At 38.4% G+C, this 72,089-nt stretch overlaps 1 protein-coding gene across 1 annotated transcript; it reads left to right on the top strand.

The window, feature by feature from the left end:
* The first annotated feature begins 36,191 nt into the window (after positions 1–36,191).
* On the top strand, positions 36,192–68,090 carry MAN2B2 (mannosidase alpha class 2B member 2). The gene is made up of 19 exons (XM_059817743.1): positions 36,192–36,314; positions 39,898–40,044; positions 44,258–44,363; positions 46,766–46,938; positions 48,208–48,323; positions 49,322–49,499; positions 52,688–52,886; positions 56,219–56,409; positions 57,262–57,448; positions 58,359–58,492; positions 60,607–60,863; positions 62,811–63,002; positions 63,941–64,193; positions 64,299–64,409; positions 64,522–64,714; positions 65,376–65,528; positions 65,901–66,013; positions 66,912–67,029; positions 67,921–68,090. Exons 1-19 carry the CDS (start codon positions 36,192–36,194, stop codon positions 68,013–68,015), a joined length of 3,039 nt encoding a protein of 1,012 aa, XP_059673726.1. The 3' UTR covers positions 68,016–68,090.
* Positions 68,091–72,089: the final 3,999 nt, after the last annotated feature.

Genomic DNA, 72,089 nt, shown 5'->3' with positions numbered 1-72,089 from the left:
TTGCACATCACACAAAAACCATCAGAAGAGTGGGCATCTCTTAATCTATCAACAGCAGAAAAGCCAAAGACTGAAATGAAAGGGTAAGCAGACTGCGTAGGCATGTAAACTGTACAGACCTCCAGAGACATATCCATATATTCATTCACACTGACTGAGGGACGCTATACTGTTTTAATTCATTGGCTCTAGTTGAAAAGATTTAATGGGATCATGCTGAAGATGCATTCAACCGCCTCTCTTCTCCCAGTTCAGGTACTTCTGTTCATTTCCCACATCCACATTATTCTGTATTTCTTCATGTTACAATAATTTGTCTTCCAGAGCAGCGTTCTAGTGCTTACTTTTATGCTTGTTTTCTTCTCCTGCACCATCACGTGGGGGCTCTGGAACTGATGATCAAACAACATGCTTGTTAAAGCTTGTCATTAATCCTAACAATGAAATTCTTAAACTACGATCAGGCAACACAAGACCCACTGTTGAAAATCATGATCATTACAGCTATTAATGCAAATAGGATGATAAACAAGTCTTCAGAGCCACTTTGGAGCTGGCTCTGTAGTTTCACATAGCTCTTTGCAGAAATTTATTGTAATTTACAAAACAATGAGGGGGGAGGCGGTCGAGGTGTCCACAAAAACCTTTGGATTGCCATTATTACGTCTTCTGATTCATAGAATGGTTTGGGTTGGAAGACACCTCTAAAGTTCATCTAGTTGCAACCTCCTTGCCATGGACAGGGACATTTTCCACTAGATCAGGATGCTCAAAGTCCTATCCAACCTGACCTTGAACACTTGCAGGGATGGGACATCCACAGCTTCCTTGGGCAACCTGTTAAATATAACCTGTTCTCAGGTTACACTGGGGACAAGACATTTTCCAGAATTATTTCCCCCACTGTAGTCCACAGGTAGGTAGAATGGGGTAGGCAGAATGGCAACAGACAGTTGTGATGTCCTGCAGGAAGCCTTAACTGAAGTGTGTTATCTGAGGTGAACTCCTATCCAATATAGAAAAATCTTGGTCAAAATGGCAGTGAACAAGACAGGACGGTATATGCCACTGTTATTTAACAAGACAAAAATCCCCTCTGCTAGTACAGAAGAGGAACAAAATCAATAGCTATACAAGAAGTTCCCAGACCTCTGTTTTGCTTTGCAGATTATGTGAGACAACAGATTACTACCTTTGCCTTATTTATTTTGTTTTTTTATGGTAACTGCAGAACTTACAGCATTTCACTGCAGTTGTTTTATATATAGATACAACATTTGGAAATCTTTTGATTTTAACCATTTATCAGAAGTGGAGTTCATACTTCCCTGAAATTTTTCCTTTTTCTGTGTCAAGTACTGTGAAGCCATTTAACTATCCACTCTGTAATTTTTTTAACTATTATGGTACTGATCCCTTGAACAGGAAGAGCTGTGGGGAGTTGCAAGAGGAAGGAGAAGAAAGGCAAGAGAAAAATAGACTCACAGAGAAGAAAGATGATGGGCATGTAAAGGACCTGAAATAAAAACTATTTAAAAAATCATAAAATCTCACACAAATAAAGAAAAATTAGTATATATTTGACCCAAAGCAAATGCTGCAGCTTGGTTCTAGAAGTATAAAAATGTCACAATTGGAATGAAATAAATCACTTCGTAATTTGACACCAGGAGGTTGAAGCTGAAGTTGAGTATGTTTACTTAAAAATCAATAACAACAACAATAATAAATGGATTTTATATTAAAAAATGTTTCTGTAGAAAACCCTCATTTTCCTTTAATGCTTCCTGTCCATGTCCTCTGCAAAGAACAAGAACATGCCAAATACGCATGCCTCCTGTTTCAGTTTGTCTGTAGGTGCTGGTAAAAGAAATACAGAGTAGGAAAGTTCCAGTTCTCTTCAGCCTTGACTCACAATTAGACACTGATGTTTCAGTGCACAGGCTGCATAATCAACATTTATTTCCAATCAGGGCTCTCAGCTCTTCAGGTTCAGGCTTGTCTTTTGCAATCTCATTATCTACCCCCTCTCCCACTAGCACTACTCGTTATGGCTGATAGCATAATTTGCTATGCTAATGCTTACTGTAAAAGCAGTAAACATGGCTTCTCTCCAAAACAGCAAGAAGGAAAATTATAAAGTCATAATTCCTGATCTTCTCATAAAACAATTGTCCAGGCATTCTGTTCTCCATCTGCTCTGTGGTTATCAATCTGTGATACACCACCTCGTAGCAAAGACTCAAGCTGCAAGGGAGGTGCCATGTCAAATGAAAACACAAAGACAGACTTCCTACCTGTGCAGGGTAATAGGACTGGAACAGTGTTGCTAATGGTTTTGTTAATGTCTTCAAACAGGGACAACTACATTTTTAAGTAAGGATGAAAATTAGTATGCAATTTCAGTTACCTAAAAAAACTTCAGAATATTTAAGTAGGGGCTGTATTCCTTGTAAACTTAACCTAATTTAGATTAAGACTTATTTTTCTGATTAAATCTTCACTCAACACTACAGCTGAAGCCAGATCCTATCATACTAGCTCTCACTGTTTTATATTGTTCCCAGCTTCCAAACATGGTGAATACCAACAATTTTGTTTTAAAAAGACTTCTGTGACTCAGTACATCTCACGTTGCCTTGGTTAAATTCTTCATGCTTCTGTTTCAGCTGGCACAGTAAAGACATAGCTGCTGTTTGTTCCATTATACAGGCTGAAGCCTTGCAGTCTGGGCTTTTGTTTTGTAATCACCAAGACAGAAGAATAAGAGGACAGATTCCATTATAAATATTAGCAAAATACTTTAATTTGCGCTTTCAAAGCTAAATAGGCCATAAAAAAATAAAGACCCCAGTTAGTCCCCATTTCCTCTCCAGAACCTTCTAATTAATTTTCCATAATGAAAGGAAGGTTAAAGATAGGGTAATTGGCAAAAACTTTACTGCTGAAAGACAGAGTGGTCTATTATGCCCCCAGAAAACACACCTTGCGTGACCTCTTTTCAAGCACAAAAGAAGAGATCTATGAACAACTTCTGGTGATTTCATTTTAATTGAAGCTCTCTATGCAATACTGCCCTGCTCATCTTACTTTTGTGTTTGCAAGCTTCTGAAAACACCAAGCTTTCTCATATGCAATACAGTAGCCAGTCAGCATTCCTCTGAGCTCTGAATTCAGTGTTTTCAGCCAGCCATTGCAGCTCGTTCACAGCAATGCTCATGTCTTATTTTTTTCCAGAGATTCAAAACTAACCTCTCAGACAAAAAAAAGTGTAATTACAGCTTAAAAAATCTTGGACAAAAGGATTCTGGAAACTAGCTGGACTAGACATATCTAATATCTGTAACCAGAATACACATGTGGAAGGCATCCATTTCAGGAGTCTCCAAAAAGGCTACAAGACACTGGAAATTGTGGCTATTTCATATCCATTTAGTGCTGTTTCTACTTAGCACAGTTATTCTTTTGATTCTATAAAGGTCAGTGGAAGACAGATACAGACTGATGAGTTGCAGCAATTCCAAGATTCATAAGCAAGCCCCAGGTGACTTGGCCTGACCTTCTGAACACGCCATGCAATTTCTAGTCGAGTAAACTAGATTGGGCAGGGCAGTAGGCTAATGCGTCCCTTCAGCTTCCAGTGCCTCTACATTGCTCTGGGTAGATATACCTGTTACATTTATTCTTGCTAACAAGTTGCTTTTCCATCAGCCAGTCACCTGAAGAGACAAACCATCCATCATCCACTTCCCAATTACAAAATACCTTTTGTTGTTTTGCCATTAAAACTGTCATAGATTAACTATGTTTTGACCCATTTCTATCATCTCTGTGTCAGCTTAGTCACGCAGTTCTACAGGAGCTACTTGATAGGGCTTCCCTCATTTTTCTTATTTTATGCCCTATGATCACATTTAGCTCCATTTTCCAAAACTAAAACTTTTCCTCATCAACACTGATTTAAAGATTTTTTTTCTTTCTTTTTTTTTTTTTGTCTTTTTAAGGAACTGTACCTGATTCTATCATATTAGTCATGCTATTTCTTAAAGCCAAACCTATGCCTGCTAAAATATCTCATCACATTTGTAATTATTTAAGTTCCTATGTCAACTTCTATTGCCCAGAACTTGTGCAAACAATTTTGTTTTATTTTTATATAAACAAACAAATCAGTTATTGAAAAATATCATTTTGCTGTCTTTATTCTCAAGGTCATGAAGCTATTAGTTGGCAGTCCTGTAAGTATTATGAGTTAATTTATGGTCTTGCAAGTAGTTTCAAAAAGCTTTTCATACAGACTATAATAGATTATGCAAGCAATCTTCAGCAGAAGTGAAGAATTTATGATATTTTCCCATCTGTGAGGGAAAAGGCTTCTAGCAGATAAGGATAATTTGAACATCTTAGTGGTACAGGTTTTCTAGTCTTCATAACAGTGTAGGCTGAATCTACATGTTGCCAAGCAATCAAATAAGTTTACTGGATTGTGTGGTGTTATAAAATATTTAAAGAAGCAGCCAGGCTGAACTTCCAATTCATAAACAGGAAGACATCTTTAGACCTCAACCCAAATGCCACCCTTGAATTCTAAAATCAGCACTGTATTACACAAAGGTGGTTCTGAAAGGCTACAAGAGGCCTCTAGGACACTGCTGATCACCCCACTGAAACACCTGAAAACTATCCTGTGCAATGGTGACTTTTAGCATTTGTACTTTACTAGCGTCTAGAGATTCCTGTGATACACCAGAGCCTTATGTGCTAGGCACCACACAGAAGCACTGTAAATCCTCCAGAAATTTATCCTCTAAACTCATTAGAATGATATTCTAATCTAGTCACTATTACTGAGTAAAGCTTAAAGCGTATATAGGGCTTTCCACTCCTGACAGAGAAACATGCAGTCTCTGCACGCTACAGCCTGGTGGCAGCTCCAACCTGTCAGCAGCCCTATAACAAAATCAGTAATTTCACAGAAAACATAGCCAGATGATAATCATAACTGTAGAACAGACAGTAAGAGCTTGAGATCAGTTCCACAGGCCAAACTCAGAAAAGGAAATCAGACAGAAGATGTATACAGATAATAAAATTGGTCTCCATTATGCAGAAGATCATATTAGAGGCATATTCTACTCACAACACAATGCTCTGCAGAGACAAACAAACTAGTTTAGATACTATAAGCAGTACAGAGCAGTACTCAACCTGCTTGAAGCAGCACAACTGAGGAAAAGGAAAACAAACCCAAAACAGGCTAAAATGACTCTCTTCTTTTACAGGATTACAGCTCAGATCTCCCTGCAGGTCACAGTTCTGCACCATGTAGCCAGATCCTTGATGTCCCCACGTTACCTTACATGCTATGAATCCTTACCAGAGAAGAGGTCCAGGTAGCAGCAAATACACCCACACACCATCACCAGTGTGCAGAGCTGGTGTCACCAGCAAGGATTTGGTTTCCTCAATGACAGCATCTTGCCTGTGGTGAGGCACCACTGCTGGGGAGAGACAGAACCCACCTTATCTGGACCAGGAAGAACATCTTCGCAAACAGGCTTGCTAAACCCAGCGAGGTAGCTTTAAGCTGTTTTTTTCAGGGAATGGAGACCAAGGTTCTGAGGCAAGAGAGAAAAAGCTTTTACTGCTATGGGTAGGGGTATGTTACAGACTTCCTGACCAAGTAAGCGGAGGGGTTTTAACCACCTGTACAGCTGCTGAGAGGACAACACACAACTACACTGGCAATCCAAGTTCTTGCACTGCATTAGTAACAATTTCCTAACAGGAACGCTCAAGGGGCTTACTAGCAGTAATGCTGCTTAAGCCGCTGCTCACAAATAGGGATGAACTAGTAGGTGAACCTTGTCCGGAGGCCTGGGTTGCAGTGACCTCAAGATGACTGAGTTGAGGACACAGAGAAAGGCTGGAAAGGTAAGCAGCAGTGTGGGGAGGGATTTTAGAAGTGTGGATTTAGGCTTATTCCAGGGAACAGCAGCGTAAAATCCCAGGGGAACAGGCACAAAGGGGAAGAGTTCCCAGGAGAGCTCCCTGATTTTTATTCAGAATTCAGGAAGGAAGGAGGCCCTTATGCGGAAAGGCTAGTTTTGGCAGAAGGCCCACTTGGCTCAGGAAGAAGCTTCTTGATGAGCTAAAATAAAAAAAAAAAAAGGGGGGGGGGCAGTATAAAGCACTGTTCAGGAACTTAGGGACAAAATCAGGGAGGCCAGAACTCACCTGAAGACAGACCTACGGAGGGACATTTTGGGTAACAAGTAGGGAAGCCATGGGCATGACAGCTGTAAAAGGAAGTTCAGAAAATATGTGGGTAACAGACGGGGGAGAGAACCCAGTGACAGACGAGGGAGAGAACCCAGTGACAGACGACAAGAGAAAGACTCAATGTCTTTTTTGTCCTGATCTTTACAGGAAAAGCTTCTGCACATACCAGCATGCTTCATGTGGGAGGCTGGACTACATAATGCGAATATCCCTTCAAACTATCATTTCTGTGACTAAGCCAGCAAGTCAAATAACCACAGATACTGCAGAACTGAAGTACAATAAAGGATTTATCTTAAAATCACAGTGCACTCCCTAGTCTTTCTTATAGTGACTCTCCATACTTGAAGCTAGATACACCCTTTAAAGAAATATTCTTGGGGGATTTGAAACATGTAATTTCTTTGCTCCAATTATAGTTGTGTGTCAGTATGAGCAAGCCATTTTGAAACACAGTTCTGTGTTTGTTATTCTCTGCAAATTACCATCAGAGATACACAGACTGTCTCATCAATCAAGGCAAGACTGAAGAAATATGTTGCCAGTAGATTTTAACTGCTCATAAGTGCTGACAATTTTATCCTGTTGATTTGCTTAGTGCCCTGTAGCACTGCTGTAAAGGACAAGCAAGCAAGCTAGAGCCACAGCCACAAAGAACAGAGGGAAATGAGGGGGAAAGCACTGTTCCTCTAATCTACAGACGTCATCTTCTATCCTCACCACCAGAGCATCTGAAACACCTCCCTACAGTGCATTTCTAGATCCTCTGTCATGTCAGGTGATGTTTGCTCTCTTACTCTCTCCCCTGGGTATGCAATGTTTCAGGAGAAAGTGTTAAAATTTACACAGCTGTTTGTGACTGAAAAACATAAGCATTCTTTATGCAAGGAAAGACAAGCAAAAACATTTTAAGAAGAAAAGATGTTTTATTGTGTTTAGAGGGAACAATTTTGCTTTTGGGTTTTTTTCACTGAGAAATCATAAAATGTTCTCATGCTACAGAAAACATAGAACATGAAAATATTACCTAAAATGATCTTTTTAACTTCCCACAGTTGCCAAGATCTAATTATATTATTGAACTTGTTGCTTTTAAGATAATGTAATTCAAAAATATCACATGTATAAGAACTTATCTACAATATACTTACTTGCCTCTGTTCTCACCTAACCTGAACCCTGGAAGATGCCTCATCCCTTCCCCCAAAATAGTCCTGCAACAGTTGTTTCACACCATCTTGAACAGAATGGCAAGCACCACAGCTGATAACACTGTTCCTTTAGCTTGACAGTTACTTTCTAAAATTAACCTTTCATACTTAGTTAGTTAATCTTCCTACAGTCCAATTATGAAGGCATTTCTTATTGAGCACAGTATTAACTTATAAATATTAATGAAATCATAAGCCTTGTCTATTGAGCACAGTATTGACCTGGTATTCTCCTGATTATCATTCAAATCTATATAAAGTAAAAAAAAAAATAATTCTCAATTATATAGACAAAATCCTGCAAAAAATCCTCTACCTCTTTTATAAATGGGAGAACATAGGAACAAGAAAATAAGTAATACTGGGTTATATTAGGAAAAATTTCTTCACCGAAAGGGTTATCAAGCAATGGAACAGGCTTGCCCAGGGAAGCAGTGGCGTCACCATCCCTGGAGGTATTTAAAAGATGTGTAGATGTGGCACTTAGGGAGACAGTTTAGTGGTGGACTTGGCAGTATTAGGTTTACGGTTGGACTCGATGATCTTAAGGGTCTTTTCCAACCTAAATGATTCTATGATATTCTTTTTTACCTTCAAGGCAAGATATATATCTGCTATAGCTCAGAATCATATTCTGTAAAGAACTATTCTGGAGATGAAACTTATTTTCCATTTGGATTTCAAATTTGATTGGTATTTCCCACTCAGCAACTACTGTGTAGTTTTTTAAGTTACTAAGCTGGATAAAGTTTTTAACACTGTAATAGTTATTGCTACATTTTCAGTTTCTTAAAGGAACATTCGTATTTCAAAAGTCACATTGGATTAAATGAATAAAAGCAAATAAACGTCATTATTTCTGTGAGGAAATCAAACAAACATGGACAACAGTGAAAACATCTGCTTCCAAATAGTCAAACTAACTCAATACTCAGAATAAAGACGAGATTTCTGCTTATGTCACCACTATATAACCTCTGAAGCAGCTGTCAATAACACTCCCACAGAAACCTACATCCAAATCTGGTTAAAACTGGACCTTTTCCCCCTCAGAGCAAAACAAAAAGGAATCAGCCCTCTACCCTCTGTGATCCACAAACCATATCTTCATGGCAAAACCTCATGCTAATGAACCTCAGCACTCACCAGGCAGACAGACCCGTAAAGTCCCAGGTTCCTCTGGACTTCACAACACTTTAAACTGCCAAGGCATATTGTGGAATAATGAAAATCACATCCTACAATCACACCAAAATAAGAGGAACTTCTGGTGTTTTAGAACTAAGGGATACCATTTTTAAGGGCTTTTTGACTTTTTTTAACTTTGGTGCCAAGAAGACTGAGATAGGTCTTTCAGGTGCTTTAAAAAAAAAAAGTCTCATTATGCTTTAATTCCCAATGAAATCAAATAAGTGCAAAAATCACCAAAAATGTAGCTTTTAACAACATAACCATGGCTGCAGCAAAATATAGCTCTGATCAAAGCATAGATATAGATCAGAGCCAAAATGTGAATACAGAAGTCTCTTCCTTTCAGACTCCATCCTAATCCAGCTCCCTACTATGGTGACACAGCTTTAGAGTACCTGAGTAACAACTACAAGGTCCGATTCATATGACACCACAGAAAAAGCTGATGCAGAAACTTTCTAATGTGGTACCTCAGTTTAGGGTCCCTAGGTAGAAGAAGGCTTCATAACCCCAAAGATCTGATCAGGGACACAATTCAGACCCAGAAAGGAACAACTGCGGTTTCTCATCCATTGAATTATCCTTCACATGTATTGATGCTTAAAAGCCATAAGGCTTTCAGTGCAGTGAAACAGAAGGGTCAATCAAAGTCGTCAGCTAAGAAGCAGCCAAGGCCTCCACAGTCACTGAAGGGAACAGAAACAGTCATCACTCCAAAGAATTGAAGCACAGCTACACAAAGCTAGGCAAAATGATAGGATTTTTTCCACAGCTAATTAGAAAACATCTAGCACTTCCACCAATGTACATATGTTTCCTTAATAAGTACTCACAAAGGGCCAGGATATGAAGGGACTTTCTTGCATGCACAGAGTGGGACAGAAAGCACAGGGAAAAAAATCACAGTTAGATCATCCCCGTCATCAACAAGGCAGCTGATGGTGCCAGCTTCCCCCAGCCTGGTGAAACAGGAGGAACATGGCATTTGCAGCCAGCAAAGCTGACTTTATGGTGTTATACTGCAAGGGAGTCCCAGACAGAATCTTATCAGCAGTGAAGTTCTTCCTGGGGCTACCAACTCATGGGCCCAGCATAAAAATATCTTCTGAAGGTATTCAGAGTGCAGTACCAACCCTCTGAAATCAATTACAGTTCCTCCCTTCACTGATAAAGTGATACACAGTCGTTACCTAATTAGGCATAAAGTGTACTTATATAGGACATCACTCATCAACAAATTGCTCATGCTACCTGTTCGATTACTGGAAGTCACGGGAAATGTTAAGGCCTCCTCCCTCCTTCCTACCTCTAAAACCTTATCTTTCAAAAGCAATCATGACAGTATTTCATTTTGATTACATAAAGAGTTCCTACAGACTGAAGAATTACTGATTATATTTAAATGATGTATACAGTTGAACAGAGGAGTACCAAATAACCAAATTAAAAAGAGTATTTGCACTCCAGTAGCATGTTTCCTAGCAAATTAGATTTACAGCTCCCAGCCTTTCTTTGACTATTAACTGAATTCTAACCCTAATGCCACCACTTGCCAAACTAAAACAGAAACCTCTCTAGTGTCCCAATGTGCCAGGCCACAACACTGCATCTTTGGGATAATGAATTGTTTCTTTCCTTTGACTTCAATAACAAAATTTTAGTTTGCCATAATTGTTTCTAAGCCTGTTCTTTTTTGTTCAAACACACACAAGCATTTTATCTCTACCACAAAGAGTTACTGATAGTTCCTCTAAAAGCTTGAATGTACTACCAAAAAATGCAGTATCTATGAGAGAGGAGGACACAGCTAGAAAGTGAGTTTTCATATGGCATTTACAACAAATTTCACTTAGGACAAATTAAATATTAAACAGAAAATTAGTAACAATATTTTATACATAAATCATCTGAATAAACCAGTAATCACTTACCATATGTGGTGCATACAGATTATCTCATTTTCTTTCATAAATAGCTTTTAGGGAAATCAATTTGCAGGGTCACCATCTAAGTCCCGAAACAAAAAAGCCTAGCCAAAACACCAAAATCTTTGCTCTTTATGTGAAAGAAATTACCATTTTCTAATGCAAAATAGCAAGCACTCTACCTATCTAAACTTATCCATGACGTAATGGACAATAACTTAGACTTCCCCTAGTATCTATGAGGTCAATTCTTCAACATGTACAGATTCAACTCAGTGAACAAAGGTCTTGAGAATTCAGTGAAGGCATGCCCTTGGAGTGGAGATCTGCATGTAAGCCAGAGTTTAACATTTTTATTTAATGCTTATTCTGAGAGTAAATCACAGCTTCAACTTGACAATTGAACTAAGCATTGCAGAGACACCTGAAGACATAAGCCTTCTCCAAAGGGATCACGGTACAAGTTAATTTTAAACTAGTTTAAAAGCTAGTTCAGATATAAAATTAGAGCTTCAGAAAAAAGCGAAGAAGCTTGATGTATTGTATCACTACACTTACCACAAGTCTAAATCCTGCACTATATTTAAATAGACAGCATTTGAATACTTAGCTAAATGGAAAGCACTCAAATTATGAGCTACAGCTGTAAAAATAACAGCTGCTCTACTTATTCTTCCTTGAGGATCTGGTTAGATTAACACATATGTAACACTTATGATTTATTCGTTGGTTTCATGGAAACATAAAGTAGCTAGACTGAACTATAAAAAACAGGTTAGTATAATTTCTCTTTTTAACACACTTGAGAAATAGCAGTATGAACTCTCTCAGCTTGTACAAGGCTTTTTTTCTCATTTTAGAACAGTTAATTTATGCACAATTCAGTAATCACACCAATCACACCACTGATAGATTAGGCCAGGAAAATACAGTCAACACCACTTTAAGAAAGTCTCGATTCTCAGCTTCTAAAATTCAAATACAGAACTGTAAGCTCTAAATACAAACCAACAAACAGTTATACAAACAGGACAGGAAGCTTTGGGCTTCTCTAAGCACACATTCTTTAAGCTGTTAATTAAAAAAAAAAAAATCATTTAGGAGTCTGATGATTAATACCTAATGCACTGAAGTGGTTACTATGAGGAAACTAGTACAGTTCTTCCTTAATGCCCTATTAGCCCAATATGGGCGAGCCTGAAATCATCATGTGGCTTTAATATCAGCTAGACTAGCAAGACCTTGATAAATGCTGACAGATGTTGCATTCATGTGACATTTCTCAAATTTTTATACTAATGTACAGAATTGGAACCAGAGGTGATAGGCTTCTGTAGCAGAGATGAGACTGGAAAAGGCATTTTCCATGAAATAAGAACCCCTCCATACCTCAGTAAGTTGCTCTAAGGCAAGCGCAAAGGGCTTCAGTGCACAGCAATTAAATATCTCTTTCATTGAATTTATGACGTTCATTTGGTAAGGAAAAAAATAAATAAATCAGTACTCATTTGTGGGAGAGCTCTGAAGCACTCTGTTGTCAGGCTGTGGGCAAAAGCCTGACAAAAAGGAGTTTTATGACGTTCCTGGCAAAGACATGATGATTTCGGCTGATAACCAGAGATATCTGGCAGAGGCACCACGGTTGTTTGGGTTTTTCTTGGAAGAAGATGATTTGCAGCTCCGTGTTCTATTGCTTGAGATCAGACAGAATTTCCAAATAAACATATACTATCTACAGACTAAGCTATTTTACAAATTGGCCTTGAACATATTCTAAAATCACATGAAATTTTCCCAGTCTTCAACATGAAGCTATGTAGTACATATGTTCCAAATTTCAAAACAATCCCTACAGATCTAAACATCGGGTTTTATTAGGTTTTACTAGGACAACATTTCAAATAAACTTCACAGTCACAGCACAGTTGTTTGAGTCACATATGTAACCTTTTAAGCACATAACAAAAGAGCAATGGGACAAAGAAGAGTAGGTAACCATAACGCGAGTTAGGCTGTGTCCACAAAGACGTGGTGTACAATATGTAGAAACAGAGTGTGGCGTATGGGGACTGTCCATCACTAGTTACACTCCCTATCAATTGGCATTACAGCAGAAGAAATTTTTAAGAATGGATTTTAAAATACTGTGGTATCCATAATTGATGAGGAAGCACAGAACTGGGTTTCTCCTATTATGGATGAAAACTGTTCATTCAAGTAAAGGACCACTCAATGTAAGCAACAGTTGTTGAATCAGGCTCAGTTAAGCATGCAGGATGTACAATTACAGTGAACAGATGTACATGGAATAAAAAAGGATAAAAGCAAAGAGAAATATAATAAAGAATCTTAATACACTAAAAATGATGTCTAGACACCTAGGTATTTGAAAGTAAATGAGCCAAATCCCTTCCATTTTCACTCAAGCAAATTCCCAATAAAGCCAACAACAGTTTGCTCGTTAAGGTCCTTAGTTATAAAACTTAAAACTTACAGGAGGACTGCTCCCCACACAGGCCTCCCAATAAAATTAAGATCTCTATTTCTTGCTGAAAGTAGGATGAACAATGTAGCTTGGGGCCTAAAAGTTGTCTTCATAGAAAGATAATTATTCCCTAGCTCTATCAAAAATAATTCATTTAATGCTGCAATCACTGGGTAGAAATCCACAGTTTGTGTTATGAAACAGGCCAGAGTAAATTGTTAAAAATCACCTCTCTTTTCTGATCTTCAGTGTCTCTCTGAAAGCTTGGTGCTGTGACATCAAAGAACAAGTGACAACTTTCACCAACAGAATCTTTCATAAATTAAAACATGAAGCAAAAAGCAGATAAATATTTCAAATATTAACTATTTTTAAATTATCTTAGTAGTATCTTAATATTAGAGATCAGATAGATCAAATGCATACCAACTGTCATCAAAATAGTCCAGCTATACCCTCTAATTTATCCAAGGTCACTCACTGCACATACCCTAACAACGTCAGCAACACTTTACACAGAAGAACCAGAGTAGCCGGTATTTCCTAACTATATACTTTCTCTAGCACAGAATGGCAACAACAAAGCATGTGGGTTTTTTTTAATTTTCCTGAAAGTTACTGAACACCTCCCTTCAACAGCGAGTTACTATCAATTTCATGCTGCTTTTTAAACTTGTCTAATAAAAACATTAACTTTCAAGTAGTGACAATTTGCAATTACACTGAGCACAATGTTTCCAACACTTTAATTTTATACACATCTCCCCTAGGTAGTATAACAATGTTGTCCTAATTTGTACATATGAAATCTAAATTACAAAAAAAAAAAAACCCTGCAAAGTCTGTATCTATTCTGCTCATACTCTACATTTGATCTACAACTATATTTTCTAAATTTTACCCATAAATATCCCTATGGAAAAACTGCAATCAATGCAGTAAAATACTGCATGTCTAGTCAAGCGACAAATGATAGAACTAAAAGAAAAAAATAAGACAGGGAGTACAATGAAATATATATTCTGTGGCATGTTTATCCACAGAAGATTACTATACTATATAAAAGGACTGGAAAAAAAGCAACAGAAAAGCATTTTCCAAATTAATGTAAGACTTTGATAATGCCTACGGATAGAATTATAAGTATTGCTATAAGGCTGTTAGCCCTGAGTGGAACTACTTTGGTTTTTATATGAAAACAAATGTACAGATCCACAAAGGGCTGCTTTTTTTGTTGACATCTTCACCTGCCTGATCTCTGATGACTCTGTCAGACATTTCATTCAGTACCAAGGCAAGGCACAGAGAGTGCACGAAATAAGCAGGCCTAAAGGACTCTTCAAGCTAGACATGGGTACAGTTTTCCCTAAAGAATAAAGAGTGCACATTCTTCCTCCTACCAGCATAAATGCCAAACACTTCCTTTTATTCTGTGCAAAACCAAGAAAAGCTGAAGGCGCATGCCACTTCTTTAAACAACAAACAATACAGGTGCAGAGGTACACAGTATATATAGAAAAAAAAGCTGTAAAATAAGGGTTATGCTATTTCTTTAAAAAAACCCTAATTTTTAAAATCTATTAAAGGTTGTCCCTGATATTTAAAACACCATGATAGCGAAAGCAGAAAAATGCCCTTGAAATCCATTGTACTCAGAAGTGTTTGGAGACTTAAGCCCTGAGCCTTTGCACAAAATCCAGTATGTATATTTACACTGTATCATGCTGAGAGGGAAGTTTTAAATAATGTCAGAGTAGTGCTCATTAAAGTTACAATTAGTATAGACTTCTCTGCACATGATGCCATCAGTAATTTGAGTCATACTGAGCAGCTGGTGGTGATCAGGGTGGTGGGTTGGCACAGCTGCTTTTCACCTCTGGAGGTCTATGTACACAAAGCCCATCTCATCTGGGTACAGCTATCATTGTCTGACAATGTATCTCAGCTGGACCCAAAGACTGACAGGATTTCATAGAGCTGGATGAAATTTTGTATGAGTGCTAGCTGCATTCATTATAAATGGTTTTAATCATCCTATCCACCTGCAAAGAAATCATGTCTTCAAGAAAAGTTTAAATATTTTTATAATCCGTTAAATTGTATAATAATTGCAGCCTTAGGTCAGCAGTTTCCATCTTCTGTACATATCACAAGACCTGCGATAGCACGTACCATTGAAACTATAATTTTACAGGACTTAGAATAAAGAAAAGAAACCATGTTGACTGTTGAGTAGAAGCATCACTATGATGGACTCAAGAAAAGATAAGATCCTCTACATGTAAACATGGAAAAAGAAGTGGCTACAGGCACAGTTCTAACCGTAATAAATAAAGAATGAAAAAGATTGAAGAATAAGAATAAAGCATAAGATTCTAAACAAATATTTATGTAATTCAGAAAAAACATGCCTTGCGGAATACAAACACCTAACAACATGTAAGAACAAAAACCAAAAGCAGTATCAAAAGATATTTGTAGAAGATCAAACTCTTTGATACTCAAGACACTTTAAAAATGACATTTTAATTATCTGTGTATATCTACAGCATTAGAATAATAACCAGTTTAAATCATGCACATCTGTTGCTGTATTTTCCCAGTATCTGAAGGACACAGAGCTTAAACCTTACCACATACTCACCTCCTACCAGTTAGGTTTTCCTTCCATGCATGATGTATCGTTACTTTGCTAAAAGCCAAATCACTGCACCTGCTCTGGGAAAATCAGAGACAGTCTCCCATTAGCTCATCGGCTGCATCAGAATGGGCTAGCAAAGGGACCCAGTGGGCTATCACAGAATCACTAAGGTTGGAAAAGACCTGTAAGACCATCAAGTCCAACCATCAACCCAACACCACCATACCCATTAAACCATGTCCTACAATGCCTCGTCCACACGTTCCTTGAACACCTCCAGTGATGGTGACTCCATCACTTCCCTGGGCAGCTTATTCCAGTGTCTCACCACTCTCTCAGTAAAGAAATTTTTCCTAATATCCAGCCTGAACCTCCCCTGGCGCAACTTGAGGCCATTCCCTCTTGTCCTGAATGCTAGCACAACAACGCAGTTTGGTAAGAGCAAGCACGTTCCGGACTGCAGAACTGGTTGTGCTATATTACACTTCTTCACCCCAGCTCTATCAGCACATCTAATAATTAAATACATGACAAGCAGGTCACTTTATAAGTCATCTGAGCTGTAGCAATCAAAATTCCCATTTGAATAACATAAATCATCATAATGCAACCGAAGTCCCCTCTCTACAGTCAGCAGCACAAACAGCCATTCCACAGATGCTCAGATGTTGACCTCTGATACTTCAGGCAGTGTTGACTGTCCACTGACAAGTCTGAAAATATAATGTGACAGACTCAACCATAAAAATACAACAAGTAACGCTTCTGATTTTATTACTTGTCATCTACTACATGTATTAAAAAAAAAAACAAAACCCCTAAGCAAATCTCTTCTGGGATGATTTGAAAAGCTGTGATTTAACACACATTTCAGTGCTTTCAGAAAGTACTATGAAGTATCTATGTTCTATATCCCCAAATCCCACCCCAAAGAGGGGAACAAAGACAGCAGCTACTACTTCATGGTTTCGAGCAATACTTTACAACTGTTCCCTATAGAAAAACATGTATCAGCTCATCAGCAAGAATTGATATGAAAAGCCAGATTTCTGCTCCTACTGATGTCTGTGAAAGTTCTACTGTAGCATTCAGTAGGTTCTAAATTGATTCCCATTAGGATAGACTTAATTTTTGAAAGATTTTCTCCTTTTTTCAAAAAAGCAAAAGTAACTATGCATTTTTTTAATATTAATTATTATCAGCCACAGACAATTACAGGAGAACCTTGTGACTTCATAATAATGACAGAGATACCCATGGAGATTTACTGAATTTTGCAAATTAGCAATGAAGTGAAAAAACACAGTAAGAAAGCAACACTGATTTAATAAGTTTAGTTTAAGTTGTTTATATCACTTCATAATGTATTAGTCAATGTGCTGTGTTGCATCTTAAGATTTCAGATCCTTCTCTCGTATTCCTGTAAGTATTAAGTATTCACCATCGTGGAATGGAGAGACTCTGTTGTAAAAGAAGGTATGCCAACCTCCTGAACCCAGTAATAAGGTTTTTATTTCTCATCTAAATCCAAAGATTCATCTCTCACTTCAGTTCCATTTTGCATTCAATTAGAAATGAGTCCAAAGCCTCAAGACTGGAACACAGAATCACAGAATCACTAAGGTTGGAAAAGACCTGTAAAATCATCAAGTCCAACCATAAAAAAAAAAAACAAACCACCACACACCCACCAAAAAAAAAAAAAAAAAAAAAACCAAAACCACCCACAAACCACAAAACACACCACCACCCACACCACACAGCACCATGCCCATCAAGCCACATCCCACAATGCCACATCCACACGCTCCTTGAATACCTCCAGAGAGGGTGACTCTACCACCTCCCTGGGCAGAAGCTAAACTTTCACAAATGGAAACTGACTTCAGATTTTCTAAACTTTAAATGTTATTAGTCTACTGAGAAGCACAATGCCTGAATTTGACTGTATTTTTCATAATTATTGCAATAAGTTTAATACCACTTAAAATTAGGAGATAACATTATTATTTCTGAAACAGACCTGTGAAAATTATATCCCTTTCATTTACTTTTGTCTTTTATAGCAATTTGTGAGTATTTATTCAAAACCTCCAGGACTTTTATGTTTATTTTCTATGTTCACACAGTTGGTTTTCTGTATTTGTATGGACCTTCCAAGTAGCTAAAGGCAACTGGAAAAAAGTTAAGATGATAAACCAATACTTTTTTTTAATTAGCAAGAGACTACAAGGGAAGATGATATAACTATTTCAACTTATTTCTGTAATATAGTCTTTTTCATGCTAAATGTTTCTATAACGCCAAACCATTTTCATCAGAACAAACCCTGATTTTTTATTTATTTAATTATGTGAAGTGTCCCTCTTTCTCTCTCATACACACAATTCTTAGAAGTCATTTGCCAGCAGTGCAAATGCAAACAACCAGAAACTATGAAATGCCAGAACGTACATACCTCCGTGACTGGTACATGCTGGGATCATGTGAAACTTTTTACGTTACATTATTCAACATACACAATGGATATAGCTCACTTAATGTCATAGCTGCAGTTGTGTTGTTTTCTCCACACTACTCAGTATGTGGCCCAATCCCTTACATATTTTATGTTGTTTATACCCTTCTGTATGGACAGATTTCCACTGACTTTAGTTGTAAGAGTGCCTACTCAGCAATTCAGCATCCCAACCTAGATATCTAAAAAGTAAAAAAACCTGCTTAGGGACAACACATTTAAAAGTGTACTGATTCTCACCTTACACAGAAACCTCACTACAGGGACAGTGATAAGATTCCAGGTCTCCAAAATGCTGATCAACTACTTTGTCTTCTAATTTTTGCAATAGATCAGGCAGGGCTTCTACAGAACAGCCTTCTTCATGTCACTACTCTAATTCATCTGCTCAACAGGGTGAAAATTAAAACAGCACTCATCATATAATTATTATACTACAATGCATACACATAGGGCATTGAAATTAGGCTGCACAGGCAATTGCATGCTTGATATGACAATTCTGAAGTGTTCTTTAAAAGATATTCAAAGGTATAAAATTTCCAAGTTCTTAAAAATAGCAAACGCATTCCATTAGATGACAGGAAACTTAATACCTTCACAGATCACCTGCAAGTTTAAAATTGTAAAGTCTATTGGAAAATTCCCTGTGTCTTGATCAAGGAGGTCACTCTTAGCTATAGAAACTTATCAGCCTGTGCTTTTAATGAAGAGCTGGTCCACAAGCACTTTACTGAAGTATGTACTTACTTGAGTACTTACATGAGCACTGCTTCACTTCTGATGCTAGCAATGATGCCATGCAGATCTCTAGTATCAAAAGTGAAGCAGTACTCAAGCAAGCTGTGTTGCACTCTAGGCTCTGCAGGAGTCTGATCTCTGAGTATCTCCTCCCCTTCTAGTAATGCCCCTTCCCCAGTCCTCTGCTTTCACTGCATTCCCAGTCTCTGCTCAGGCAGCTCCAGTACATAACCGTGACTACAGGTACTACAAGTCTCCCTCCACATTTGCTTTCATGAGTTTTGATTTCCTTTCAACCTAAGCTCCGCAGTGCCAGTCCATTCCTTCTCCCCAGTTTCCTCTTCCAAGCTACTCTTGACAGCCAGTTCCTGCTCTGTGTCAAAACAGACAGAGGTTCTTCCTTTCCTCTGCCTCCCTCCAGCAAACAGAAAGCTCCAACACCATACAAAAGAAAACAGAAAGTTGTAGGATTTTAATACCAAAACACATCTCTGATCCAAAACAGACCAGAATTGCAATTAAAGAAAGGTTAATTCAGTTCTGCGCTGGGGAACATTCACTGTATACAAAACTGCCAAAAGGGAGGCGGGGAAGGTAAAAAAAGGGGAAAAAAAAAAAAGGGGGGGGGGGGGGGAAATATCTGTGTACCCACTTAAATGAGATTATTTGAACTGTGATTTTTCAGAGGTTTATAAATTGGTCAAAGCAGAGTGAGTATTCACGGGGATAGTAAGACACTCCTGAATATAGCCAAATTGACTATATTCACCTTGTCAAATTGATGTTCCCGCTTCAAAGCCTGCAAGTACTAGAGCTTTTTGAAGGAAAGGTTGATGGCATTCTTTCCTTTTTTAATGTGCAAAAGGATACAAGGCATTTTCTTGTGAGGCTTATGCTCAAACTCAAGTAGATAGTTTTGACTAGAATTTTCTGTGAGAAATCAGCCTGAGGCAGACCCAGAAAAAGAATTGTTATTATTTTTAGCCTCAATGGTTAGGAGCTGGTCAAAGTTGGAAACTGCAAATACGATCCTGCAGAAGGAACTGTACTGCCAGCTTCAATAAAAGAAGTTTTCTAGAGGAGTTGGTAGTGCTCTATCAGAATTAACAAGTATAATTCAAACATCTTTGCAGTAATTTTGACTGGATGACAGAATAAATAACTGCAGATATATGTAAAATACTCTAAATTCTGAAAAATTGAACTGAAAAATTGCAAAAACTCTTCATTAATTCTTTCCAGCTAATTGTAATTAACAAAAATACATATTTTGAAATGAAGAGAAATGTCAAAAATCCCTAACAGATGGGACATTTTATTCTCCATACCAACAACAACCAAAAAACCCTATATCTACTAATGGCAACTAATAAATGAAAGTCAAATCATATCTCACACCTAACAGCCCATGATGCAAGCAAATGGTTTTAATCCCACCAAGGAAGATTTTCTTCTCCACTGAGAACTGCGAGGTGACATGGCCACCCACTTTCATCAAAGTCCTACATTCCATTAGGAAATCCACATCCCTGGGGCCATTTGCGCACAGAGGAAGATACGTGCTTGAGGAAACATATATGCATTAGTAGAGTTACACCAACTTTATACTCTGATGGCAGTAACTGTTGAAACTATGGCCCTGTTCACAATACCAAGAACTTTTGCCACTGCACAGAAAGCAGTTCCCTGCTCAGCCATTCTCTCCCACAGGATCCCCATCACTTCAAAACAAAATCATGTCGCTGAGATCGCCAGCAATCCCTGGCAGTATCAATTGTGCATTTCACCTCCCTGGGCCTAAAAGCAGAGCTATTAATTGTATAAAATAACAGCATATTGCTGCACCAAATCATCCAGCAACACTGTTACTAATCAACTCGTAATGAAATATGAATGTAAACTTAGTGCTTTCTAGATCCTGTGTCTACTTATTTATTACTATTTACTAGCAATAGCTCAATTTCAAGTAGAATGTTTTGTTGTTTTCCAGTTACCTCTAATCATCCCAGTGCAGTTCTTAGTTTCCACTGAAGTTTGCCCTTATTTATTTCCATTCAAACACCAACATCATAACTATTAGCTGTAAGAGGATGAACAGAAGAAAATAAAAACACCCTTGTAACTATTCACACTTTAGGAAAGCCCCAAACTATTAGCTAGATACACTGCAGCAAGAAACATTGTCAGGATGTCTATGCAAGATTATGACCACAATACAGTTCTTATGCAAAACCTATATCCTAGGTATTCACTTTACTGAAGGGGGTCTTGTTTCAGCAGTACGTACAGCCTTATGCATCAAATTTTTACCCAGGATTCCACTCAAATTCCATCATTCTGCCTGCCCCTTGAAGAATTCCCACAATTCACAATTCCCAGTCCCCTTCGTCATTTCAGAAATAGTAAAGTTCCTGTGGAAAAACTAGACCAACTCTTGACCAGATGGTAGCCAGAATTTAACTAATCTTTCTGTGTTCATCTATTAACAAATTGTTGAGCCACTGGGAGTGTTTTGGTTTAATTTTCCAATGCAGTTCAAACTTCAGTTCATAAATTCTTACACAAGGAAACCCACATTTCATATAAACTAACAACTTTATTTTAAACACATGTACAATAATAGGCATGCAGTTCATAACTAGCTTTTGAACAAAACAAAGCAGAACAATAAAAGCTTTGGGAAGGCAGTGGGCTGCAGAGTGAATTCCCCTAACCCTAGCTTTGAGGTAGGCTGTGACGATCCCTATAGGACTCTGCCTAGCAGAGATAACAGGCACTGTCAAAACAGGTTTTCTAGAGCAGATTGCCTAACTATCTGGGAAGGGCAGGATCCAAGGATTTCCCAAGGAGAACATTTTCACATCCAATCAGTCTTTCAGCTCTGCCTAGACTGTCCATAAAAGGGCTTGTATTGCAAGCTAAGATGTGATGGAGGGCTGAGAAAAATCAATCTGGTAGAAACTAGATGAAGTCCAAATTAAATTTTTTTGTAGTTTACTGAAGAGAAACTCTTATCATTAACCTTCCTTATCCCATGTCACTCCTTTTTTTTTTTTTTTTTAAATGACTGGTGAGATACAGTTATATTGTGATTTTTTTTTTTTTCAAATAAATTGTGAGGTATTAGCATATGCCTCAGTCAAAGGGAATTTTTTTTTTAAATAATCATGAACGCTCAATCCAGCCTACAGATATAATAATCACCCATGTGAATGGGACTTAATATACCAGTCTTCAAACATCATAGTCTCTCTCTCCACTGGCCAGATCTGAAAGGTTAAGTAAAACATACCACATAGATATTTCAGCCCACCAGCTTCTCAAAATCCTGTAAATATTATTTATAAAACATTTTCTGTGCCAAGTAAGTACCATAGTTGAAATATTTACATATTTCTAATTTCAAAACAAGGACGCTTCCACCTCTTCACTAACTGTGATAATAATGAAATATGTCTAACATGAGCAAATCAAGGAATTGGCAGACTTAGCTGGCAAACAAAGAAACCAAAAGAATCCTAACAGATATTGAAAAGAAATATATTCCATATGCTTTGAGATATTTTATAATGGAACCTTAAGCTATTGATGCGGTTGAATAACAAGATGTATTACTACATGCGGATAAATATCTGGTTTATTTATTCTTGGTAGGCAAATGAATAGACCTCATTAGCTGCAGTTCAGGAATAGGGCTAAACAAAGAGAAAAACAGAATCAGATAAAGAAGCAGGCCAGATTATATTTCACATTCAATATTACTCACTTAGAAATAAAGGAAAACACAACAAAAAGGCAGAGATAGCAATATAATCTATTGCTCGTACATTACAAGAAAGCAAAAAGATACACTAATCCAACTGGCCTATTTTCCTCAGTTTGTCATTACTGCACTGTTTCAATAAAACACAAATAATAATAGTAAATATAAAATGTGAATCTAAATACCTCTGGAAATTAAAATTTATGGCTCTCCTAGCAACTGTATCTCACACACTTGCATATATGCAGTATTCTGCATGGTATTTGGTGTGGGCTTTTGTGCTTTCACAGCAATGAGGTTGAATTATGGTTGCTGTGGGAACTATATCTTTGAATTTCTTGACTTGTGCTATCATCTGAACTCAAATGTTACATTAACATAGGTAAGCATTTGCTGTTTTTTTCCACGAAAAGGAAAAAGGAACCTACACAGATGGATACATATTTAACTATTCTTACCAAAGAAACAACACACAGCTCCATGTCTGGAGAAGTACAGAACTCTAATTATTCTCACACTGCATACACAAGAAGTAAAATAGAGCCACATAAAACCTGTGAATCAAATGTGGCAGGGTACCTATAGAAATAGTAGTATGCAATGATGTCATTAAAAGTTTGGGGGTTGCAATCTTCCTTTAATTGTTCAATTTTTTAACCACAGGGTTTGAGTACCTGCTTTCTCTCAGGTATGTGATGAGAGGATATACACACACATTTGTCAGATGCTTTGCAGCTTCTTCGTAAGTGAGTGTGCTTTGCAAGTGTGGCAGGGCTGTCAAAGTCAGTATTGCCTAGCACCAGTCAGCACAGGTATTGCTCTGGGTACTTTATGAACATGCAGTAAAAGGAAGTGATTTCTGCCATAAGAATATTGAGGACTGACATTTGACGTGTAATACAGGTCACAAGCTGCTACAGAGACTCACCTCAGCATAGGAGAGAGAGACAGCCTTTTACTGCTACTAGAGATGTTCTTTAGCAGAGGTGATTTGTCTCATGGTAGAAACAAAAAGCTCAAACTTTGAGGTCAGTTTCCTTGACCCAAAATATTCTTTTTACTATTTCCCCACTAGTATTTTCTGTTTTGACATCATCAGGAAAAAGACAGTCAGTCCTTTAACACACCTCTGTGTATTTTTGGAATTGTCACTGAACAATTATGCTTCTAAAATCATCAGATTAGAAATCGGAAATACCAAGTTAATACTGCAGTATTTTTAAATTTAAATAAATTGCATTGCACAGTTGCTGCTTCCAGAAAAGTCAACATGACTATTACACTTTGTAAGTAAGATTTTTAATTACTGTGGAAGAACATAAGGAGAGGGGGAAATTAAAAAGCAACATAAAGTCACAAAGTTCCTGAGGCACAGTGGCACCTTTCTGAAGAAACGTCAATGCACTGCTACAATTTCAATGCTAAGGTCTCCTTCGCTTCCACTTCAAAAAGGTGGACGTTCCACTAGGGCAAGTGTTCTTAAGGGAGCAAAATCTCTATGAAACCCAGGAAAAGCAGTCAAAGTGAAATATGGCTGTGCTTTCCTGGTTTAGAATAGAGGAGACAGTATGCACTGATGTTACTGAAAGTAACAGCTTGCCAAGCTTAAGAAACAAAAAAATCCGTTGACATGAAAAACCTCAAGGGGAAAAAAAATGTTTTTAATTTTTCAAATTGTACTGCATGAAAAATAAGATTTTTTTCTGAAAATGTGAGCTCATTCTTACTTTGACTTGATTATATATACTTTGCATATCATTATTAATGACTCCAAGTTAGGGCTTCTTGCAAATAAATAAAATCTGAAGCATGGGATACTTCCAGAATGAACATTCTATTTCAAAGCAGAGTTTATAATGCTAACACAAAAGCTCATCAGAGAACCTTCAAAAATAAGAGTTATCTGATGGACAAAAACAGATATCAACAAACAACAGCCTCTGTAATAAAAATTTCAAAGATCATGAAGATTACTCAGTAAGACAGATCTAACAAGAAACCATTAAGTCTTGCAAGGATAACACTTCCACTTTGCATCTTTGAGTCTAGTCATAACACGGGAGTTTATTCTGTATATAAAGAGAAGGAATATTAATATAATTCGTATCTCCCAAAGAAACTGTGGGTTATTTTCGTTTCACGATTCCAAGAAGACTGTACTAAATATAGTAATTAGTTATGGTGGTTGTTTGAAATGGAAAGGCACATCACTAAAAATGCAACTGTCCTAAATGGTTTTACAACTCCCTTTTGAATGACACGTGCCGTCTCTAGGAATAGAATGTCAACTCAATGGCCGCTGTTAGTGTCTAGACATAATTGTCTCTGAATTGAATACATCATCTTTAACTGCAAGACCAAAATGGTTCCAACTAAAATAATGGAACTGTCTCTTGCACCATACTTCTGAATGTTTTGCAGAAATTACATAATACTATAGGTGAAGAAACATTTATGAGGTTAACATTTTGCATATTCCTGCAATCAGGCCAGCTGTCAACCCTATCCTCTGTGACATGAGCCTCTATAAAATATGCTTGTAAATAAACATAGCCAAAACATCTGGGGAACCTCTGTGTTCTGAGAAGAAATTGTATTTAATGGAAGACTTAAAAAAACATACAAATAGGTCAGTTTTAAGAACATATAAACATTTTAAAACATTATATATTTGAACTATAATAACCATGTATCCCACGTGTGCAGAACATTACATATATAAAACAAATACTACTTATTTATGTACTTATTCTGAAACCTCCTGAAGGAAGAAAAAACCAAACACGTGTACATTGATCTAATTTAACTTTCTCTGATTTTTATACAAATCTTGCATGAACATAAGAAAACTGTGCGTGTGCACGTACGTTTGTGTGCACGTAAAAAATACATAAAGAGTTTTCAAAAGTATTTTACAAAATAACTCAAAATAAGCCACAAAGTTCTTCATGGTGGTGCATTTAAGTTTGGGAATGTTGTACACAACTTCTTAATGTAATATCTAAATGCTCTAACAGAGCGGTTTGCATATGTAACTTGAAGGCCACATGACAATACCACGTATAGGTATGAATGGAATCCAGTGGTACTATCCATGAAAGCAGTCATATTTAGAGATTTACTAATTGTAAATCTGAAGTAAGACAACAGCAGGATACTACCACATGCAGCAGTATTCAATGTTGATAACACATTAAATGCTTCACTCTCACCCTTCAGCGGCACTGCAAGGACTTTTACTATCCTGTATTTATCTCCAGAAAAAGAAGGCTCCATTGACACCTCAATATTCGCATGAAATGTATAAGGGTGATTACCCACAATGAAATAAGCAGCACAGTGCTATATTCACTCTTCTGAAAAATAAAGACAAGCTTCATAGTACTAAAAGCATCCTCCTCAGCTCTTAATGAGAAAAAACAGGGAACACATTATTCAGTTGGAAGAAGACTCACCTGTTTCTCAGTACTCTAGTTACCTTGGGAAACAAAGTCACATCACTGCATCAGTTCTTAACACAAAATGACAAACAATAAACCTGGAGGTATGATAGCTTTGACATGATTTATCATTATAGCAGGTGGCAATCTAGAGTTCTACCAACCAAGGAATACCAGAACCTAGCTACATCATGCACTTCAAAATATGCCCTGAAATGTCTGGTCTCCTTCCTGACCATCAGTACAAGTTTTAATAAGTACATGTTATAATGCCTTCTCCCAGTACCTCATGGTCCTTTACTTTGATATCCCATAAGTGGTATATTAACTCACTATAAACTATTGCAGTTCTAAAAAAAAAAAAAAAAAAAAAAGGGGGGGGAGGGGAGAGAGAGAAAGCACATCGTGGTGTGGTGGTGTGCACATTAGTTTTGCTATATTACTTAGTATTTTGAAAATAGCAATATATATCTGTATCCGCTTACTGGGACAAACAGAAGAAACACCCCTTACACAGAAAAAAATACTAAAATGGCCCAGAAGCCACCTTTATCTTGGATGGAGTTGCACTGAGGAAGGCCAGCCACCACAAAGTTCTTCCTCCATGCTACAGAAAACACCCATAAACATCCATGACATGCTAGTCAGAAACATCTATGTTTAAAAAGACTCAGCAGATTAAATAAAAGGGACTGCAATCATTGTATCAACCAAAGGTTTTAGGGCGTTATACAAATGCAATGTTTAAAGACAAATACTGAATTGATACAGAAAACTGGAGGAAACCAAAGAACTAAGTCTCTAAGGATGTCCTTAGAAATCAGCAAACTATGAACTGAGTGACCAAAAAGGCATCACATGAAATCTCTGGGTTTTCAAAGAGACTTTGTCAAGTTCAAAACTGCCAGAAATTTATGAGGTAGCTCCCTCTTCTGGATCACCAAACAATGACAGTTACACTTAATTGGCAAGATGCAGAATTTGGCTAGTAAATAACACCTTTCACTATTTTGGGGTTTTGTCATATTCCATTAGGCGATCACACAGAGACTTATAAAGATGTGAGCTACTGAACATTATTTTGAATAAGGCATTTATATCTGAGTAGCATACTAGGAGAGAAAGGTAGTTGAAACCCCTGAAAAGTTTGATATCATTTTGAAATTTTTTCATCAGACAGTACAAACATGCAAAAGAAAAGATACTGACTTGTGCTTTAAATCTCTATGCATTTTACTGAAAAAATGCGTTTTACTGCATTTTGCAAAAAAGAACCAATAAAAAATATTAAAAACAGGTCACTTTCCCACTTTTCCCAGAAGTTAAGCTTCTGGGTTGTAATTCTTGAAACAGAAGAATCTTATCTTCTTGGAATTTCTTTCAGCTTTGACAGGTTCATACAGAAAAAAAACTGCACAGTAGGAAAAAATTCTCTGCACATCAGCTATTCAGACATTCTCCAAGACAGCTTGGGCAATTTCTGCACCCATTTATAAATTGGAATTGGAAAGATCAGAAAATGGGTACTCTCTACCCCTATACAAAACTCAGCTCCATAAAGGAACCCTGGCTTTCTGACTTGGCCTATAACAGAAGAGGAGGCATTGTAAAGACCTAGTGATTTTTCTGCATCTCAGCTGGAACAACAGGCAATTCTATACTCTTTAAATTGTCCATCACTATTTAAGCTGAATGATAATGTTTGACTTAATACAAAAATTCATCTAAATGGAAAAGTTGCAGCCCAAAAGAAATCACTGCTTACTTAATCAGTGTTATTATTTATAACAAAATCACGACATAAATTAAATTGTTGCATATTTAATGAGAAAGAGGGGGCATAAAAGATGTCCCTGTTAAATTCTGGACTAGATAACTTGAAAGCATGACTTTTGACTTGCTAATACCCACATAATAAGGTGCACAACAGCGTGATTTCATCTTTCATGACATATATACTGAGTGCATCTTAAACGATGAGGCCAACGGAAACACCCAAGGAAATTCTGATCATTCAAGCACAGATGAAACCAAAATTGCCAGGAGTTATTTGGATGGAACTGAAAGGATCATATAAAATTGTAAGCCTTGTAGACCTGGAAATAGTGAGAGACAGAGGGAAAAGAGCTAAGATTTGCTGGGCAGGCACCTGCTGCAAATGGCAGAGTTCCAATGACACAGAGAGGAGACACCTTTGCCAGACTCTGCAACAGTCAATGGACTGAGACCCCCGACAATCCCCTTAGCAAAGAGGAGAGTTACAGAGGACAATGGGGAAGTAAAACCAAAGCTGAGGAAACCAACAGAAACTAGAAAACCCAACTGAGTATTTAAGTAAAGATATTAAAAAGGGGGGGCAGACTGGAAGGAAAGAAAAAGGATCAATGGGAGATTAGAGAGTAAAAAGGCAACTGGCTGAAGACCACATCCTGGAAACTGAGATGATGAAGGCTGCAACTTCTGGCATCAAAGAGCCAGAGAATTAGCTAAACAAGTAAAGCATATTCGAGGGAGTGAGGGGAGTCCTTGAAAAGGGCAGGAAAATCTGAAAACCTAGTTAAGAAAAAGCTTAGTTGGTTTTTCAAGCTTCATCTAAACAGCAACACCACTTTTCAGGTTACTGAAAAGGAGCTACCATCTTCAGCCAGATATTTACAAAAGGAAATAATTAATGAAGTGTTAACAAAGTATTTGGTTTGTAGTCAAATGACAATGACTCTTAGGAGAAAACACTCTCTAGCACCCATATTAAGTTCCAATGGAAACTCTATGAAAGCAAGGATTTTACAAACCATTGCAATTAAATCATCTTAATATACTTAATTATATACATTTATTCCATAAAAATCAAACAGATTTTCTTGTAAAGAGTCAGTTACTGGTCTGGTCTTACACAGCCACATATAATGTCATCATGGGAGCAAAGTATGACGGTAACACTTTTTCAGACAGGATTGAGATGTGAAAGCATCTACATCTACAGATTAGACCTTACTAATAAACGTATGATTCACAAGGACATTACTTCAGTTGTAAGCTTGTGCAATCACATTGCTTTCCACGGAATTTCTGTAATAATGGAAAAGACAGTATTGACCAAATCCAGACTTACTGTCTTTGATTGAAAACTGCAGTAAACAATAAGCTATTGGAGGTAAACCTGACAGTGATTAAATTCATATTCATCAGTTCGCAAGTCTTCTAGTTCCTTCAAATGGTACATTATTCAAACGTACCTTTACAACAAAATAGCATATTATCCATCTTATCTTCTCAATAAATCTCTCTTCAAATTACTCAGAAATAAAAGAGAATGTTAGAGCACCGTAAGGTAATCAACAGGAAAGTTGACATCACAATTCACAAGGCACTAACATTAACAGGGCTTTCAGCCACCCAAGAGAGTATAAAGTTACAAAATGAATGAAAAGAAAATTTACACTGTAAACCAATTTCAAGTCTCTGATGAGCTAACTTTGAAAGTGAAAACTAAAAATACGATTTTTGACTCAATCTCTTCAGTAACCATATAATCATTACTGAATGTAATGCTATCTAGAATAACGTAGTGCCAGCTTAGAATTCACAGCATAAAATATAAATAAAAAAATATAAATAAAAACATACTTTAACTTGCACAAAGTTTTCAAGAAGTTAACGTGATCTGAAACTTAAAGCAAAGGGTCTGGAATAAGCAGTCCTGTTAACAGTCCACTAGAGAGTCATGGCAAATGGTACAAGATACGATTTTTCAGAAGTCCCAAGCACTAACTGCTTAATGGCTGACATTCAGCTTCTATAAAAATCACATCCTTAACTTCTACATGCTAGCCTGTAAATGGATACTCTAATACTATTCTTCATGCAGCTTTTGTGAGGCTGCACTTAATGTGAGCAAAGTGCTTTGAGATCTTTAGCATGAATAAAATATATTTTGCACTTAGATGTTAATTATAGAAGTAGCAATATTTGAAATAGGGTTTTGTTTCAAGGCAGCAAGACTAAAATCAAACATGATTATCTTGGCTTTGATTGTGATGTTTTACTTACTATGCTCTATTTTTCCTTGCATTTGGAATATGTAATTTTGCTTTTCTGTTATGTAAATGAATGTTTTTCATCTAACACATCTATTTTTGAAAAAAGAATAATTTTCTTTCCTAGTCTGAGACAGAAATGTTGCAGAACACAATTTTGAAGTCTAACTGACAGAGTACCTCAAGGCCATTGCATGCATTCAATAGCAAAAGCAGCAACAGGTGCCCAGAGGACTCATTGAACTTAGAATATTAATATGTAAATGTTTATCTATACAGGTATGTATCTAGATAAACACACAATAATATATATTTATTAGTCTTTCTGTCTATTGGTTAGGTGGTCCTAACCAATGCAGCTGCAATCACAACAGCCGTAGCCTTTCTGAAAAGTAGAAAGAACTGGGATAAGGATTGAAAAAAAAAATGCTGCATTGGAAGTCATAGGAACAATCCATTTTAAGCTAAGAATTCTGTCCGGCTCTGTGTAATTTAAGTTATTTTAGAGGCAAACGTCAGCAAAAGAAAAGGTTTGGACTTTATCCAAAACACTGGCATGCAAAAGAGGTCGAGCCACCTGCCATAGCGGTCCTTTCTTTTAAATGTTGTTTTTCACTTCTGCAAAGTGTGCTGATTATATTGCTGTATGTGTTCCTAGATATCAGTGGCATTTAATAGACAACATGTATTCTGGAAAATGCATGTCATTGCCCAGAGAAATAAGGTTAAGCAGCATATTCTACTCATTCAAATCTTTAAATGAAAGTAAATGCCAGCCTAAAGCTTGTTTTCAACGTTCTATGATGCCTAAGAAATGCTGTCACTCACTCATTACACTCCCTCACACAGATGTAATTTCCTCCCCCACCTATCGTCATCACATCTGGTTTGGTATGCAGTTTCATTAAAAAAAAAAAAAATTAATCTAGGCACAAAATCACAACACATTGTGAGAAATGCTTTAGTATGCAAGTGTGTGTAATTAGACACGCTATCGAGTATACCTTGAAATACAAACCACCATGCAATAATCGGGGTAAAAAAAAAAAAAAAAACTTACTCCAAAGCCTTGATCAAGCTGTAGCTTATTATTAGTACACTGGGGTTTAAACCACTTCTCCAAACAGCAAAACACAAGACATAACACAAAACTTCACATCCCACAGAATCACAGATAATAAAGCTAAAAGAGACTCCAAACAGGTAGTCTATCTACCTGCCCCAAGGTTAAGATCTGTAGCTTTCTCACTTAAAGCCATGTTTGTGAAACAAATGTTAAATATCTCAAGTGAGTGAGATTTCATTGTCTACCTACACCATATATTCAGTGTGTCACTTTACTCAGCATTGTAAACTTTTTCAGTCCAGCTGAACTTGTGATGCATTTTAAGCCCTTACGAACAGTAAATAAATGCACTCCCCTCAGAAGTGCGTAACACCAACAGACAAAAACATCGAGATGAGGTCCTAGCTCCACTTAACTCACTGAAAACAGACACCGAAATACGCTTGCGGACACCGCACACTATGCATCTGGCATACTGGAAAATACACGTTGACATCTAAGTTTAAACTCTCTGCATGTTCAAAAATCACACGTGGTTCAGAGACAGAGGGAAGACTTTCTTGCCCTGGCACACAAAGGCTGTTCCTTTTTTCTGATCACAGAATATTCAAAAATAACTTTCCAGGTTACCTTTCTCTTCAAAATTAAAAGGGGGGGGGGGGGGGGGGGAAGGCCAGAAAACTTTCCAGGAGGTACTACATAGCCTCCCTCACACCAGTAGCCACTGATGCCAAGGCCAAGAGGACTGATGCCACCTAGGCCACTAGCTGTGAAACCCTACTTCTTCCAAAAAAACAAAACACAACCAGCTAAGACACTGACACGAGGCCCAGTGCATGCAAACCATCGGCAGCCACCACCTGTCAGCCCACCTCCTCTCCCGCACTGGGCCCACACACCATCTCTGCCACCCCACAGGCCCCACGCCCCGGGCGGCTGCCATGTTCCGCCATGGCCGCTCTCCCACCAGTAAGCCACGTTTCTCCACACGCCGCCAGCCGGGGCCGGGCCCCACCTCAGCACCCCTGTTACTCACCCTCAGAGACCTCAAACTCGGCTGCTCCATTGAGCTGGTAGAGGCACCAGTCAACCGTGCTCTCGCCGGGGGGGCCGCCAGCTGAGCAGGGAGGAAAGGCACAGTTAGTCGGGGGCACCCAGGGCCGGCGGCGGGCAGAGGGCTGACGAAGGGAGATGGGAAAGAGGGCGGCGAGGAGGAGAGGCAGAGCCGGAGGAGCGGGGAGGAGAGACGGAGGGGACAGAGGAGGGAACGGAGGGATAAGAGGGGACCAGGGAGGGCCGGGGGAAGGGAGAGCGTCTCCAGATACCCTGCTTGTGGGACATGTGCGTTGCCCTCCGAAAGGCGCCCAGTGCTCTGAACTGTTATTTGCTTTGCTCCCAGCGCCGGTGGCTCAGGGCGCCTCCTCCTTCTCCCAGCGGAGCGGGCGGCGCAGGCAGCCGGCGCTGCCTCGGGGCGCTCAGGGAGCCGGGGGAGGGAGGACGGGAAGGAGGGAAGGCTCCGCCCGGAGCTCCCGGCGGAGGCGGCGCAGCCTCGCCAGGACCCGCCGCGCCCGGCACCGCCGGCCCTGCCGCGGCCCCAACAGGTGTGAGGCGGCTCGGGGTGGCCCCAGCACCGCGGCGGGGGTCCGGGGGCAGCCGGCCGGGCGGCCGTTATGCCTGAGGCGAGCCCCAGCCACGGCGGGATGTAACGCCACAGCCTGGCCTTCCTCCGCGGCCCAGAGTAGAGGCTCCTTCCTGCTGTTGGTTCAACTTCAGTCATGAACTCCCCGTCAGGTACCGCTGGTTGTGCCGGCTCCCTCCACGGTGCCTCAGCCACACCTGCCTGCGGTGCGGCCAGCCTGGCGCCCACGGGTGCCTGTCCCCGGCTGCACCAGGACACACAACCCCTGGAGAACACCGCACACCAGGGCCGCACCGGTGTCACCCGTGCGAGCATCTGTACGGCCTCTCCCGGCCCGGCAGACCGAGCGCCAGCAGCTGCGTTTTCCTCACGACATTCACCTCAGTTCTCTTACCATCCCTAGGCCATCAGGGCTGTCTTACGGATAAAGGCTGCAAATACCATGTAAATTGTCCCGTTTTATATATGCTGTAATCAATGCAAGGCTAGAGAGTGGGTTTCATCTGGTCTGCGGACCCCCATGGATCCACGAAACTGTCTTTACAGCATCCATGAGAGGTAAGTAAGAAAGCAAACCTGTTATCGAGTAAGCTTAAGTGCTGTGTGTAGTGACCTTTGCCTCCGCTGGAAAATGTTTAGGGGAATGGCAAATTTTAAAACACTACAACAGTCAGCTAGAGTGAACTTATGTTAATAAATGCCTTTATTCTTACAGACATCCACCCCAAAAACACCACAGGAGGGAAATGCAAAGGTATGTTGCTTGTTCTGTTTTCCAGGTGCCTCTCTTGGTATTTAAATTAACACAATTGTGACTGCTTAGCTTACAGATGGCAGCATCCTGCCTACATCTTCTGTCTTCTTGAGGTGACAGTGTCAGAGGCCGACATATAGCACAGTTCGTGTCAAAGAGAGCAAGAATGCTTTGTATAGGCAAATGACAAAAGTTTAAGAAATAATACAGAAAGACTATAATCAAGCCATATGAAGAGATTAGGAGCCAACAAGAGGATAAAATATCAATGTAGGCAGCTGTCATGGCACAATTACACTGGCTCCTCCATCTAGCTTTTCGCTATTTGTGAAATGGTATGTAAATGGTGGGGAGGCATTATTTTCAGCATAAATTCTACTTGATATACCCACATTCATCCCTTTTTGCAGCAAGTGAAGACCCTTCTGACACCTTTAGGTGTGTAAAATGTGGGCAGTTTGATTCAATTTTTCCTAATAAAACTATTCTGTTCAAATATTTATATTCCTCTCCACTGCATCCAAAACAGCATCAGCTGTGGCCTTTGTGAAAGAATAAGGAGGACAATTACACTTTCTGAAGGAAATAGGTTTAAAATGGGAGTAACATTCTGCAAACATTCTCAGCTACTTTTAGAAACAAAGCAAAATGCCAACACTTAAGCTTTCCTGAGAACTTCACCTAAATTACAAAGACTGTAATGCTTTCTGAGGTAAAAGAACACCAGTTCATTTAGACAGTGTGTGTATATATATCCCTAAGTCATATGTTTGCTGGATGTGCACTAGCTTTCTTGGAACTGAAAAGGTTTAAGCTGATGATTTGCGGAAAAAGAGAGTATCATAGAGCTGTATTAAAGTAAAGCTTCTCCCAGCTGCTTACAGTGATACTAACTCCCTCTACAAATAACCTACAGACCTTGATTGCTCTTCATAACAAGGTATTGTCATAAATAAAGTTAACCTTAGCATTCCAGTGTTAGCCTCTTATTTTTGGAGGAAGCTCTAGTCTACCACGTTAATTAGCAAACAAGGTCCCTGTTCTGGGAGAATCTATTCATATTAGATTTAATTTTTATGAAGTGTAGCAATTTTATGCTGTTCAACTCAGTATTACTGACTTACATAGCATTTTTCTTTCTGGACTTCAAACATTTACAAAACTTTGTATGTTTAAAAATTCACCCAGTTTGGCGTGTAATGCAGCACGCATTTTTTTTTCCTCTTTCTAAAATGAGGGGATAGATGCAAATCACATTTACAGTGTGTGATCTGTTTCTACAGGTATCTTGAATATTGAGATGGGTTAATTTGCACCCAAGTGCCAGCTAGTCCAATATGAATTAATCTTTTACTTTTATCAGTATAAGTCTGTAGATGGACACCCTTAAGCTATTTGTGATTGTTTCCTTCAGAGAGATGACTGGTTTAACTAGGTTTGGAAACTAGTAATGCTAAATCAACAGACAAACTTGAAGGTGGGAGCAGGTACCACCTTCGTCTGATGTCCTTTGCTTTTGCACTGTTGGAAATGAGCTAAGACCTTGGTATGATATTTTTTTGTCATTTCAGGATTGTGATGTTAAAAGCATGTAATTTATTCAAACTAGAACTTAAGCAGTGTAGTCAAATTACGCTACTGTGTGTTGAAAAGAGTCAAAGATTTAAAAAATACTTTAATCTATTTTGGCTTTTAATAGCACAATGATAGATTGGGCAGAAACTGGTGCAACTGCAGACAAAATTTCTGAGGGGATTGTTTGGGCTACATTACCCTATAACATTTTTTAACTATGGGTTGGGGTTTTTTTCCTTTTCAGTAGGGCTTTATGCAGATGCAAGAGTCTACGTTTTCGGTTCTCAGCACAGGGTCCACCTCTTGCTAACAGCAATAAGACAAGTCATAACACCAATTTAAATGGGATCAAAAGGTCAACCACATAAAATAAGATTTAGTCTTGCTACAACTTCAACAATGCAGACAGTAATCCATAATGAACTGTTATACCCTGAAATAAAGAACTCACATTCATTTCAAAAGAATTTCCTCAAAAAACCCCATAAGGATTTATAGTCGTCCAAGATGCGGAACTCAACATCTCTCTGAGCACTCTAGTTTTGTAAGAAAACCAGCCCCAGAGTTATCAACAAGAGCCACCAGGACCTCCCAGGGGCTGTGGTTTTGGCTGGCTCTTGCTCCCTGCTGTAGGCATCTCAAAGACCTGCAGAGCATCTCGGGGCTGAGACGAAGTCACCCCTCGTGCCTCGAAATCCTCTCATTTAAAGGAAAACTCTTGGGGGGGGGGGGGGTGGGGGGGTGGTTTTGTTTTTTTTTTAAACAAAGCAGCTCCTCTTGACGAGCCAGCCTGACGGCTCTGCGCGGTGCAGGCGGTGCCGCGGCGCCGCAGCCCCTGCTTCCCCGCCCCGGGGCCGCCGTGCCGGGAGGCGGTGCCGGGGCGGCGGGACGCGGAAGCGCGGCGGGGAGCCCGCGGAGCCGCCATGCGCCCCCCGCTCCTTCTCCTGCTCTTCGGCCTCCTGCCGCGGGCCGACGGCCGGGGGGAGCTGCGGGCCTTCGTGGTCGCCCACAGCCACATGGACGTCGGCTGGGTTTACACCGTGCAGGTGGGGGCCCCTGCGGAGCGAGGCTGGCCGGGGTGGATAACGGCGCGGCCGCCTTCCCCCCCGGGGCGGCCCGGCGGCCGCTGGGGTAGGGGTGGGCTTGGCGGCTGGTGGGGCCGAGCCTCTGCGCTGGCCCACCTCAGCGCAGCTCCCTGAGCGCCGGCAAGCTCGCAAAGCTCCCCGGCGTCGTGTCACGCTGGCTGCGGGGGGTCTGCCAGCTCCTGTCCCAACACCTACCCGCCTGCAGAGAAACGCGTAAATCCTTGTCAGGTGCATCTCCTGCCCTAAGGCTGTCCAGAAGTGTGCTCCATCACCTGGTGTTTCGGGAGCGTATGGAGGAGACACGGTTAGCTTCCGAGCTGTGCCCATGACTTTGGGGTTTGTGTGTGCCTGTGTTCTGCAGGATGCTCCTGATGGATTTTTTTTTTTTTTTTTTTTTAAAAAGGAAAATCTTCAATCTGTTTGTTGGTGCGCTTTCATTATGTGGCAGATTTTCTTGGTCTTTTTGTTTATCTTGTTACTAAGCCAAAACCCCAGGAAAACTTTGTGTCTTTTCTTAGAGAGGAGAGCAGGACCCTAGGACCTCGATGGCTGGAGTGGGAGCCTAGTGCCATGGAAGTGTAGTAGCAAAGTAATTTTTGCTAAATACATGAGACGCAGAGCAAAATCTGCATCTCGTGGGGCGTTAATACCTTTTATATCTGTTAGTCAAAATCCTGAATCCTTCTTCATTAGTATGAATTCCTTTCATTTATGTGAAAGATGCTGTGGATACTTCACTCGCTAGAGTGAAATGGCATCAGATGTTTAAGAGTAACTGTAATAAAAAAACCTAATGGCTCACCAAGGAGTCTCTGCTGTGCATGTATTTTGTCTTCCCTTTTTAGGAAAGATTAGTGAATTTCTCCTTTAATACTTCAAACTCCTAATCAGAAATTGCATAAGAGAATACAAAACTAATTTTTATTTAGGGTCAGTTAGTGGTCGAAGATCTCCTCCAAGAGAAATGAAACACATATTTTATTATTTTTTTATTATTATTTTTGAGAAGAGGCAATTGCTTGAAGCCTCAGTTCTTCTGCAATTAAATCCCAAGCATCAGCAATTCCTGTAGTCAAAAACCACAGAGGTTACCTGTGGATCATTTCAAATGCTTCTGTAGTAAAGTGAAACCTGAAGGTAATTCTCTGTGGAATACTAATGTGATCCCAACCTATTTTACGTTTTTGTTTTGCTTAGTTACTAGGTTTCACTCATGACTGACAATATACAATTTTTTAGGGTTTCATTTCTCCATTTATAATGTGAAAAATAAGCATTTTGTTTATGATATCAGAGCAGCAATCTTCATCATGTGCTGGAAATTATAGTATTGATGGACAATTCCAGCATTGGATGTATAACAAAACTTCTTTTTTCTTCCTCTGAAAGCAAGCTATCTGTTGCAATCTGATAATAACAGTGGTACCACAACTTAACCTGAGATGTGCTGTCTCACTGATATGTCTTACCAGAGATGTGAAAGACACCTCACCATTGTCTAGAGTACAGTACAAAACAATTTTTACATCATGGTAGAAGTTTAAAATCTGTATTTAAATAAGTAAAATCTTACCTGATCATTTATACTGGATCACTGCTTATTGTTTCAGAGTATCTTATTAGCTGATAGAGGATATGAATTGGAAAGGAAATTCTTATTGTTGCTTGCAAGTATCCTGGTTTGTGAGAACAGTTATTTTCAATTTCCATCCAGATGACTGGGGTTTATAAACTTTGTAGGATTGGGTATTATCTTACCGCTTAGTTCCAGCGTAGTATGAGTTGGAATAAAGACTGCCTTGCCTTAATCTCCAAAATACCTCAAGAAAATATTTTCAGTAAGTTACCACACAGAATATTTTAGTATTGTGTTAAATTTGAAAAGTCCTTGTTCAGCTCTTAAAATCTAGTGTACTCCACTTAACTATTAAGAACTAAAATTGAGCCTGATGTTGTAACCATTGTACATATACTTGGATTTTAGGATGTATTGTTTGTAGCCAATTGCCAGTGAAAAATGAAAATTCCTTAGCAAACAGTTGAATGTGTCACTGTTGAGTATTAGTGAAACTTAAAAGCTATTCCCTTAATTAAAATTTCACATTGTATTAAGCATCTAATCATAATCTTGATTTTAAAAAGCCCTTAAGAACTGATCAAGAAATCATTGAACAAGTAATTATTTAGATAACCACTACACTATTTCAAGCCATTCCTCCTACCCTCAAATGTTTTCCATTTTCTAATGACACATTAGCATTTTTACAAAGATTGCTGGATTTCAGTTGTAGAAAGCAAGGGGTTAAGAAAAGTTCATTTCTGATTTGGATCCCATCATCCCCCTCTTATTTCAAAATGTGATTTTCATATAGGAAACTTGCCTAGATTAAAACTATGGATTCATATTTTACATATCATGCCCATTAGTTTTTATGTGGGTGAGAGATCTATATGTCAATCACTTTCAGATGTATGTGTATGTATTGTGGTGTGCATTCTCAAGTGAGTACCAGTAGTTTAAGCGGAAAAATGTTGTGGTTAGTCTGAAAGTAACTGTGCTATAACATGCAGATAACTTTGTTACAAGAAAACACAGACGTTCCAGGAAATTCTAGGATCTCTGCTGTTGCCTTTAAACATTGTATATCACTGAAATTAAGTAAAGGGTGGAAGACCGGAACTGTTCAGCAGAAGTTGTTCTGGCAAGGATAAGTGTACATGAAGTATCTTCATGTGCACGACTTCAGAATTAATGTGATGTTGTTCATTTGATACCATAGGATAGGATATAACCATGTGATAGGTTATTTGATGGATACAGCCGTCATATTTGCATTTCAATAAAATCCATAGGCCTCATTCTGGAATACAAGTTGCTTTAGGACGTAGGATAGATGCACAGATTCTGGATGATTCTACGTCAACAGTCAAACTCATTCTAAGAGTCCTTTGCCAGTTTGGTTTTACTTTATCCTAAAACATCAAGCAGAATGGAGTTATTTTTCATGACTGAAACTTCTAGGGCCATAATAGCTTAATTTACACTGTATGTATCACTGTGCTATACCGGCAATGCACACCTGCAGCACGGAGTCATACTCACTCTGAAGAAACAATTCTGATAATTCAGGCCATCAGAAGAAGAACAGAAATGAAAGAATATAATGTGCATATGGGTTTTTAAACTATGTTGGTGCAAAGTCTTATCATTTATGGCATTACTGATTTAAGGTAAGCAATGAGGGATAGGGGGAGCTCTTCCCAGTATATCAGAAAGACAGTTTGTATTGATATCTGCAGATCCTGGGGGAAACTACACCATGACCTAGTCAGGTCCCCAGTCAGAAGATGTACTTTGGAGCAGAAGGGCACATGGGCTGTACGTAATCAGAGACAACTCGGTCTTTCTGAGTGTATAAAGGAAGTGTGCAACAAATGTGAGATTTTTGATCTCTCTTTTCTCAAGCCCAATGAGTGTTCAAAACAATCCATTTAATATAGGCAAAACAGAGTTTATTTTCTACATTTTTTTTTTTTTTTGCAGGAAAGTATGCATGCTTATGCAGCAAATGTCTACACATCCGTTGTAGAAGAGCTAATGAAAGGAAAGCAGCGCAAATTTATTGCTGTGGAGCAGGAATTCTTTCGACTCTGGTGGGATGCAGTAGCCACAGATACACACAAGCAGCAAGTAAGTTGTACTAGAGCCATACTTCCTGCTAACAAAGAATTCACATTCTTTTCAGGGGGCAGGGAGGGGCAAAGTACTTCACCATTTGCTTTTTACCCAGGTCATGTGTAAACTGTCTCTGAATCTGGTACGTCCTATGAAAAGGACCTTAACTCTAAAGGCGGATGCAAGAGATTAAAACCCCAGCTATGGATTAGAGCAGTAGGAGGTAGTAACCTTTGCACTGAAGACTCTTTACACTTTACAGTTCTTGTTTCATCCGTGACTTTCTTCTTTGGGGGCATGCTAGTATAAGATGTGGGTGATTCTGAAAGAGGCTGCACCAATATCTGTTAAACATCTGAAGCTCATAAACTGCTGCCTAATGCTGCTTACAAGAAGGAACTTTTTTTCTTTCTGTTTAAGTACTTCTTAAAAACCTGCCATGTGTAAACAAGGATAATGCAACAGAGGTGACTGTAGATTCAACAGCAATAACTGTTTCTTGGGTTTGTTCATTTATAAGCTGTGATCCCTTTCAGTCTTTAGAGCTTTAATTTGAGGATTATTTTTTTTCCTAGTAAAGACACTGTGAAGTTTTTACTTGTCATTTCTTCTTTCCTCTGGTGTGAAACAAACATTCTGAAATCAAAGACTGGGCTGATAGCCTGGCAGCTTGTCATGTGTTGCATTGCAATGCAAGATGTTTAAGTTTTGGACCCTAAAACCAGAGGATATACAGGTGCAACTTCCCATAGGTACTCACTCAGAACTCCATCATCTGTTTTGTTACCAGGATCCAGCCAACAGCAGCATATTACTTGCAGTACTTTACATTTCAGTTTGTTTAAAGTGCTAGATGTTTAAAACATCATGTAAAAAAGACACCTCTTGTCTGTTTTTTTTTTTAACCTAGTCCTTTACTAAATTCACAGAATCACAGAATTCTGAATTTTCTGTAACGTTTAGTATTTAAATAATAGTTTACAACCCGTGTGCAGCTGACCTTTGTGTGGGCCCCTCACTACAAGAAGGACATTGAGGAGCGTGTCCAGAGAAGGGCAACAAAGCTGGTGAGGGATCTGGAGCACAAGTCTTATGAGGAGTGGCTGAGGGAACTGGGGTTGTTCAGTCTGCAGAAGAGGAGGCTGAGTGGAGATCTTATTGCGCTCTACAGTTACCTGAAGGGGGGTTGCAGAGAGGTGGGTGTTGGTCTCTTCTCCCAAGTGACTAGCGACAGGACAAGAGGAAATGGCCTCAAGTTGCACCAGGGGAGGTTTAGGCTGGATATGAGGAAAAATTTCTTTACTGAGAGAGTGGTGAAACACTGGAATAAGCTGCCGAGGGAGGTGGTAGAGTCACCATCCCTGGAGGTGTTCAAGGAACATGTGGATGAGGCATTGTGGGACATGGTTTAATGGGCATGGTGGTGTTGGATTGATGGTTGGACTTGATGATCTTACAGGTCTTTTCCAACCTTAATGATTCTGTGATTCTGTTTTGCTGTCTATAGGGCGTTCACTGTTTTTGTGTGAGCACTTTGCCAATACTTGCCTGTTGCAGGACAATTTTCTTGTCTGTTTTTAATTAGAAAACTGTACTGTAAGTCTGAGGTGGGGGAATTAAAAAAAAATAGCATAGGAACTACTTTGTGCAGGTACAGAAGAGTACTCTAACTTTCTAAGGTAAGTTGATCTTATTTCAGGTATGTTATGCTGTTGTAACCCAAATATAAAGTAAAGGCCCGTGTTTTTAATATCCATTCTAGCTATTATGTGGAATCCAGATGAGTAAATGTGTATCACATTTGACCTCAGTAGTGCAGAATTAGTACATATGATTCAACCTTTAATTTCCTAGCCTAATTACTGATAATTGTTGCTTTTATGCATTTTTAGTCAGTTATCTAGTTACTTTATATTTGCTTATCTGAAAACTATTAAAACCAAATTCTTCTTAAACCTGTGTGTCAAACATTTAATCTCTAGTAATATTTAAGAGCTATGATGCTTGCTGGTAAGTGGCATGTTTTTAACATCAGCAAGTTGCAAATACTGGGCCTTGAAATTAGGTCACTCTGGTTACTGTCCTGCTTTTTCCACTTGAACTCTAGCATTAATGATTTTCTGTAGTACAGGCTCTCTGGTTTTAATTTTGCCATTATTTTTCTTAATTTAGTATTTTACTTGGAATATAGGATTTAATTCTAGTTTCTTTTGGAATGTCCGCTTTGGATTAGAGCGGTAGCATTAAAAACTAGTAAAAGGTACAGCCTGGGTACTGAAGCTGATTTTACAATTCAGACAAGAAAATATATAGTAAATGTATTGCAGCAGTATTCAGCCAGATATGAACCTCTTAGTTCTCAGTGCATGTTATTTCCACAGTGTTTTCTTGTGTGAACCATTCCTATTACCTTACCCTGGCTTGATGTCTGGGTGTTTTAAGTAGGGGAAAAAAGATGTGTAGCCACTTCTATCTGGTTTGTAAGGGTGAGTTGATGTAAGGATGGTAGTAGTTGTCCCAAGGACCACAGATATGTTCTATCACTGTAGCAGCCTCCTGCTGTGTCTGTTGCCTCAGATCCTCCTTCCTTTTGCCCAGTTCTGGTCAGCAAAAGTGCTTGTCATTAGAGATATTGTTTTCTTTTTTATTTTTTTTCTAGGATTGGATATTATTTAAATTACTTGAATTCTTTTTCTTGTGTTTTCAGCCTCTCAGTAGTTCCACAAAACTTACATTAAAAAAACGTTTCCATGGCCCAAAGTTTGGATCAGAGGTATCTTTTTTGGACATCCATCTAAATGGGAAATAATAGCCACAGATGCTTTTCATGTAGGTCAGGACCAGTTCTGTGCTGACACCAGATATCAGTTATCTGGTCTCCCAGCACGCTAATCAGTCACCACAGTCGGCTGGAACTAATTTATGAATGCTGAGCCCTGAAGCGTTTTCACAACATTGTGAATGAGAGAAATGATTATAATCAAAATTGACAATCTGGCGTCGTATCTGAGCAGACACAGGGGCATTCACTGAAGGTTCCTGGGGAAATAAACATAATAGCTCTGGAACTGGCATCCTACATGACAGATTGAAAAAAAAAAAAAAAAAAAAAAAAAAAAAAGAGGTGGAGATTAAATACATATTTATATAAACTTTCTTTGTTGGAAATTTGAGGTATCTTTGAAGTTCTAGCTGGTGAGGTAACTATAATAAAAACAGAAGACTCCCAAACACTTCTAGAAAGGGACACAGACTATTACTCCCTCCCTCCAAACACCACCCACCCCTTCATCCAGCACACTTGCTGAAAGCTGTGCTTGTCAGCATACTTGTTGTTTCTAGTGGCTGAAATTAAAAAAAAAAAAAAAAAAAAACCAGAAAAACCTTGAACAGTTGAACAGGTTGTAATATATTGACAGTTTTTAAACTAGGAGAAAGAGACCAGAAATGAAGGTTAGCAGTGGGTTTATCAGGCAGGCAAACCTGCTACATGTGGAATAACTATTTCTTAATAAAGCATTCTGTCTCACAAGTTGAGCAACCTGTACAGGCTCTGAAGGCAAGGTAGATGAATGCGGAGTAGAAGGGATGTGTTTGTGGCCGTGGTGTGATGGCACACTGTCTCCCTCCTGGATCCCACAGATCTCAGTCTCCAAACTCTTACAGAGGTAGTAGACTGAAGGAAACCCTGGGATCCTGGCCATTGCTGCTTGCTTGGGGTTGCATATTGCTCTCTCATCCAGCCACCCAGTGCCTTCCCTAAGCCAAGACAGATGCAGCAGGAGGAAGACTTCCAGAGAAGCACTAGTATCTTCTGTTTTAATCCTCCAGCTCTAGCTGCCTTGAGGCAGGATCCTAGGCTGCTGCCAGTGCAGTCTATGGGGACAAGTCTGGTATTTAGATAGTGTAAAGGCACAGTAACAGCCCTACTGAGAAACACCAGAAGGTCAGGGTCTACCTGGCAGTGCATCCTTTGTGCCTGCTGCCTGGTTTCAGTGTAAGCTGGGTAAGTCAATGCAAAGTGCAGCGCATTAATATGCTTTTTTTTCCTTTCTTCTCCTTTTGATAGCACTCAGTACAGACAGCCTTTTATCCCACTTTTGTCCTGGATACCTTCTTTACAAGTGTTGTGTCTAGGTAATGTGCTGTGATCTGAAATGAATTTGCAGCCTTTTTGGATAAGACTGAAATGATGTTTGTGTTCTCTGTCTTAATTTCAATATCGTAGGTCCATCAGTTGCTTCAGGAGGGACGACTGGAATTTGTCATTGGAGGGCAAGTGATGCATGATGAAGCTGTGACACTAATTGATGATCAAATTTTACAGTTGACGGGTATGCATACTTGCATTTAACTTTTATTTTTCATTGTTATGACCTTGGGCGTTTTGTTTGTTTTTCATTTCTCCACCCCAAGATTGCTATTATTTTCTTACTCTTTAAGAACTGATTAAAGCATCTCTTATTTTTTACTTGATGGTGGGTTATCTGTATAGAAATCTTTGCTTTAAATGAAACAAACACAACAATTCTGCAGTAAGCAGAAGTGTTACTGAAAGCTGGCTTGCAGTTTAAATAATGTCAGTTATAAACTGCTTTGGAGCAGAGGCCTTTGTTTTGTGTGTGTATGTTTGAGAGCTTAAGCTCCTGGGTGAAACTGAGGGTATGAAACACTCTAGAAGAAAATACCTGGTAGCAATTCAGAGTGTGGGGAGGTTGTATCGTTTAGGCAAAGTCTTCTGCAGAACGTGGGCCGTAGAATGTCACTGAGGTCATCTGAACTTAGTTGAAAGACTTGCTTGGTGAAGAAACTCCCATTTGTATTCATGATCAGCAGCCTGTTAGAAATAGGCGCATATTTCCAAGAGATGCATTATTTCCCATTTTAATCTTCTGACTACTGCTTGCAGCCATTTATGTGTTACACCTCTCCATCTGATGGTTTAAAGAGTCTTTTAGTATTTAGGTTTATCTCCATATGGTTAACGAAAAAAGAACGGGATAAATCATTCTAGAACTGTGCTATAGATGCCTATAATATGCCATGAGGGAGTAGCATGCTTTTTTGGGGCGGGAGGGGATGTATTAGCACCAGCTGTCTGTCATGGCTGATAGAAACCCTGCCCGTTTCAGGGCTACACTCTGGGCAGCTTTCAACATGGGAGAGTAAAGGGTCAGAAAACACTTTTATCATTTCCTGAATCTGACTGTGCAGCACCACTGGCCTTGTTCCTTGCTTGTCAGTGTTTATCAGGAGCTCAGGGACAGCAGCTGCTTATGTCACCACATCACACACCGGCCAAGAGGCAGAGAGGGGATGAACATTTTTTTTTTTCCTCATCTGACTCCTGTGTTTAAAGGCTGTTATATGGTCTTAGTACACTGAACCCAGGACTTCTCCAAAGAAATCACTAATATTGACTGAAGAGTCCTTTTGTTAAATGCAAATACAGCTCTTTCTTTCATTGGAGTTAGCTGCAAAAACCATTATTTGTAATTTAATATTTCATTCTGTGTATAAACATAAATTTTTTTAAAAAGAAAATTAAAGTTTGGTAATGTATTCAGCAGGAACAAAAACATTAATGTATTTTAAAATCCCCATTTATTTTTCCTGAAAGCCCTCTGCTCAGTTGAAGTATGAGTACATACAAACAAAAAAACATATCCTTGCATTGTGTGTGGAGTTCATCTTAAGAAGACAAAGCCAGTGCAGACTTTCAGGGTCTACATTTTGTGTCTTCTCCTGGCTGTCCAGCCAGCTGTGTTTTGGAATAGCCTAGCAAACTCTGCCTAAAATGTGCTTCAGTCACAAGAGTTAAAATAAACACATTGTGAATATTTTCACTAGAGAAGACATTAACCATGGGAAAGATGAAGTGAAAAGAGAATACCTTGCAACCTCAGTTATTTAAATGTGATACTACAATTTGGAATGGAGTTAGTCTAAAATGGGGAAGATATGGTTGTATTTTCAAATAGTTCTGAGCACAATTCCAGAACTATGAAATTAAGATCTGCCAATTTTTTTTTTTTTTTTTTTTTTTTTTTTATGGTGAGAATCCCAGTGCAATATACTGGCATTTTGAATAAAATCTACTGTTTAGCTGTTTGTTTTGCTTTCACTTAAATGGTTTGTCTGAGTTTATTCTGTTGTCTGGTCTTTCTGGTTTGGGGGTTTCTTCTCTTGAAACTAATTTCAATACAAAATTAATAACATTGGTTGTAAATATCATCTTGTATCAAGGTTGCTATTAACCTTTAGCTTTTTCCTTTTTTTTAATTGAGGATTGCATTCATATTTGTTTTGTTTACTGGATGACTTCTCTGTCCCTTTGTCATTGATATGAGACTGAAATTTTCTGAGAATGGGTGCTATGATTTGAGCGAACACAAACTAAACCCCAGCTTGTTGTTTTCATGCAGTCTCCAACCTGGCTATTAGCCTTAACCTAATCTGAATCTAAGTACTTTTTTCCAGGCCTGTCTTTAATCACAATTCCTTTTTGTTATTAATCTTTTATGATGTTAATAAGTTATAGTTGACATAGCAAAATAAATTTTGTCAGTGTGAAACTTTCTGCTGTGAATCATTAAATTCCTGAAACTTTAAATGCTTTGGAAAACAGCAATGAAGAGCTATCCTTTAAGTGCTTATCTGCAATACTATATGCCTATTAAATTTATAAAATGAACTTGTTAAAGTGTTCCTAATGTAAATAAATTTTGCTTTGCAGAAGGCCATGGATTTTTGTATGAAACTTTTGGGATCAGGCCTCAGTTTTCTTGGCACGTTGATCCTTTTGGAGCTTCAGCTACAACACCAACTCTTTTTGCTCTGGCTGGTTTTAATGCTCATCTTATTTCTCGGATTGACTATGATCTGAAGGCTGACATGCAGAAAAACAAGGTAAAAATACCCTTAGGAAAGGAACCCATTATCAGCCTCTACTTACAGTAATCTAAACCATGACATTAAGATAAGCATCGCTCTGATCTGTACAAGAAAACATAAGTATTTCTTCTCGAAAAGTGACGTGCTGATTGCATGTGGTAATACTGAAATATATTGAATCTGTACAATATGGTCAAGTAGCATCTTCATGATTTCTGGTCAAGGATAAAGTATAGTCTAGCCTGAAGGAGACACAAAATGCGAGCAGTTGGGCAAGGCATAAGTTGATATTGAATTAGGAGTGTCGGAACTGGAGGCATCTAGAATGGGTTTCAGCTTCCCCTGAGGAAATCTTAGGTATGTTGGTTTTTATATAGACTGTTTTAAAGTGTAGTGTGTATGTTTGGGTATGGTGGTTGTCATGCTTGGAACATTTATTTTTGTCTGTAAAAGTGATAATACGAGGTCAGTTACAGTGGCAGCTAATCCTTTTTTTGCTGAATTCAGTTTTTGCTTCATGTTCTGCCTTCTCTCGCACAGTGTCCCCTACACAGTAAATGTTTTTCTTTTCATATCACAATGTTGGATCCTGATCTGTCATCCGTTTTACACACTAAATTATGAAAAAATAAGGGGCTTTGACGAGTGTGAGCTGGGCATTAGGCAGTTTTTATGAATCTTGGATGAAATTCAAGTGTCTCTGAAGAAGACACCAGAATTCCAGTTAAATTTGGTGAAGCCAGGACCTACTACCTTCTGTTTCCAGTGAATTGTGATACTTCCTTTCTGCTTTTGAGCAGAATTTTATGAGCTTTTGACAATCTTTTCCCATCTAATTTTTTTTCTCGCACTTGACAGTCTGGAGGCTTCCAAAACTGTAAGAATTATGTTTCAGTTGATTAAACATTGATTCCCACTGACTACAGTGCAATCCAGACTACATCTGGGTCTTTCCTAGCTTAGAGGCGTTCAACTTCCACTGAAACAAGTGAGATGTAATGCCTGTGATAAGCTAGGCTTACATCTGGATTTTAGCAGTATGCTGGCAGTGTGCTGCCTCCTCTCCTTCTCCATCAATTCAAATAGAAAGAGGCAACACTATAACCTCCTATACATAGTATGTGACCCTGCTTGGGGTGCCATTGACTGGTCTTAAGTAAAAGCACTTAAAGTATTACAAGTGGTGGAAAGGAAGATGGGCACTCTGAAGTCTTAAGTTGTTAATGATGGTATTTCTGTGCTTGTCATCAAAGCTAATGGTTTCTTACTGTTTTTGTTTTCCAGAAGCTTCAGTTTGTATGGCAGGGCTCTTCTTCCTTATCTGAAAGACAGGAGATCTTCACCCATGTTATGGATCAGTACAGCTACTGTACCCCTTCACAAATACCTTTTTCAAACAGGTCTGAAGATTTCCCAGATGGACAGAAATATTGATCACTTCTGAGAGTTTATATTGTTGGAGTTTAAGCATTTTCTTTTATTGTTTTCTTTCAACAGTATTCTACTGCTTTCTCCTGATGTGTGTCAGGTCAAGGAGACATCTAGACTCTGTAGATCTGAGTCAGAATTATTAAGAACCCCCGGCTATGCACCATAATACATGAAGTTTGCTCAGTACCTCACAATTGAATGCTCAAAAGTGACACTTACTACTGACAGGCATTAAAAATACTTCAAAATATCGACAGACTTTAAAAATAATGTTTTCCAGCACCAGGAGGCTTGGACCAGTACTGCTTTCATCTACATATATATATCATGCCAGTCCTTATTAAAAAAAAAAAAAAAAAAAAAAGTAAAACAAATCAATTGCTGTAAACAGAAGATGTCCAAAGCAGGACTGCGTTTTTTGTTTCTCTGCCTGGAAAGTTAAGATTTAAAAACTCCAGGAAGCTCAGTATGGAAGTGGCTATTGCTAATTGATTTTCTGTGGGAGATTTTCAGCATTATATTGGGCTGAGATTGTGTATATTATCTGTGTGTAAACTAAAGCGACTAAAATTTTCCATTTACTTAGTGAAAAAGATCAGAGAGCTTTTGAAAACTTTATTTTGCTCACTGGCTTATCCAGTAAAATACTCTTTGTAAACGAAGTCTACTTGTGGGAACATCCTGATTGTTACAAAGCTTGCTGTTTTGTCCTATGATTTCTTTGTTCTACGCCAGCAAGCAGCAGGGACTTGGAAAGTTGCATAGTGTGAAAAGAAAATTGGACAACCTTCCCCTTACCTCCACCCCCAAATAAACACTATACTCTAAATACTAGCAATGAATACAAACTGATTTTTTTCCCCTTCTTATTATTGGTGTGTCTGCATTTTATCCCAGCACCTTTTGATGTGTTTTTCCCAGTTGAATAAATCCTGTTTATAACCTATTGCTTTCTCCTTCTACTTAGATCAGGATTTTATTGGAATGGAATTGCAGCTTTCCCAGATCCACCAAAAGATGGTGTTTATCCAAACATGAGTCTCCCTGTTACAGATACTAACATCCATCTGTATGCACAAACCATGGTGGCAAACATTAAGGAGAGAGCAGCTTGGTTCCGAACAAGTGATGTTTTGTGGCCATGGGTAAGTGCATGATCAGCATTTGCTTTAAAAGTGGCAAGTACACCTACAGTATGAACAGTAGGAAGATGGCACTTTGCTACACTGTGTACTGCAAAAATGCAAGTACAAACCACATGTCGGTAAAGTGTTTTTCTAATAAGTGGGGTCCAAATGTCTGATTAGTAATGATTTTTAAAAAGTAGAACTTCCTTGTACATTCTGCCAGCTGTCTACCAAGTCTTCCACCCTACTTAATATAGAAAGAAATGTTTCACAAGAGGTTATCTTTACAATTTTGACACTATATATTGCAATGTTGCTTCCTTTTTCATCTCCTTGTTTTCTGTATTTAAATGCTCTTTTTACATAACTGCTTAGCACAACATAATTATGTTAGCAAAAATGATAGCATTACAAGAAAATGTATTATGCATTAGGTAGACAAGGTCTTTTCTAACTGTTGTGTAATCATTTTCTTATACGGTCTTTGTATTTTAGTTAGAAACATAAGAATATCCCAGCTTGGTCATCCAAACAATTTTTTCAGCAATATGCTGTGTTAATTACGTCCTACACGTACACATAGCACTGATATGCTCTCACTATTTTTAAGTCCTTAGAAAAGAATAACTTTGCCTAAACTGAATGTACAGTCTGTTTTTCAATTTTGATGGATGCTGTAGGTCTCATAATTACAATATTAAAGGATGATGTGTTTTCTTAAGGTGGCTATTTCACCATAATATCTGTTGTGGCAAAGAGAACAAACATTTTCTGACTGATGCAGCTTTGAGTCACTGATTTGTTTTTCTCCTGTGTTTGTGACACTGTTGCTTATATTGAATTTTTTTTTTTTTTGGTAGAGGTTGAGGGGAGAAGTGGGATATAATACTCTGTAGTAGCACTATAGTGAAAGTTACGCTGGAATGGGGAGGAGAGAGTTTTGAATAGCACAAATTCCAAACGTCTAGATCCAAACTTGCAGTTTTGCAGAAATGTAAGAAAATTTCGGTCTCTGACTTCCTGATTTGTATGCTTGTGATAATGAGCTTTAAACAAAGTAATAAAAGTTTGTTACTCATTCATAGTGCTATGTAAAGAAGTAGAGAGAAATAGATATACAGATACCTCTATAGCTAAGCTTAGCTATTTTTTGGTGATTACAAATCGTTTGGAGTACTTGGATTTTTTTTTTTTCCCCTTCAGTTAAAAAATCAGGAAATACACACTTTCCCATTTAAGGTCAGACCTCACATCTAGACTATTGGCACTTTTGTGATGAGTTATATGGACAAACACATGTCCATTCATGCTCTGAAGCACCTAGTTGTGCAGGAGGAGGCACTGGGCTGTGGGGCAGTGTAAAAGTTCAAACCTGCCTCTCTAGAGACCATAGCAGCAGATGTAGGAGGGGGTATGGAATTGTCTTAAGGGCTGGAACTGATCCTTGAGATGTTTTTTGGCCTTTGTGGCTGAACTAACTGTACAGTAGTGTATAGCGTTCTTGTGCAAAGTTTTGTTCAGATAGTGAGTGGATGTGATGACTAACTACAGTAGGTTCTCCTGGATATCCTTTCTCTACAGAGCTACAGCGCTCCTCAGCTACTATGCTCTGTGTCAGTGTAAGCAGAGTCTACCAGCCCCGCACATCCCCTTCTGTCATGCAAAGTGTCTACTTTTTATGAGGAAGTGTTCTTGGATTATGACTTGAAAGTAGTGCTTTGTAAATATGAAGTAGTTTTGACTGGTAAACATATTACTTCTTTGCCACAAATTTAAATGGAGTCAACATTAGGAAGTCTGGTTTGCACTGACTGCCGTGCTTTTCAGTATTTGATTTGATACGTTTTAGTAGCTCATTCCAGTTTGAAGTTGTTTTCCAGTTCCTGCTATATGTATGCAGAACATCTCTGGGTACCTAGGAAGAACTTTTCTGTTTTGGAAGTAGAATTTCCACATTTCTGATCAGTGACATACCCTGTTAAGTCTGAGGGACAGGCATGTGCACTAGGATTCGTAAAGGATGTGACAGTGACCTTACCTGAAACACCTAGTAAATGGGGAAGGGATAGGGGTAGCACTCATATCTGAGAAAGAGAGGGGAGAGTAATCACCTCTGAGTTCAATTGAACTTATCAGGTCCATCTCATTCATGAGTTGAATGGGTTCGGTTCATCAGGTTAAACTCCTTGAGCTCGTCAGATAAAGGCTGGGGTGAAAGATGGGATTGCAAAGAAAATAGATCCTCCTTGGCCATTTCTTCAAGCACCTCCTAAGGTTTGAAGGCAAATTGCTGGGAGCATCTTTATTTTGAAAATGAGATTAGGACTGACTTGTGCAATGTTTTCTATCTCAAGCAGAGACGTGAAGATGAGGATGCATTAAGCTGGTGTCAGTGTTGGAAGGCTTCAGTGAGGCCTTTTTATGTGGAGAAGGTTTCTTAACATGTTTTTGTGCCTATACTCTAATACTGATAACTGTAAGAATACATATGGTGCTATGGCTGACTGACTCTCATTTTTCTGTTCAGCTATTGTAGTTGAACAAAGGCGTGATTAGTTATGTCTTTTTTTAAATGTTTGTACGTGCAGATAGTCTGTATTGAGACACCTTCAACAGAAGGCAGAAGTTGTGCAAGCATGCTCAAAAAAAAAAGAGGCTTTAATACACAGTGTATCTCCTCTTTTAACTATTTGGACGAGCATCAGAAGTACTATAGTCTACTGTCATGATGGGGCATCAGCAACACATTGTGTGACATTTGTACTACAGGGATCTCTCTCCAGATTGTTTTGTTTTACATCATGTCCTCAGCACTTCCTAAAGCTGTAAGCATTCTTAAGAGCAGAAAATAAGAACTTATTTTCTTATTTTCTCCCACTTATTTTCTGCTAAGTGGGAGAAATGCAGTGTGAAAAGAAACAGAGGTCGTCTTTCCAGGCATGTATGCATACATTTTCCAATTGCTACCATGAAATTTCATGCTCTTGCACAATATGGTGTGTCAACACACTTCTCCCTATCTGTAATGCTGGTTGGTTATCAGCTGATCTGTGCAAGTAACCCTACCCATTCTTGACATTTTGTAACAAATATATGGACAGTCAAGATCAAAAGAAATACCACTTTGACAGAGACTAGTGTTAAAAAAGATCCTTCTAAATTACATGACCTAAAGTAATTTGGCTGTTCTGTTTTTGGAATTTCAGGGCTGTGACAAACAGTTCTTTAATGCATCTATTCAGTACTCTAACATGGACCTGTTGTTGGATTATATTAACAAGCATTCTGATGAGTTTGGAGTGACTGTCCAGTATGCCACTGTTGGTGATTACTTCCAGGCAGTTTATAGCAGAAATCTTACATGGGAAATTCGGGACTCTCAAGACTTTCTTCCATATTCCACAGGTAATTAAGTTCACAACTGCATAATGTCTGCCTCAAATGTACATATTTAAAATTTCAATAAAGGGAAATTGAGAAAATGAGAAATAAAGTAAGAGGAAACCACCATCTCTTTATAACATTTATTTACACTACCAGATGTCATCAAATAGACAAGTTAATCCCAATTTAGTGGTATAAGAAAGATGGTAGGGCAGTGGTTGGAATATTTCTTTGGGACCATTGGAAGCAGTGGGTGGAAGAAAAGACCCTGAAAGAAAGAGTATAGAAACAGGCAAACTTGGCAAGAAATCTAACTTGAGGTTTTTGTTTTGCTGTCTTTGAATAACAATAGACTGCAAAGGAAAGCTAAGCACAAGGTATATTCATGTGTGTAATGTCATCCAAATTTTTTTAATGACCTGAAGAAATGTATAGATACTGCACTAATCAGGTTCTGTTACAGTGAAAACAGTGAGCAATGAGATAAACCTGTAGGCCTAGGCCACCTGGCTGAAATTCAGTAAGATATTTCAGTGGATGGGTGAAGGAAAAAAAGACTGCGAAGTATGTAACACACTGTGAACTGGTTAGCAGACAGCCGTGATAGCAAAGGTGCTTCGCAGAGGTGTACCAGCACAACTAATACAAGAAGTCTCTCATGACACTGGAGGGGTCCTCTCTGAACTCTCTAAAGCCAAGATCCTAGGACTCATTCTGCTTCAAATACAGATTTTGACTATTTGTTTCATCTTTGGACATTTAACTTGGAATTCATTCTTTTCTCTGCCTCCCATATGTTAGCATGCACAAATAACCTGTAGTCTCCTAGGTACTCTGCAGTATTAGATGTGCATGTTACGCCTCTCCCCTTCTTCCCCAAAAATGAGCTGTAGTAAGGACACAGTGCTCCAGGATCCAGGGAACTGAAAGGAAACTGATAAACTGAAAGATACCTAGAAACAGCTGGATGCATTGCCAAATAGAGCCATGCCCCATTGTTACTGTTTAAAAGAACTGGATTATGCATCGATTAGAGCAGAGATGGGCAATGTGACATGGAGTAATCTATGAATGCCTGAAGGAGAAGTGAGGCAAGCAACCAAGGGACCAAGGCAATCTGGAAGCTCTTCAGGTACTTCTTTGTTAGTACAGTGGAATAGGAATGGTCAAAGTGAAACAGTTGGTGCTGAGGATTTGCTGTCCACACTCTACGTAATTCCGGGAAAATTGGATAGAATCTGGTCATATGGACTGATTGCCCATTAATGTTTATTACATACCATCAGGAGTCCGGTTTGTGAGCTCCAAAACCGATCTTTTATATAAAGCAAAGCATGCTAGGTAGGGATGACTGGTGGATTCACTTCAAAAGCACATTCCTGGTCCAAACAAAACACTAATGTAGATGAACCCCTAAAGTCTCTTGTAGCTCTAGGAGAAGTCTTGTCTTTTTCATTAAAGAAAATAGTTTTAAGTTCTGGGGAAAAGAAAATTGTGTTATAAATGAAGTCTCAAAAAGTAAAAATACCACCTGTATTTCTGAAATTTCATAGTATGATGTGACACAAATTCATTGCAGCTGCTTGTTATTTGTTTGCTTACTTGCTGCACTAACCTAGCTTTTCAAGCAGAACTGAAAAGTACTGGGAAGATAAGAAAGAAGGCATGCCATACCCAACATCCCTTTAATCCTTTTCCCCAGTAAATTTACCCGTTTAGGCCTCATATGGAAGCATGCAGAGAGAAGACACAGCTAACTTCTCAGCTTCTAAGCCTATTAATTTGTTTCATTGCCTGGATTGTCATTAAAATATCATTGGTATCATTAAAATACCTTTCTATATAGTTGTAGCTACCACTACTTCATCACATTTTTTGGCACTGTGGATGTATATCTCAGACTATTACAACTCAAATTTAGCTTATACATCCAATATTCTGTAACGTGTCTGTTAACTTTTAAATGAATAAAAATAACTATTGCTTCCTGTGAGTCATTGCATAGACTGATCCCTTACTCACTCACCTCCCTCTAGGGATCATGTCATATCTAACAACTTGCTGATAAATGCACTGACAGTTTTAACTGCTAATATCCTTTTACATCTGGGCTCTTACCTGTATCTTTTGGCATAATTTACAGGTAGTAGTCAATTGCCATTAGCTTGCATAATAGCAGCACCTTCAATGTTCCAGGTGGCTGCCCACACATAGATGCAATTTCTTCCCCAAATGACTTACTGTGCCTTGCAATTGCAATATAGATTTGAGTGCACTTTCTCCCACATACTGTTTTGCTTCTTGATGATTAATCCTCTCTCATTCTTTCTATTATGAGTCACTTATTGTGCTCAGTGTCACTTCTGACATATGCCTTGGAAAATCAAGTTTTAAGTCCCGGATAAGTATTTCCTTTTTCTACTCTATATTCATTGTACCATGCTAGTATGCATATGTGACTCTTCTGCTTGTAACCTTGAAAACTGAAATGGAAGTCGTTCTGTTTGAATTAATAGCATTTTTCAGGCCAAAAAGAATTTGTCCTGGAGTTTTTGAGCAAAAGACCCCATTTTCTAATTGTTGCCTTGGATCCTAGGCTGATAAATTGTTACGGTAGCCTATATGCACTTTTTATAAAGCACTTTCTGCCACTTCTCTCTGGAAAAACTATTTAGCAGTGGTATATTTAAGAAAAAATTCCCCCAAAACAAAAAACCCCACCACTAAGTAGAGATTTGGAGGTTTTAAAAACAAATATTTGTTTTCCTAGTTTACTCTATGGGATACTGGAACATATTAGAACAAATTAACTGTTGAAATACTTTCCACTGACCACCTGAGGGCATCTTTTGATGTAGTTTGAAGTGCTGCAGTAGTTTGGAGTCGTGTTATCACATCACTGTTTCTACTCCATTTTGAGGAAATGAAATTTAAGATAAATCCCTTTGACTAAAAGGGAGGAATATAGAGAGCTTGCATTAAGCAGTAACCAAGGATTATAATCCACTTTCTTTATTAATGAGTAATAAAATATGCTTCAGTGAAACTTCTAAAGTTGTTTTGTGCAGATCCACAAAGAAGAAGTTTCTGCAAACACAGGTTAACTTAGTCAATAACAGCTTTGTATCAACACTCACGTTACTAGGCCTGTAGGAAAGATTGTAGTTTTCCAAAATGCACGTTTATGGCTGTGTTTCTCTGTAGGGCTTATGATTATTCCATTTGATGGCTGATGTATAAACCCACAGCAGGTTTCATGTAAGAAGCTGTACAGTAGTAGTCTAATAAATAACAAATAAGCGATAACTGAAATGGTATTTTGACATGTATTGGAACTGTTCAACTCTTAACAGAGTCATTTCAAGCATGGACTGGGTTTTATACTTCTCGGAGCACATTAAAAGGAATTGCAAGGAGAGCAAGTTCATTGCTTTATGCTGGAGAGTCCTTTTTCACACAGTATGTCCTGAAACACCCAGCAAGTTCTATCTGCAAATGTGGAGCCTTAAAGCAACTTCAGAGCCTTAGATGGGCAGTTTCAGAGGTAAGGATTGATTTATTTTTTAATTTGAATGAAAATGTTTATTGCCCAAAGGCAAAGCTTTGCTTAAGCATTTCAGCTGGAGAGTCTCAAGGTTGTTTTTATGTTTTTAGAAATAACTTTCCCCATTAGCAAGTCATAAGTAAAAATAAAGCAGTTTTTCAAAAAACTGTCTTGAAATATGACTTCAGCCCCTTAGCCTTGCATTCAAGACATAGTTACTGGCAAATGTTTTCTTCAGCTGGTGGAAGTGTATGTGGTTTCAAACTTTGCATGTGAAATGCCTTTACTTATTGTTAGTTTTATTATTTACAAAATGGGTTTTAAAATAAAATAAGCAAACAAAAACTGAACTGACTGAAAACTATTGATAATCTACTTCTGCAAGTTAGAAGAGGAAAGACAGATTTGTTTCTTCAAAGTTCTGCAGCTAAGTGATTAGCCTCATACCATTAACCATTTACAGGCCTCAGTGCTTTTGCTGGTAATAAATATTTTGTCAGCTAAGTTATTGACCTGCTCTTAGCAGGAAATGAAAAACCTGTCTTGTTATGGTATTTTTGCTGCATTCTTGTTTTTGGTAACTTGTATTTTTTTTCCTCTAAATATGTAACTACAGTAATTTCTAAATATTAAGGGAGGAATATGTGTAGAGGGAAATCTGTGTGCATCTTGTCTTTGACCATTTCATTCTATATATAGTAATTTGGAATAGGCAAAATGTGAATCTGTGAATATAGCTGTAATACCTTATTATTTTAAGTTATATGTCTGAAGGTTAGTGGACCATGTTAATAAAAATGCAAACCTGAAGTGTCATCCTGTGCATTGTGACCTTTCAAACTACTCTTTAAGGTCCAGCACCACGATGGTATAACAGGCACAGAGTCTCCCAAGGTGAAGGACATGTACATGAATAACTTGATGTATGGAATGTTCAATGTAAAGAAGTTAATGGCTTCCATAATCTTTGACATGAACAATGCAAAGAAGAACGGAGAGGTCTATTCTTCTATTTATAGTAAAGACTCAGGAAAACCAGGTACTTTTTAACACAGCTTTTCCAATTTTCAGGCTAACTTAAGAAAGCTGTCATGTTTTCCTCCAAAACTATCAACATACCATGTACCACCTAAGTTCTGTGAACCACGGCTGGAAAATCCTGTTTGCTTTATGAGACCTGCTAGACCTGAGGCAAACTCAGGTGAATTTATGAGCTCTTGGATCTCAAGCATCTGAAACCAGGACCTTTAAACTGATGTTAGGTAGAGCCCTGCCCCAGTGCATATATTAGACCTAGCTTCCAGATTCAGGCCTCAACTATATAATGGAGGGGAGGAAGAGGTCCTGTTCGGGGTAATTACTAAACTAACCTTACTATGCAACATAAGAGTATGCAGTAAGAAGCGCAGTCACAGTGAAGAAACGTTCTTGCTATAGTGTACTGCCAGTTGGTGTAAAAAATGTAAGGAATATTTAAGAAGTCTATTCTAAAGACTGTACATTCCCTTTTATCTTTACTTTGGAAACTTTTTAAACTGTCAAATGTAAGTAGTGCCATGGGCTGCGCAACAGACTGATTTGGTTTTTTACAGGGTTGTTTTTAGATTAGGCTTCTCATTTGATCTTCTGTATAATGCTGATAAAGTTAATACTGCATGACAATGAGTTGTGGTAAGCTGCTTATTTTCACTAAATGCATTTACATTCAACTCAGGTGTCATTTTCTGAATACACAGTCTCTTTTTATCGGGTAAAGAATAAAGCAGAAGAGGTTTTCATGAAGTACTATAAAATGTTTTCCTTTTTTCAGTCATGAAGTTTTACTGCAGGGTTTTATTTTAAGATTTTGTAAGATGGTTGTACCTAGACAGCTCTCTCAAATACTTTTTAATATCACATTTTAAAAATACATAGTTTAGTGACTGATAGCTTTGTTTGTGTGCACAAAGGTGCTACGGATGTTGACCAGTATGTTGTTGTCTATAATCCACTGGCATGGAACATCACTACCTTTGTCACAGTTTCTGTCAGCCAATTGGCAATGAGTGTGCATGATGAACTGGGACATTCTGTACCAGCACAGGTACTTCAACTTTGTTTCTTTCTGTTGCTTTTCTTTCACTTGTCAGTTTTCACTGACTTGATCCTACCTCCTGTCAAACTGTGGTAATATATACCATATAGTATTACAGTGAAAACAAGTATTAGTCCAAAAAAGTGAATTTTTTTTTTTTTTTTTTTTTTGCTTGCCTGTTCTCTCAACTAGACTTTTTTTGCCTTAATGTCCAAAAAGGCTTACTGCTCTTCTAGTGTGTTTGGTTTGTCCTTTGCATGCCTGCTGTGTGTGACCTGGCACTTCTTATCTTACTTATCTTTCTATAAAAAACACTGGTTGTGTTTGAAGCCCTGCCCTACAATTGACAGTCCTATTGTACAATTGACAGATTGCTTTGAGGAGAAGAGATTTAAGAAATGTAGGTCTTATTTACAAGCCCAAAAGAAACAGGGGACATTCAGCTGCCATATGACATATCATTCTGTCATAGCCAGGCTCCAAGACAAGGCCACCTGTTCCCTGGGAGAGATGAAACTGGCCTCAAGTGAAAGCTAGCACTAGCCTTTCTCAGGAGCATCTGCTGTAGAGAGTGCGTCGTTATCAATGGCTCGATAAACCTGTAGGAATGCCTCCTGCACGTAAGGCCTAAGAGGCGTGACACAATTCCAGATGCTCCCCTCTGTCCCTGAGATGCCAGGTAGCTCAGCAAGTTCTGCCAGCTGGACAGAGTTTCTATTATCTGTGGCTTATGACTATCACCATGCATCAAAACACATTGTAGTCAGGTAGTGATATACAACAGCTATCTCCTGTTCCTGCATATATATGTGGCGATAGTGTAAGACCATACTGCATTTATCTGGAAGCCATCAATCTCTTGGGTTAGCACATGGTCATGCTTACCTGTCAGCCACTTACCTCCTGGAAGTCCCACCGTTCCAATTACTTTATCCTTGTAAGATACAAGGAGGAGATTGACATATATTTAAAGCATATATTTCTGGATTTAGGATGCCCTGAAGTCAAGCTGTCATTCTTTATTTTAAAAAGACAAAGTTCTCTGTTCCAGAGTTGGTCTGTACTCTTTTGCCAGAAGTTACACATATATGCATGTGGATAGTCACTTAAGGCTAAATGAAATCTCTTTACCAGTCATAAGAAGGTGGTTTGGGGTCTTTTTCTTCCAGTATGTACTGCTCAAAAGTACATTCATATCACACACTCCTTCCTTTTGAGAGAAAGAAATCTTTAGCTCAGAACCCTGATGTGGTACGTGGCTGAGAGGAACTGATGCTTGGTAAGTGCCCTGCCTTCTTCTGCACCACTTGTGTGAGTTGTGTAGTCAAGGGACGGAATGGGAAGAGGCCCTGTGATACCACTAAGGTTAGGAGATCTGCTGTGTGAGTAACTGGACATATGGCAAATCACAGTGTGAAGGTACAGACAACTTGCTTTAATTTCTGGTTAGTCGTAACTAACCTCTTTGTCCATGTGATCTGTACAGTATTTCTCTAGTCCCATTTTCTTGCTGCAAACCAAAAGTAGTACTAAATTATATGGGCAGGACACATGTAATTTAAAGATGATTAAAAACTGTTGTTTAAGGTATTTTGATATTAAGTAACACGGGTGTTCTGTTTACTGTTCAAAAGTATGCTACATGCTTCTACCTCCTTCTCCATGTGCCTTGCTTAAGGTGAAGGCACATCTGGGTATTTCCTCCTCTTGCCATGAGTTTTCTCATACTTGTACTAGTCGCCTCCCTTATGTTTCAGTCTCTTTTCTGTCATTTGATTAGTTTAATTTGTGATTATTTCTGCTCATACAGACATTTCACAATGTGGTCTTAAATCAAGATCTATGATTCCATGTTCACATTAAAATAAGATCTAACTTTGTAATTTGCTTGGTAACCCTCTTTCCTTCACAGAAAGGCTAAACTTAATCCCAGTTCACCAAACTCCCAAGTAAAAGCAGCATGGATTTACATTATAATTAAGAATTATAAGAATGACATGTTTAGAAACTTATTTTTAAAGTAGTAGTTAATTTTTGTAATTTAGGGCTTACAACACATGAAGATAGTTGGTTTGCTAATTAATTTTCTGTAATGGAGCATTGTTGTGTATGTTAACATACAGGTTCAAAGCTCAGCGGAGTCCCCTTCTACCTATGATCTCTATATTCTTGTTGCAATAAGTGGTCTGAGCTACAGAAAATACAATGTTAAACCCTTGAATGTTAAGCAGTCTGCATTTATTGGAAGATCAGTCAAGTACAAGCGAAAAGACATAACTCTTGCAGATCAACAAAGTCGACAGGTGCTTCCTGTGGTTAACAACTGCTACCAGGTCTTGTTTGACCAAAACACAAATTTAATGCACAGCATTACAGACAGGTGAGATTGCCTGCTTGTTTTTAATAATGTTTCAGATTCTGTAACAACCTTTATAAAAATAAGTCAAAAGACTGTATCATGTGCGTTAATTCTGAGACTTAACTAACAAAATGTTCTTAACAATTATTCTTTTTTTATCTTCAGCTCACATGTCCTCCTTTCTACAAAAAACATCAACACTAGCCTAGGTGTGATTCCATACTATCTCTGTAATGTCGTTGCCCTGTTTAACCATGCAATTGGTCTAAGATGGTGTATCACAGTATTAAGTAGTGGATTAGCAGAATCTCATTGTACTGTAGAACTAAAGGGTTATGAATGTGTGTTTGTATTAAAAATAAATAAGTAAGCATGTACACTATGGCTATACAATGAGCCTTCAGTGATAAAGCAAGAGCTTTCTCTTACTAATGAGTAGTTTTCCAAGTCCTGTATCACTGTTTCTGTGATACAAAACTACAAAACTTTTTTAAAAGAAATGTTTACCTAAGGAAATTCTATTTAATAAGGAAAATAAAATGGAAGAACAATCAAGATCGAGGTGAGATTTGGGGTTTGCAGATTGTCTTTCTCTGCTGGTGCGAACTGGACCAATTCCTTCGGCTTCAGTGGAGCTGTGCTGCTTTTTGCCTGCTTAGGATTCAGATTGTCAGCTATGTACTGATGGAAGATTTGACCCCTTTGGCATTGGCCTAGTGACTACTAGATCTCTTTCACCTTTGTGTTTTTGTTAATAATTCTGCCTCCTAGAGCAAGAACTTGTTGTCCAGTATAGTTAAAATCAGCTTTAAAAATATAGATGTGCCTTAATTAAGAGCCCTGGAGTAAGTATTTTCTCAAAGTGCCTCCAGATCCTAACTGTTCCCAGATTCCATGAGGAATATAATAAGAAATATAATGAGGAAGACCAAAAATCTGAATTCAAATCCCATTTTTGTCCATCCTGTTCTGGCAGGCAGCAAGAGCTGGAATTCAGCATGTAGGAGAAATGGAATAATCGCTTTCTTCACAAGCCTTTAGGCAAGCCCAGAATGTTTGAGTTTCACAAAGTTTGCGTGGGAGTAATGGGAAAGTACGAGGCGTCAGGTCAGAATGGGAGGAAAGGTTAAAAAAAACCAGATCTTTAACTGTGAAGCCTTATAAAGTTTAGCTGCAACAGTTAGAACTTCTAGGTCCTGCCCCTGCACTGGAAATGCCTTGTAACAGGAGTAGTAGATAAGACTTGGATATGTTTTGCTCCTCAGTCATTAGAGTTTGTATGTCACTGTATTAACACTAGCTAAAATGGTTGGCAGTTTAAATTTGTATGTCAGACTAAGTGATTTTTCCTGTTTTGCCAGCAAAACTCCAAAAGAGGAGCAGAGCAGGTAGGGGAGCGCAATAGCATCTTAAATTGCCTTCATATGACTTTCCATAGACTGGGATATCGAGTCATGAATAGCTAAACTGAAAGCTTCAGGGGAGAAAGGAGGAGACAAAGTAAGCACCGAGCGATTGTAAATTTTGCTATCCTGTTGCCATTATATTTGTTACCTTGAAACTTGCATTGTGCTGGTTTACCTAGCTACAAAGTCAGTTAAATGAACCTAATTATTCATTAATATGGTGCAATGGGTAGTTTTTGATTCTGCAGCAACTCTCATGACAAAACAAGGAGCTAATGTAGATGTTGTTTCTGTCTTAAGATGTTTCTGTTTTACAAAAGTATAAAATTACATAGAAACTCGATTTATTTACACACTGACAGATGTCTTGATGGGAAGCACTTTTTCTCTGCTGTCCTCATTTCTTAGATCTTATAAAATCAGTTATTCACTCTGAGGAAACAGATTTTTTTTCTGTATATTCCCAGTACATTTCTGTACATTCTGCAGTTCAGCTTTCCATCTGTTATGTACAAAATGTGTTTGTGAGTAATATAATTTTTCATCTTCTGCGGATTCACAGGGAGACTAACCAGACTGTCCAGTTGACCCAGGAGTTCCTTGAGTACCATGTGAATGGAGACGTGATGAAAGGACCCATTTCAGATAACTACTTATTTGCCCCAAATGCTTCAGCTGTTCCAGTATCAAAAGCAGTGGGATTGGAAGTGGTTTCTGGAAACTTGATGACAGAGATACGGCAGTATTTCTACAGGTACAACACCATTACAGCTTCACTTCACTGGAATGTTTAATTCTCTGTAGATATGTATGAGATTAATTCTGTGTAGTTACTTCTGAACAGTGAGCTCTGCGTACTGTTTAGGATTTAGACAAAAGAACTAGCATGCATCTGCTAAATGTAGTGCTGAGGAAGCACCTCCTTTAAATAGCACATATTGCTGCAGGGAGGGAGGTGAAGATTGTTCAGTTACCTTCTGTGGTCCATTTTATCATGCAGCTTCTGTTGGGATCCTAGTTCCATACAATTCAATGACAATTGCATCTTCTTACATGGGTGGAATTTGGACATAATGGTTCATTTTTATAACTGTGAATATATTCCTTACAAGCAAATTAGAGAAAGGAGAAATGAATTCTACACAAGGACACTCTGCCCCCTGATGAACGAGCTACTTTTCTGTGTTAAAATTATATTAGTCTATAACCCCTTCACCCACTTTTAAATCTGGTTATTTGATTGAAGCCTTTTTCTTTACATGGCATTGTACAAGGATTGTAGTTGAGAAGGACCTTTAGAAAACGGTGGAATTCTTGCATCAAAATTTATGTTGCCCTGATTGAAAAGATAGATGTATTCTGTAGAATGTAAATGTGTTGCTTAGCGAGCCATGATTATTTTAAAAATTTCTGTTGATTTTGAGAAAAACAGAGCCTCTCTAATCAAATGAAGAGTCCTCTTTACACTTGCAACACTAAAGAAAATTGTAGGATATCACTTACTCCAGCTGAATATCTGTACATTTGAAAATTAAATTGAAATTTAAAATAATTGTACATGAAATATATAGAAAAAAGGCAAGAAAGTTGCCTATGTGTAGGATGACATCATGAATCATTTGCAAGTCTTGACATAACCAATCAAGTGCTCCGCTTTATAAACTCTGCATATCTTTCCTCTCTTTTTCATAGTAATGTTACTGCTCAGGATTACATATATGCAGTATATACCAGGCTGTATACAGTACCAGAAGGCTATGATGGGAAGTTACTTTGCCATAGGATAGAGCAAGAATACAGTATTGGGCCTTTGGAATTAAATCGTGAAGCAGTTCTAAGAACAAGCACAAATTTAAACACCAGGCAGCTACTCTACACTGACGGCAATGGATATCAGATTCAGAAAAGACCATTCAAGGCATATGTGAATAACACAGTGGCTCGGGTAGGCACAAAGGTGTAATCCTAAGTCAGTTGTGTCTTATCTTCGTTCTCCATTACTGTTACCTAAATTAATATTATCACTGCATTATTTACTGTGTGTTTTCAGAACTATTATCCTATGGTCCAGACTGCCTACATTGAAGACGATACCACAAGACTGATGCTGCTTGCAGAAAGAGCTCATGGTGTCTCAAGTCAAGGAAATGGACAAGTGGAGGTAACATATGAAAAAAATTTTTTCTAGGAAAGCATAATTTCATGGCTGCTGATAATATATGTGTAAAGCATGATGGCTGATTACTGTTGTGACATTTACCTTCCCAATACAGGTGATGCTTCACAGGAGACTATGGAACAACCTTCAGTGGGACCTGAATTACAATCTCACTTTGAATGACTCTTCAGTGGTTCGCCCTGTGATTTGGCTTATTTTAGGAACCAAGGCTGTCACCAATATTTTGTATCGGACAAGTGGACTGGCGTTAGAACACAGGCCAGTAGTAATGTTTGGAGCGTTATCAGGTAACTCATTCCATCTCCTGTGCTATCTTTAGCATACGAATGGGTTATTTATTTTGCTCTGATTTATTCTGTTAAGTTTGTAAATGCAGACTTCAAGCCTCCTGTGTGGCAAAGTTAGTATACAGTGAGTTAGGAGGCAGATTTAGAGCCTGCTAATTACTTTGCATTAATTTCAAATGTGGATGTTGTCCAAGTGTATGAACTGTTTCTCTTGTTATGTAATTATCTCTACTTTCAGAAGAGAATAAATTTTAAAGCATCAGATGAGAACAAAGTGTCCACACAGGGAATTAGTGCAAAGTAGCTAGAGCAGCATATATCAGCTTCCTGGATGCAGAGTCCTTAATGATCATTTTTGTGTGTTTCTTTTAAAAATATTTGGTTTACTTATTAACTAAAACTGAAGACTGGTAGTGGAATAGCAACTTCAAGCTGCAGTGAAATTTCCTTTATGGAAAGCTCTAATATACTTCTCCAGCAGTTAAAATTGTGCTGCTTTCTGCTTTGTATCTCAGATGGGCTTGGAGGAGAAAGCATAGCATCTGCTTTGCATCTGCCTTGGCAGAAAAAGCAAAAATCTCTTTACCATTCCACAGTACCCTAGCCAGGCTTGTGTGTGTGATGGATGTTTGATGTTTGCTTTATTTCACTTTGCATGGAGGAGATAAACCAAAGCTACCAGGACAACTTCAGCAGAATTCAGTCCACTGTTCATCTGTAACTCTCCCACCTAATCTTCATCTCCAGACTCTGAGCATTCCAGGGTGGAGATACAGCTCTAATCATGCAGAGCAGGTCCACAGCATTCGCATGGGTAGGTGCTTTCAAAAGGGAGGCTGGATGTTACATTTAAAGAAGCTGGCTTTCTTTTCTTTCTATCTTCTATGGCTACTACTTTTATTTATTAAAGTTGTTAAATTTTTCTATCAAGAAAGTTAATTGTACTGTATGATTGCTCTACTCAAATAGTAAAATATTTCTCCTGCATGAGTTAGTTCATCATGCCTGTTAGTGTCATTCCTGTCAACAGTGGGAGCTGGGTAGTTCTTGCTGTTAGTCCTCTTGCTAATTTAAAAAAATGGGAAATAAGTTTAAATTATGAGAGTGTAAAGCTAAAAAAAAAAAGTTGAAAATTTGGTTTTATTTTTAAAGTAAGAAAATGTTCGCATTTTGTTTTCTCTTAAAGGTAAACAGAAGCTAGGTGATGCAGACTTCAGGCGTGTCCTGCTAAGAATTAGGCACTTGTATGAAGTTGGAGAGGATCCTGTGCTGTCTCAACATGTGATGATAAATCTGAAGGTAAATTTAATCCTTCAAGACAGAATGCCACTTGAGGTGTTTTTGTTCCAGAGAGAACTGGTTCTGGAATGAAACATTCTGTGTGCTAGGGACCCCACAAAAGATGGATACAAAAATACTAGTATAATTTTAACCTCAGAGAGAAGCAGGTCTTACTTTTACTCAGCTTTACAACACAGAAGCTGTTACGTCAGATGAAGTTGCCATAGGCACAGCATGAAGAACTGCATAAATATCTGTAGGACTGGTTCTGTTGAGCTCTTGGTTATATAACACTTTGTGCAGTACCTTAACCAGTGCAGAGATTGGGAATCTGCTTTGCTGTTTCTTTAGTTATTGCAAGTTGTACCTATAGTTAATGAAATGTGGACAGAATTAAAGGAAAGAAACATTTTTTTCCTTTATAGTTTATTTCTGCAAGTTGCTGAAACTTTGGTCATTTCCATCATGTACTGTGTATTTTCAGTTTCTTGTTTATTTGATCTTTCATATAGAACTAGATTATTTTATAATACATGCCAGGGGTTTATTATTTTAAAATAGGAAATTTTGATTGGGATGACAGAAACACTGGGAACAAGGTGTAGGGTTCTCTGTTTTGTTTTTAAAAGTCCGGTGTGAGTTTCAGCTCTTGAATGGAGACACTAGGAGGCTCTGAACTTTGCTCCAACACAGAGAAAGCTCTCAGCACCTCAGCTTCTTAGTTTGAAGCCTGGTAAATCTGTAGTTGCCCTTATGTTGCATGACCTAGCAGATTTTTAAGATCTCTACTGCTCTGCTTAACAGATCGATCTTAGAGACGAAAGTTCTACTCTGGTCTAACCGTGTACTAGACCGTGAGTGTGATGCTATTTCCAATAAACTGTGGTTAGATTCCTTGTGTTTTCTTTACTTGCAGACTTTGCTAAAGGGATTAGGATCAGTGATGCTAGTGGAAGAGCGATCACTCACAGGCACCTGGGATGTAAACACTTTGAAGCGGTGGAAATGGAAGACTGCACAATATCCAAGCAAAGGTAGGTGGAATAAAGTGATTGGTGTCTGTATTGTTGACTGCTGAAGCTTGATGAATGGTCTAATTAAAAATATAAAAATATTTGCAAGATTAAAAATGTATTCCTCTTCTATATGACTGACTTAGTATCTGGCAGAGCCTGCAAGCAGTAACATTTAGCAAAGATTCCCTGCAAGTACTAGACTACTGTATTTCTCTGATAGCTTATTTTGCCTAGAAGTGTTAAAAAGCTTGAAATGTTTCTGAAGTTATCTTTGTCCAGATAGAAATGGCTACTTTATGAATTCACACTTGTGACACAGATTGATTTTGTTAGATGTTGATGAATTGTGTTAATCTAAACTTAAGCCTGTGCTGCAGAAAAACAGACAGCTGCAGTTAAAAATCCCCACTGTAATCAGCTTAAAGGACTGTGTGGATATGATTCAAGTTAGGGCTGACACTCAAGTCAAATGCTGTGGGTGACCTCATTTCATTTCTTATTCCAGTTAGTTGCTTGGACATTGTCCTTACTGTCACTTACATCCATATATGTGCCTGTAGAAAGCTTGCAGAGGTTTTGGGTTGGGTTAGGTGGCAGTTAGAGCTCTGCTTGACCTGCAGCTAGTAACTTGCTCACTGTTTACTCATGGTGAAGAAAAGGTGCATGACTGGGGAGTTGTTCATGTTTTCTGTGTGAGTCAGTGTGTGAAAAGTAGATGGATTGTTGTATATTTTAATATTATGAATGGCTGCATCTTAGGCTCCATACTACTTACAGCTTTAAGGAGGAGAATCTACTCAAACACCAGCTTTCAAGGAAGGGATGAGTTAAAACTGTTGAGAGAATAACATGTACATTTGAGTAAAGCTGCTTCTTGAATAAAATTACCAACGTTTTTGTGTTTTACAGGATTCTCCATCAGTACAGAGACCTCAGAAAACTGTATAGTAACTGTTCACCCAAAAGAAATAAGGACTTTCTTTGTATATTTTCAAGGTCAATGAAGTTTGACATTGTATTTCAGGACTGAATATGTAATAGTTTCCAATATTTGTTTCAAGACATGAGTGATGATCTTGAAAAACATCCTACTGCTGTTAATGAAAGGAATAGTCATTTTGGAATAAACTCTAAATTTAATTAAACTGTTGGCCTGAGTTGTGAGTATTTTTATTGGTTAATTATTTACAACTTATTTTTTTTCTGAAACACGTTCAATTCATAAATACAGAGATTACCTTGGTGTTGCAGTGCAAGCATATTGAACATTTTTGTGCTTGCTGTGGGTGGTTTTAAAGTGATGGCTTCTATGATGCTTCACTGTGGAGCACTGACAAAGTCATATTAGTCCTACAGTCTTGAATTGTCTTTCTAATTAGTGGTGATCTTAAGAGTCTTTTCGTAGGGTTTTTATTGTTAGAGGAGATGACTTCCAAATGAGAGAATAGTGATTTGCCAAATGACGTTCTGTTTCTATACGCAAGGAGGTATGCCTGTCACGTGTTTCAGCGACTGTCTTTTGGGCAACAACGGCAAAGTTTCTGCTTCAATGTAGACTGAAATTGAATGTACTGTTTGTATTCCTTTTCAATAAGTTCATTTAAATTGTGTCTCTTAAGGTTCAGATCGGACTGGCTTGGCTTTGCAGTATCCCAGTCCTGGATGTTCAGTCGTGCGTTCTGGGTAAACTGGAGCTAGTCTGTCGACAGAAGGTGTATTGTCACATGGCCAGTAACTAACTCATCACGTAACTTGACGCAGGAACACTGTTGTTATGACACTGTGAACTTTCATACTTCTCAGGCTCAAAGAACGTGCATAGTGGTAGCAGGAAATGTTTCATTAGCATCACATTGAAGTTAATTACGGAGGACTGTGTTTAGGGTTAAACGAGCAGTAAGCATAAATTCTAAGCAGATCTGATTGAGCAGCAGCAGAAGGAAACTTGGGCAGCAGCTAGCTTTCCTAATATCTTGTATGTATTTATGTCCAAAAGAAGAGTTGTATTTTTCTATTTTTCATCTTCACTCTAATTGATGTGGAGCTGTAGAATCTGATTCTGTTCATGTGCCATTGGGCATCTCTACTTATTTTACTTATTCACCATGAAAATGCACATAGCTGAGAGGAGAATGAAGTCAGTCACTTCACTGCAGTGGTAATGATGAATAATGCTTGGTGCAACACTGTACAAAACTGTATTTCTGATCAGTGAAATGTAAAACTGAAAGGGGAAATATATAGATTTAAAAGAAGAAAATAGGTGCCTTTTCAGTCAATTAATACTTCCAGATCTAGAATCATGTAAAAATGACATTTTACTGTGGTAATTGTTCTGATTTACTTCAGCTGTTCAGCAATAATTTCCTCCATGTGGAGACACTGTTCAAGAACAAAGGAAACAGAGTGAAAAGGGCTCTCCCAGAATAGCTGTTATGAAGTAGTTATGCTGGAAGAGCTGCGCTGGTGGTCAATTTTTCTGTGTACACAGCCTGTGTGTACTAACTGGTTGCATCTCATTTAAATCACTGCAGAAACTGCCACATTCAGTTACTGGATGAAGAAAGGTTGTTTCATATTTTCTATTGGTTATTTTTCATACTTGGCTATAAATATTTAGTGATATGCCAATCTAGCCTGCCCTGCTGTAGTGAAAGCCATTTTCCTGCAACATTAAACCCAAAGGGGAAGTATATAGCACTGTAACTAGGATGCAGTAAGGCGTGATGGCAGCTGTTTTTCGTTTTGTTTTGTGTATATATTTGGGAAATGAAATGTGTTCGGCTAAGTCATTTTCTTTGCTTGTACATCTTTTCTCATTCCCTCCTTGGTTATGCCATGTATTGTGATGGGTATACTGTGTAGGTTACACAGTGGTAGGATTACAACTCATATATTTGTGACTGAAGTAGTATTCACTGACACACATTCTGGTAACAGCAAGTCATGCTGGTAGATTATAAAAATTGAACGGTATCTTCAGTGGGCAATTGCATGGTCAATCCCAGCCAAGCAGTAAAAGATTCTACAGCTGCTAACTCTGGGCGCTGCTTTCCCAGATGTCAGGTTGATATGTTTCTAGTAGGCTGTGTTAGAACAAATCCTACAAAAACCTTCTGTATGCAGGATACTATAAACAGGAATACCTCATTACCAGCTGATTTATCTGTTGGGGGGTTTTCTACTTCAATTTGTGGAGACTTTCTGATTTAAAAGAAAAAGGAAAAAGAAACAACACAGAATATTTTATCTGGAGTTATTTCAGTGCTATTGGCCATCAGGGAATAATTTGCCAGAGTCAAATCTTGTATTGCACCAGAGGCATCCAAGACTGTGGTCTGTAAAAAGCATGGCATTCCAGCTAGAAGATGTCGTTGCATATTTTATATGTTCTTTTTCCTGAGAAATCTCAGCCCAAGCAAATGGAAGCCTGCAGGCATTCAAATCTCTGTAGAAGGACCCATTTAGTAATCATCCTTTTTCTTCCCTCACATGTATCAAGATAGTGAGGAGAAATACTGTGGTGCTACATCAAGACTTGATAGAAATCAGGCCACTCTGTACTTAAATACTACTTCAAACCATACATCAGACGGGACACACAAAAGAAAAGGGGGTGGATGTAATGTTATAAGCAGAGAAAAAGTCGGGCATGCATGCAGTATATTTGTGCTATGGTAAATAAGCTTTGTTTCTAATTTTGGTTGGAGTCAGGGAAGTAGCAGTTATAGAGTGGAAAAGCTAGGAGGAGATAGCAGAGCACTTGGGTGTCGGGGAAGGAGAGGATGTGACAAGCAGCCAGAGTGAGACTGATCTAAGAAGTCTGAAATCCAGAATCCCCTGATAACAGCTTCTTTTGTCCACAGTTCCTGGCTGCAGACCCTCCAAGATGCTGATGTTCTGGGTCTTGTGGGAGATCAGTTTATTTTGCCTGGAAAGCCAAATTATATTCGTTCCATAATTCTATGTAATTTTGAAGAGTTTAGAAGCTTGAATGTCCTCGAGAGCTGGTGGAGTCTTATTTGTGTCCAGGGATAAAGAGTGGCTCTCGGTAAACCCTGTTTTACCATCTCCTTTTCCAGTGCCCAAGGCCACTTTTTCATGTTTTCTCTGCTAGCTCTAGGCTCTGCTGGCTGTAGCGTTGCTTAGCATCTGATATGGCTTGGGTAGCAAAAATGTGAGCCTCGCTTACAAAATGGAAAGGAAACTACTTCCAACCACTGAAGATGACAGGTTTTGCCCCTACTTGGCAAACACATGGTCAGGTTTGTTATATTCCACTTTCCTTCCCATTGCCCTGTTCTATCTCAAATACTTCTAGTTACATCCACATTGCTGAAATGTACATATTAGTTATTTGGACTCACAAGAGAAATAATTTTTTTGTTAGATTTTTGGTTTCTAGGAAAAGTTAATTCATAACCTTCATTTTACATTAAGCCAGGTACAAACCTAAATTAAAGCTAAAGAAAATAGTTCCTATTTCATGCTAGCATTTATCTTGTTTGAGAAAGTCCTGCTGATGAATGTATTAATGCCAGTACCCTGACCATTTTTTTTCTAATGTGTAAGAATTACATAGATGCTCTTTTGAAAGGAAATTTTTGAAGATCACTTCTTTAATCACTAGATCAGGTAAAAGAATCACTTGCACTCTTTAAAATAGTTTGAAAATTAATCTACAATTGTCGTATTTGTTTTGTCAGTCCATTTGTGCTGTGGAGCTGTTTTTCCTACCGAGACATAATTTATTATTCACAGTTGGAAAATTAATCAGGTGTGTTTTTTCTGTGCTAATAAATAAGTGTGCTAAGAAGAGTCCTAGAGTCACTAGCAAATTAAGGTTTTGGTGGTTTTATTTGGGTCAGAGCTAGACAAGATTAATAATGTATATGTATCATATAGAACGCCACTGACTGTCATGAGAAGTTATGAGGTCTGTTACATTGAAGTTAGGTACTGGATAAAAAGCCCAAGTTGTAGCATGCTTTCCACCTTGTGTTTGAGTTGGAAGAGGGGAAGATTCATGAATTAGGCACAACAAAAGACAAATTTCCATTTTCACCAGAACTTTCTTT

The sequence above is a fragment of the Gavia stellata genome, chromosome 5 (genome assembly GCF_030936135.1).
Source record: "Gavia stellata isolate bGavSte3 chromosome 5, bGavSte3.hap2, whole genome shotgun sequence".
Taxonomy (NCBI): domain Eukaryota; kingdom Metazoa; phylum Chordata; class Aves; order Gaviiformes; family Gaviidae; genus Gavia; species Gavia stellata.
This window is presented reverse-complemented; position numbering and strand designations above follow the sequence as displayed.

Excerpts from the sequence above, each read along its gene's own strand:
- MAN2B2 (XM_059817743.1), top strand. The coding sequence starts at position 36,192 with ATGCGCCCCCCGCTCCTTCTCCTGCTCTTCGGCCTCCTGCCGCGGGCC. Across the intron at positions 36,315-39,897 it reads GCTGGGTTTACACCGTGCAG|GAAAGTATGCATGCTTATGC; the intron begins GTGGGGGCCCCT and ends TTTTTTTTGCAG. Across the intron at positions 64,194-64,298 it reads TGAATAACACAGTGGCTCGG|AACTATTATCCTATGGTCCA; the intron begins GTAGGCACAAAG and ends GTGTGTTTTCAG.